The sequence below is a fragment of the Notechis scutatus genome, chromosome 3 (genome assembly GCF_049901735.1).
Source record: "Notechis scutatus isolate UNSWTSFEM ecotype Mainland chromosome 3, rNotScu1.2, whole genome shotgun sequence".
Classification (NCBI taxonomy): domain Eukaryota; kingdom Metazoa; phylum Chordata; class Lepidosauria; order Squamata; family Elapidae; genus Notechis; species Notechis scutatus.
In genome coordinates this window covers 50,337,776-50,409,864 of record NC_142011.1, presented here as the reverse complement: position 1 = coordinate 50,409,864, position 72,089 = coordinate 50,337,776, and the positions used below count along the sequence as shown (strand labels likewise).

At 39.1% G+C, this 72,089-nt stretch overlaps 2 protein-coding genes across 10 annotated transcripts in view; one reads left to right on the top strand and one right to left on the bottom strand.

Moving 5' to 3' along the window:
- Nucleotides 1-10,431, top strand: part of PACSIN1 (protein kinase C and casein kinase substrate in neurons 1) — a 76,896-nt gene extending 66,465 nt beyond the window's left edge. For all 6 annotated transcript variants that reach the window (XM_087959836.1, XM_087959840.1, XM_087959838.1 and 3 more), the window contains 7 exons: nt 1,523-1,758; nt 3,127-3,282; nt 4,058-4,233; nt 7,717-7,837; nt 8,225-8,349; nt 8,511-8,704; nt 9,201-10,431. In XM_087959836.1, the coding sequence (XP_087815962.1) occupies nt 1,523-1,758; nt 3,127-3,282; nt 4,058-4,233; nt 7,717-7,837; nt 8,225-8,349; nt 8,511-8,704; nt 9,201-9,310 (1,118 nt within the window). In that variant the 3' untranslated portion in view covers nt 9,311-10,431. The remainder of the gene's footprint in view (nt 1-1,522; nt 1,759-3,126; nt 3,283-4,057; nt 4,234-7,716; nt 7,838-8,224; nt 8,350-8,510; nt 8,705-9,200) is intronic.
- Nucleotides 10,432-23,067: 12,636 nt separating this feature from the next.
- On the bottom strand, nt 23,068-55,206 carry SPDEF (SAM pointed domain containing ETS transcription factor). Of its 4 annotated transcripts, none has more exons than XM_087959834.1 (7): nt 54,782-55,202; nt 53,435-53,561; nt 36,253-36,741; nt 33,682-33,879; nt 33,186-33,233; nt 31,819-31,959; nt 23,068-30,907 (listed from the first exon to the last, which is right to left on the bottom strand). In XM_087959834.1, the coding sequence occupies exons 2-7, from the start codon at nt 53,466-53,468 to the stop codon at nt 30,729-30,731; spliced, it is 1,089 nt and encodes a 362-aa protein (XP_087815960.1). In that variant the 5' UTR covers nt 53,469-53,561; nt 54,782-55,202; the 3' UTR covers nt 23,068-30,728. The 4 variants fall into 4 exon arrangements, with proteins under 4 accessions (XP_087815960.1, XP_087815958.1, XP_087815959.1 ...); XM_087959832.1 differs by lacking the exon at nt 53,435-53,561 and adding an exon at nt 53,250-53,346; XM_087959833.1 differs by lacking the exon at nt 54,782-55,202 and adding an exon at nt 53,250-53,346 and having other exon boundaries at nt 53,435-53,539.
- Nucleotides 55,207-72,089: the final 16,883 nt, after the last annotated feature.

Below are 72,089 nucleotides of genomic sequence, written 5' to 3'. Positions count from 1 at the left end.
GTGGACAATATGAAGGAGAGAGACCCCAAGGACTTTTTTCTTCAGTTATTTTCATTTACTTTAAAAAGAAAGCATGGCTGTTCTGTTATCCTATATTTGAAGTTTCCAAGTTTCCTTAAAGGCAATTTTGTGGGCTTTTTAGAAAATTAATTTTTAATTTTGACAGGTATTACTTCCAGATAAAAGTGTGTCCAAGATTATTGCAATAAAAACAATTCAAATTTAAGAGTAGTATGTAATATATTAAGCCATTCAATCAAAATGAGCCAGAGCACCATTAAAAGTTTACAAATTTTGTAAATATCACAGTTCAATGAAATGCATGCTTATTAAGAAGCTAATCCAGTTCAGTGTGGAGCTTCCTTGCACTGAATTAATACATAATTATAATCTTACTTGTAAATATAAAGCAGTACATATTCAATACCAGCATGGTATCCTATGTCAACTCATAAAACATTTTGTACATACATTTTATAGTTGTCAACAGAAAGAAGTGGGGGGAGTTTCAAAGAGCAGGCAGCAATGTGGAATCGAAAGTACATTCCATTCATATTTTCTTCAGAGACTGATTAGATGACTGAAGCTTCTGCCGCACAAAAATCTAATTAGAGAGCATGATTGATGACTCTTGGCTATGGACGTGTTTTGTTGGATGATACACCCAGAGGGGTGGGGGGTGGGGAAGCAGGATCAAGGGTGACAGTGAATTACGTATCTCAGAGTCGGCTTCACCTAGGTTAATGCTGGCATGTTAGTTTCTAATAAATCCTTTCAAGTGTTGGGAGTGTGGCTCGAGGCTCATGATTTAATTGGAGTAACTGCCGGAATCCTGACATCCTATTCCGCGTGATGAAGGCATGACGAAAGGGAGCAGAATTATAGGCATTTCTTTTGTTCAGGCAGTTGGGTATTGGTATGAGCAAACTGATGTCTTCCAAGCTTTTGCATCTTGAACACCGATCAGATCTGACAGCATGATTGATAGCAAGGGGCTATGTATTTTGTAATCCAAAATATCTGGAGGGCAGCAGGTTGCCAATATTTAGCTTCATAAACAGGCTCTTGCAATTGCTTTGAGGACTGAGGAACTGAGTCCTGGGAGGAGTGAGCATTTAACCATCTGCCATTACCACTGCTTCAGTTTTCAAAGCAGCCATGATGTTGTTCATTAAAAAATAAATTCCCTGAAGATTTGATCTTCCACTTCATGATTTTTAGAGTGGCTCTCATGATTACTGATTTAAATATCGGTGTGAGTTGATATGAGACTTGTAAAGTGACTGGATCTTTTACAGTCACAAACAATGATCACAAGTCTGCAGCTAGGGTATCTGAGAGGCTCCCTTAGGCTTCATCACTGTGGGCTTCTCTGCTCTCTCAACAATTCATTTGTTAATAAAATAGAACAGTCTCTCAACTTTTGAGTGCATTATAGGAGCATTCAGTCTGTACAGAAAAAAATGGGCCGTTATTTCAGGATGCTGAGCCATTCTCTTTACCTGGTGATGTTTTTGCATAGGTCCCCAGTATGGCAGTTTGGAGAAGGCATGGATGGCTATAATGACAGAGGCAGACAAAGTCAGCGAACTACACCAAGAAGTTAAGAATAGCCTACTGAATGATGATTTTGAAAAGGTGAAGAACTGGCAGAAGGATGCTTTCCACAAACAGATCATTGGAGGCTTCAAGGAGGCCAAGGAAGCAGAAGACGGTTTTCGGAAAGCACAAAAACCCTGGGCCAAGAAGATGAAGGAGGTAGGAAGGAGTGGAGGAGAGAAGATAACAAAGGGCTTCTTAACCCCAGCTTACTTTACAGTTTACTTTACAGAGGTTGACATGGCCTTTCTTTCATTGACAACAACTTTCCTAACCTGATATTTTCCAGTTATGTTGAGATGAAAATTTCCCATTGCCAGACTGACTGGGATTTTGAGAGTTGCAATGCCAGTTTGTTTGCAGAACCCTATACATTTGTGGGGGGCAGCAAATTAGCAAGGGACCAAAACATGTCTGTTGATTCTTAAGATAACCAAGGCAGGATAATATGAAAACATGGAAAGGAAACATCAGTGTTGGGCCATGATCTATAGAACCCCTTTCTTTGTGGTTTAGATCAGGAGTTTTCAAAATTTTCCAGATTGCAGAACCTAACAGTGAAGGAAAAACAGGAATTCCTGGCCAAGAGGCAAAGTTCTAGCTCAGTGTTTCTCATCCTTGGTCATTGAAGTTCATGCAATGTATAGTTTATAGAAAACTGGCTGCATTCAATTGAATGTTATTCCCTACCCTCCAGTCTTTCATAGAACCCCATCAGCCTTTTGTGCAACCATGGGACCTCATGGAAGACATCCATGAAAACTGTGAGTTAAATTACACCCTTAGATACTATATGAAGTAATTCCCATGCTCTGTATGCAGATTAAAAATGACAAAAGCTCTCAAGTTGGGCTCAGTGCTTTAAAAATGTATCCCTGCAGTTTTGTTAGCAGTGGTACAAATGTAGTAGGCCATAATATTCTTCCAAAATGTGGGTGTTCTTTTTTAAAAAAAAAATCTAATGTATAGCCCTGGAATTCCCAATGATTCCCCCATCCAAGTATAAATTAAGGCCAACCTTAATTAGTCTCTTGCTGAGGTGATATCTCTACAGAAGTAATATTTATCACTATCTATGAACTGCATGGCTATAAGGTTCATGTTTTAACTTCTCAACTTCTACAAATTTTTAAACCCAAAACTTTCATGGTTGCTAAGAAAACTGTGAAATATAGTATGTCAATAAATTAAAGCATGCAACGAAGTCGTGTATTTTGTTCAGTTTATGGAGATAGCAAGTTAGGATTCCTCATTTCATAATACAGTTATTCTTAAAATATTTTATTTATTTGATATCCTCCAGATGATTTGGTCTGCAATTCCCATAATCTCCAGTGAAGATCACCTCAGGTCATAGACTTCATTAATGAAATTGGAGAATTTCTATTGGGAAGGAATTGCCTGCTGGATGCTAGAACATTACTTACAATCTCTGTGCAGAGGATTCACCAGCGGCAAGGATTTGATAACTTATGCTGACCCTCTGAAATAATTTGTCTGGGTTCTTTCTCTTGTCTCTCAAACCAGCTGGAAACAGCCAAGAAAGTATATCACTTGGCATGCAAAGAGGAGAAACTTGCTATGACCCGGGAAGCTAATAGCAAAGCTGAGCAATCTATTACGCCAGACCAGCAAAAGAAGCTTCAAGACAAAGTAGAAAAATGCAAGCAAGATGTACAAAAGGTAGGAAGGACCTCCACCAAAATAACTCTGAAAGTTAATGCATATCCTTTTATATGAGCAAGCAGCAATCCAGCCCAGTCCTCTATGTACACAATCACTATCACATGCAGAAATATATAATTGCACACAGGAAAAATAGTCATCTTCGTGTTTAGATATAGATGGAGATATAAGCATACATGTCAAATGTATTCATTTCTGTCTGTAGACAAGATATATTGATCACCTCAGAAAGTACAATTCATACTTTAAATTGTTTATTTGTGTGTATTATGTAAGGCCCAATAATCACTTTCCATATCCGCTGCTATTCTTTCTTTTTTGAATCTGAAACAGAAATCCTATCAGAAGACTATTTAGTGACACTGTCACAAGTTCACACATGGTGACTGTATTTTCTAAATTCAGAATTAACTTGAAACTTTGTTTCTTATTTGCATAACAAGTTCCAGGAACAATATTAAATCATGCTTCCAATAGAGGTGGCTGCAGCTGACATTAACTGCAGCTGAGATTAATGTTTATTCAGTGCTGATACGGAATAAACTCATAATGTGGGCAAGATTGAAATCCTTATGCAAGTTTATTTGTGATTATGTCTTATTTTATTTTATTTATTACTTCTATGGGTAATCTGTAAATAATGTTGTATCAATGTTGTACTTAAAAGAGCAAAATTATACATGCCTACCTACCCAGAAAATCTTACATGGATAGGATTGAGCAGTGGCCTTAGTCAGGGAAACTGAACCATGTTCCTTTGTTCTCTGGACAGGCTCTGGAGAAATATGAGAAAGTTGTGGAGGAGGTGAAAAAGGGCACTCCACAGTACATGGAGAGCATGGAGCAGGTCTTTGAGCAATGCCAGCAGTTTGAAGAGAAGCGGCTTAATTTCCTGAAAGAAGTGCTGTTAGATATCAAGCGACACCTGAACCTGGCAGAGAACAGCAGGTAGAATTATTATTATTATTATTATTATTATTATTATTATTATTATTATTATTATTATTATTATTATTATTATTATTAATTGCACAGTCAGCCAGATGTTCAGACTGGGTTTGGCATTTTTGTCTACTTATCAAGTCCTTACCAAGGACCTGGGATAGGCAAATCTGAATGTTTGATGGCGTTACAGATATGGTTGCAGGAAGGAAGCTGTTCCAAGTAAAGCTGCTTTCTGCAACTGACCGATGGCAAATTTGTCAATGACGATGATGTTCAAGTGGTGCTCCAATTATTTTGGGATTGTACCCAAGGTGCCTATTACTATTGCTACTACCTTTGCTTGCTTTTGCCACAGTTGTTCTCTTTCTATTTGCAGGACTTTGTGTTAATAAAAAAATGAAGATTGTACCAGTTCAGACTGAATGTGGATATGTAAAGCTTCTTATTAAGAAGGAAATACTACTTCTGGTAGAAATCTAACAGAGTCATTTTCTACCTGAAGATGTTTAACATAAATCTCTTTTTTATTTTTTATAGTAGTTTTGTAAAAGATTGTGATTATGATAGTAGGAACTTATACAAACTAAAATAAAAAGATTAAAAGGTGCAAAAAAGAAAATGAAGAAGGAAAGAAAAAAGAAATATATACAGTGGTGACTTTCCATCTTCATCACAAGTATAAACTATTTTAGTGATTTATCACTTCCACTTAAAATACAACAAATGATCTCTTCTTCTCCATATCCCATATTTATAAACAACCATAAGGCACTATAATTTCAGTCCTGATGTCAGCAAAGATTTATTAAAGACCAGAAATAGTAACTTATCTATTTTAACTGTAATCAAATTAATTAACATTATAGTCCATGCTTTTACTTCTAACAATTTTCAGTGCATTCAAATAAATTTGTAAACCTTATCCCTTCTCATAAGATCCTTCCAAATTTTAATAATTCTCGTTTGTAAATCCAAAATAGGAAAATTATCCAGATCACTCTCTTGGTTTATTGTTTGCCTTTGAATTATTAAAGAATCAACTGGTTTCTTTTATATATCTAGTGTAAGATCTTTTCCCATGTTTCTTGTAGCCTGTTATTTGTAAAATCGACAGTCTCAGTCTCGTCAGGTAAAGGTTTCACAACAATTTATCCATAGAGGCAATTATCTCTGTTGACACTATTAATATTAACTTCTGAGTCTCTTTTACAAAAATATATTTCAGTATGTTCAATGTTAGAATATTGTGCTCCATTCTGTAATTATATTTTGTGTTCTTCTCCTTTAACTGTAATTTTTAGTTCTCTCTAGTGTCTTCATTTTTTAAATCTTTCCTTAATATGTCTTTTTTTAAATTCAAAACAATAGCATTTTCCCACGGGAAGTGTTCTTTATCATTAATTCCAAAATGTTATTTAAAATCTATCTGGACCCTTAATTTATTTGTAACTTTCTAAAATAAAAGCCTTAGTAACCCTTTTGCTGTTTTTTCCCTTCCCCAGTTAAGTTAATAACAGAATAACAGAGTTGGAAGGAACCTTAGGGGTATTCTAGTCCAGAAAGCTCTATACCAGTGTTGGTGAAGCTTTTTGGCACCGAGTGCCAAAATGGGAGCGTGCACGTGCCGGTAACCAAAAGAGCAGCTGCCCAGTGCGCATGTGTATGCTGAGTGGCTGCTCTTCCAATTTCAGGCACACGCATGCGCCCCGGCCACCTGGTCTTTCAGTTTCTGGCACACATGCGCGTATGAAGTCCAGGTCTCTGGTGCGCCTGCACACACCAGAAACCAAAAGAGAGCTGCACATGTGCAACAGTCAGCTGCTCTTCTGGTTTCTGGCTCTCCCATGCATGTGAAGACCAGCTGGCCAGTGTGCTGGAACCTGGAAGAGCAAAGGGTGACAGCTCATGTGTCTGGAGAAATGGCTCTGCGTGCCACTTCCAGCACATGTGGCATAGGTTTGCCATCATGGCCTTATACCATTTCAGACAAATGGTTGTCCAATTTCTTCTTTAAAATCTCCAGTGTTAGAGCACCCACAACGTCTAAGGCAACTCGTTCCACTGATTAATTTTTCTGTCAGGAAATTTCTCCTTAATAATTCTTTTTAAACTTGTAGTTAAAATTTTCTTTCACTAAGGATTGAAAGAAACTCACCCAGTGCTGTCAAACTTGTCAGTTCAACAATTTTGAATAGCTGAAAAGTAGTTAACAAGCAATTTTTTAAAGTGCTTAGAAAAGGAAGTGTGCTAAATTTTAAAGATGCCAACTATGGTATGAGCAAAATTTATTTATTAATCAAATTTAGATGGCTGCTCACCTCATTGGAAATGACTAAGAGCTGATGGATATTCCCATTGCTCGAAACCTATCAGACACCACCACTATATTATGGTCTCCTCAGGAGCAACTGTCTGGAGTACTTGTGGGTGATCTCAAGTCCTTTCCTTTTCTGGAGAGGTTTGAAGAGCTGGTCTACTCACCAGCTATTCATTCTTTACTGCAGTAGTTTTGCTGCATTTTGCAACACCCCACTTCCACCCCTTTTTCCTAATCAAATTCCCACCCACCTCCATGCAGGAAGAAACTGAGTCATCTAATACAGGGACTTTTAACAAAGGTCTTTCCCTGAACTGCTTTTGTTTGGATTGTGGCTGATACAACCAAACCAGCTTTGAACAGTTACTCCATCTTCTCTGTAATCTAATATCTTTGTAGCGGGGGAGGGGGGGTGAGAATAACAAATATGGGAGCCACAGAAGTGGAAGTTGATTTTGTTAGCAGCTCTGTAAAACTTCATGAATGAAACAAAATGATTCTCCATTCAAAGTCTGGCCTGGAGGCATCTTTAAAATAAGAAACTGCAATGTTGGGCACATTCAGTGTGTTGTTGAGCTTTATTAGAACAAGTTGAGTGATAATTTCCTTTTTTTAAATGAAGATTCTACATAGATTTTTGGACTCTGTCTTCTATCATCTGGGATGCTTTTGTGATACACTCTGTAATCCTCCAAAATGTAAGGGCTACTGTCATAAATTAGGTACATACAGTCTGTTTGTCTCACAATCTCATTATTCTCTGCTGTGTGGCATAAAGCTTTTAAATATTTCAGAAATATTTTCTAAAGTAGAACCTTTTCCATGCCAAACCACTTGCAGAACCATCAATATTTTCTGCCCTCTCCTTATTAGCATATTTCTCTTGAAAAAAAGTGCTGGGAGAAATCATGGAAGAAGGGTGATATCTTCAGGAACCCATATAAAGTTTGTTTATACAAAGTAAATGGGATTTAAATGTGGTAGAATGAATATCAATAAATAAAAATATAATTCATAATCCTATGAATAGGGCAAGGTGATTATGCTATAATATTGTCATTTAAAGGTTTTCTACTTGCTATGCCATCAAGCTTCTTTGTCTAATGTGTCTAATGGTGGTTTCTTACTTCAATCCTGTGTTTATTACTTTATCTATTTGTAATATGCAGCTATTCTAAAGTCTACCGTGAGCTGGAGCAGACCATTCGTGTGGCCGATGCACAAGAAGACCTTCGGTGGTTCCGCAACACTTGTGGCCCCGGGATGCCTATGAACTGGCCTCAGTTAGAAGTAAGAAGCTGTCGCAGGATGATACCTCCAAGGATGGCTGCACTGCCAAGCTGTAGGTTATAAATCCATGGCTATTAGTCATGATGGATATCTGGAGCTTCAGAATTGAGAGAGCCATGGTCCATGTGCCTAGAAAAACTAGGACACAGAGATGTTATCCTCTCCTGATGATGCTCCCTGCAATGGAATTCTACCTCTCTGAATACTGAAGTAACTTTAGAATAGCTTCTATGTCCTACTTCTGGTTTTACCAGAACCACATGGTAAACCACTGCAAGAAGTGGGATGTGTTTATTATGTTCTTAAAACTGGAGCTGAGTCATAGTGCAGTTGAAGCATTGGAAACTGAGGCTTTGAGATTAGGTTTTTTTTTTTTTTCATCTGCAGGAATGGAATCCAGATGCAACACAAACAATAAACCGAAGAGAGAAACCAAAAAAGAATGAGGGAGGCAACACACCCAATGCCAGTGGAGGTGGGGAAGCAACAGCACAGGGAGGAGATAGTGGCAGGTAAGTATGTGAGATGTTTCCAGTTTGAGCCTGTCAAGATAGAATGCTTAGAATAGACTTGAGTATCAGAGTCTCACTATCTCCAGTTGTCCCACAGAGTTAGATATATCAGATATTTATTAAGTAATATCATTCCTTATGATGCTGTGTTCCATTACCAGTGTCAGCAGTTATGAACGTGGCCAAGCCTACCCTGGAGAGTGGTCAGATGATGAGGGTGGCAACACTTACAACTCCAATGAAGCCAATGGTGGTGCCAATTCCTTTGAAGAAGAAACAGTTGGGAAAGGTGTCCGTGTACGAGCTCTGTATGATTACGATGGGCAAGAGCAGGATGAGCTGAGTTTCAAAGCAGGTATGCATTTGCAACTTTTTTTGAAATAGCTGTGTCATTTGGGGGGGGGGTCATCTGACCTCTGCAAAATGCAGCAGTGTAATCTAGAGCAGGGGTCCCCAAACTTGGCAACTTAAGAATTCAGCTTAAGTTCAGACTTCAACTCCCAGAATTCTTAAGTCCACAAGTCTTAAAGTTGCCAAGTTTGGAGACCTCTGATCTAGAGCACTTCGCAGCCCTAAGAAAACTTTCTATTTTGTTTTTAATAAAAAGGCAGTCTTCTGAAGTCACAGTATGAAGGTACACTATATTCTTTTCCCACTGATCATTTTCTCATACAAAATCACATATCCTCTTACTTTTTCCCACATAAGTTTTACATATATGTAACTCAATATCAAATACACAACAGAACAGTGTAGGGAAACACTGTTGGGAGACAGGATGAAATCAGTTAGAGAGGGGATATCAGATTGATAGTGTGCACCCAATTTGCAATTTATCATTATTTTCCTAGGTGATGAATTAACCAAATTAGGTGAAGAAGACGAACAAGGGTGGTGCAGAGGACGTCTGGACACCGGGCAACTTGGTCTTTATCCAGCTAACTATGTGGAATCTATCTAATTCTGTCATGTTCTTCTTGTGCTGCCAGAATTCAACCCTCTCCAGTCCACCATCTGTCTATACCAGCCAAGTAGCCATCTTACTCTACTGTCATTCACTTAGCACAGTTATATTATATTTTCCAATCAATCTTTTATTTTTTTAATTACATCTCTAAAAAGTATTTTGTGGTAGCTTTACTATTTTAGTTTCTTAAAGAAATGAGATATGAAAAGTCAACACTGTTATTGGAGGGCTTGTCTTGTAAGTGAACACCAATATTTCAAGGCTTTAAAGCCTAATCAACAAAGCTTCCAATTGGTTGGATTTTAATTATAAAATGTACGTAAGAAACATTCCAAATGGCTTATTCTGCCTAGCATACAATTCACTCTCATTGAAAAAAACAAATCAAACAAAAATAAGGAGACAGGAAATATGTTTTTTATTTCTCATTTTCTCTCACCCCTCTGCAGTCTATTTCTTACCTATTTCTATTCTAAGAACAAAAGACAAGATATATTTGTTCTTTCCAAGTAATCCCAATCACCATTTTATGCTGCAATAGTCTACATTAATTATCCAACAATCATCCAGAACAACTGCAGTAACTGAAAGAGATGGCATGTGTGGTATGTTATGAATTAAAAGATTTGTTCCATACCAATTTCCTCAATGCCACTAAAATATGTGGCTTGTTCTTCTTCTGAGTTTAGACAGGGTTGTTGAACCTGAGGAACACCCAGTAAAACTTAGTAGACCTGGCTTCTTTCTCTCATTTTCTTTTGAGGAATTGAATTGCATTCCTCAGGACATGAGTGGATGTATCCCTTTTGTATCCCTGCAAAGATTAATCAGAAAATTCTGATATTTCCAGCCTCAGAACAGGACTTAAAGGAGATGCAAAATTATCTAATTGCCATTTATACACTTAAACAGATGTTGCACCAGGAAAAGAAATGCATGTGATTGGTATTTTAAAAAAAACTGTTGAAGGAAACACCTCTATGTTCTTGAGCAGTGGAAAATGAGTTTAATTAGGCACCTTTTTAATTTAAACACAAAGAGGCTTTATTAGAGAAATATATGGGCATTATCAAGACAACATCCTTTCAAATAAGAATAAAGAGAACAGATGTGCGCGAGGACAAAAGCAGGCAAAAAGCAACCTGAGAATTAGCAGTTTTGCAAACTAAGAGTAGAAAGGGATAAACAGAAAGCACACAGACAATTCCTATCTATCTTATTGCCCCTTGTCATTGTAGGTCATGAGATTTCCAGAGCCAGGGCAATTGAAGTCATTGTTGCAACACCCTTTTCACCAATTCAAACCCTAAGCCATAACTTCCATCTACCTGTATCAATCTTTGGGCAAAGACTTTGTAGGTCATCTGCCACATCTCTTTTAATGGGCAGGATTTCAATTAGTCCCTTTTACTGTGTATCTTGTGCATAATATACTCTATGTTTATGTGCTTCATTCTAATGCAGTCTTCCCCATTAGGAAGAACTGACAGTACCTGTAGTTGTTATTGTCTTTGAGTCATAATCTCAAAGTCCTTTAATAGTTCAGTCTCTTGGCATGATTGTGCTTCTGATACATATCTACATCTGGGGACAACAAGATAACAACTGCCCATCTCATTTGAAGAACAGCCACCCATTTAAGGATTTACAGCCTGTTTTGTGTTCTGCCAAGTCTTCCTTTCCTGGTTCCTCAAAACCAGGTGACTGCTCAACATACATGTCTTCCTAAATTTCTCCATGCAGAAATCCAAACTTTATATCAACGTGGTGCATCGGCATATTCCCAGCTGTAGCTATACTGAGCAGCGTTTATATTGAAGTGTTATGGCAAAAGTCTCATCATAGTCTTCATCTGTTAGTCTTTTGAAATAACCAAGGTCAAGAAACAAGCAGCAGAGATTTGTTTGTTGTAATAAAATAAAATAGCAGTAACTTGCAATCCTGTCAAAAAATTTCTTCACCATATTTTATGCCAGATAAAATCAAGATGTGGCTATTTTGAATTATTTTCTCAGAATTGAGTAAACTTTTCTGCCCCTGCAACGGTTCTCTCCTCCCTTCCCAACAACAGATCTACATTTTTTTTCACACCATATTTTTAATCTATCCCTTTGCCTTCTGGCTTTATAGTGCTGGGCATCCACTTCTATATTGCACTGGATCTTGAAAACCCACTTTCATCCCATTATTTTCTTTCCTTACAGATCATTCCATGAGTTCCCAAGTATTCTTTTGAAATGTTTTCATTTCCTTTTTTTGCAGGGTTTTTTCCTTGTTTAGATTTGTTAGCAAACACTTAATGTCTTTCCAAGAACAAAAGTCTTCTATCTGTTCCTTTTTGGTTATGTAGGAAAATCTTCAGGGTGAAAGGTTTTTTGCTGGATCTCTCTGAACATTGCAGCTGCAATGATTCAGTTTGTGTTTCTGGATCTGAGGTGCCATTGAATAATTAGCACATGATGAAGGCTTCCATTGAAGCAAATGGATTCAGGTTGATTATCCGGCTGTCAGGAGTATCCTTTAAGGTGTATTCTGAACATTAAAATAAGTCATGCTGCATGTTTATGTGGAGTGATCCAGGCAGTGGTGGATTAAGGCTCACTGGTGCCCTAAGTACTGACAAATCTTCATGCCTCCCCTCCTTTGTACATACTGTACAAACGAAGCCAAGCTTAGGCTACATAAAAGTTTTTGTGATTACCCGTTGGGTCTGATGCCCTAAGCATGTGCTTAATCTGCTTAATGGTTAATACACCACTGGATCCAGGATTCTCTATCCCTGCAGTATTGCTGGTATCCAAGCAACATACCTTCACCACAACTATTACAAAATTTGACCCTTCTCCCACTGTCTCCTATCAAGACACACTCTGATAAAGAGAAGTTCCCTGAAGATGTGCTCCAGCACAAAAGGCTTGTGAAGACAACTCTGAAAGCTTGGAAGACAACATCTCTGGTCCCAATGACTGACCCAGATTGGATCCTGCAACATTATCCTGGGACACCTATATATTCGTCTTCATTCGTAACTTCTTCCATCCAGAAATTATTTGCCAGTCCTGGATCTTGCAGTTTGAACTTCATTTGAAGCGGTGGCTTAGAGGTGAATCTCTTGCCTCACAATCAGGAGGCTGTGAGTTCGATCCTAGGTAGAGACTAATATTTGGAATAGACTCTCCTGCTCAAGCAGGGGGTTGGACTAGATGATCTCCAAGAGTCCTTTCGAGATCTGTTATTCTATCTTCTCTTAGAGGTTTTCTCTTAGCCATGCCATTTGTTCTCCATAGAGCTGCTCGGAGCATCCAGAGTGGGAGTGGGAGGTGCTTCAGACTCCGCTCTCACAGGCTGAGCTTGAATTGAGGAACGCTCCTCCTCCTCCACATGACTCCACGTAGTGTTCCCCAGTTTTGCTCAGCCTCGTGAGAGACAGGCTGTTTTTAGAGCAAGCTCCTTGGCCGATTCAGGATATCCTCTTATTTCTGTGATCAGGTTTGATTCTTCTTTCTCTTAGCCTCTGCGCAATTGGTGTTAATCCAGGGGAGCATTTTCCTTCGCCCCTAAGGGGAAAAAAAGCCGGCAGCTTTGCAGTGCTCTCGCGCTAACCCCCCCCATCCTTGATCTAATTTTCTCCCTGCCGCCTTCCACGCCGCCCTCGTTAGCGGCTTGATCCTCTCGCGCTTTAAAGCGCCACTGGTTCCCCCCCCCCCACGAACGCCGATCGCTCAGGAAGAGCCGACTCTCTCCTGCGCTGCCCCTCTCGGCACTCTGAGCTCGCCGGAGGAGCATAATTCCGTCCTGAGAGGCCCCGACACCCTTGCTCAGCTCGCGGCCGCCATTTTGGGTGCTGCCTCATGGTCGGGCGCCATTTTTGTTTCTCCGCTTCTCGCTATTCCTGCTGCGGGCCAATTTAGCTCACCAAAACAGGCCCTATCAGCCGGTTTAGAGCATTGTTCCTCATAAGCGGATTATTGTAATTACCTTGGCTCTTTTCTATTTATATTGTTGGCCCATCCCGCAGCCACACTCAGGGCGAAGTAACAGCAGTGCCCCCCCTCCCAGTTTTCGCTTGGGAGGACAGCTGCTGGAGGCCTTATCTCTCTCTTTTCCTTTTGGCCTCAGGCGTTCATTCGGCTAATTGGCTCATTACCTTTTAAAATGGCAGATGACAATTCTTCTAAAGGCCCTTCTTTGAAGGCCAAATCGAAATCTCACCATTTGCGCAGGCAGGCTAAGGAAACTTCCAAGGCCTCTCAGAGGGATGCCTTAAGGCGCCATAAGGCGTTGGAGAAGGAATTCGACAGGTGAACCAGGGAGTCACGCTCGGTGCCTCCAGCCCTCCCACCTCCCACTCCTTCCACCTCTACTCAACCCCCCCTCCTCCAGACTATTCTTCCCTATCCAGGCGCGGCTCACCCCAGGGTCATCAGGCCCCTGGAACAACGACCAGACGGACACCCAAAGCCACCTTTACTCCTACGGCCGCTGGTCTGCACCAAGAGGAACCTCCCACAGTCGAGGTCCCAGAGCAAATGAGATCATGGATGGAACTGGCTATCCACCAGGGAATTGCAGAAGGTCTCCAACAAATGTCCAGACCCGGCTTCTTCCCAATGGCCCCCGATCATGAGTCTCTATCCGTCAGATCCCTACCAAGATCGGATCCTCCTCACGGTCAGGTACTCTCACAGAGGGACAGCCCTCTTCCAGAAAGGGAGCAGGAGGAGGAGGAAGGGGGCCTTGATCAATTCAGGGAGGAGGAAGAATTCGAATTAGGATCAACACATTACAGTGAACCCCTATCGGAGACAGAGCCAATGGAGGGGGAGATGTCCGAGGATGAGGGCCTCACCCCCAACCAACCCACATTTGTGGGTCTGTTTAAGCCACACCTGTATAAATCACTACTCTTTAAGGCCAAAAACATCTCTGGCCTATACACTCAGTCTTCCTCTGCCCCCCCTTCCTCAGCGGAAGGCCCAGAGGATCCATCGCAAGTTTAAGATGCACACCTTACAGTCTATTCTCCTGGGTACCAGGAAAGGGGACTGGCTCTCCTCTATAGACCTTTCAGAAGCATACTTACACATCCCAATCCGACCCTCCCACTACAAATTCCTCAGGTTTTGTTACAACAATCACCACTTCCAATATGTGGCCCTCCCCTTTGGATTGGCATCGGCCCCTAGGACCTTTACCAAGGTCCTCACGGCACTAGCGGCTCACCTTAGGAACCTTCCCATACGCCTCCACTGTTATCTGGATGATATCCTCATCCTATCCCCCTCCAGACGCCAGGCAGAGAGGGACACCAGGGCTACTCTCTCTGCCCTCCAAGCCCACGGGTTCCTTATAAACTGGCAAAAGAGCCAACTGTCACCATCTACCCGAATTACCCATTTAGGGTCCGTAATCGATTCGGTCAAAGAAAAGGTCTTTCTATCCTCGGAAAGGTTCCTTAGTATCCAGAAATCTGTAAAACAGATCAGGCGATCAAAAAAGGTAACTCTATTAGACTTGTCTAAGTTATTAGGTAAGATGGTCTCATGCTTTTCCATTGTTCCCTGGGCCCGTTTACACACCAGATCCCTACAGTGGTTCCTGCTTCCATTTCAAAGATCCGGCAGAAGCAATTCGAAATCCAGGGTCAAGGTACCTCCAAAGGTCCTCACGTCCCTCCTCTGGTGGACCAACCCTGCCATCAACAAAGGTCATTACTTCAAGGAGCCCCAGAGGCTCACCCTCACCACAGATGCCAGCCTATCCGGATGGGGAGCTCACGTCCACTTGCTCACGGCACAGGGCAGATGGAGACAGAACAACGATGCAGTATAAACTGGCTGGAACTTCACGCCGTCCACCTGGCCCTGCGCAGATTCCTCCCTCAGGTACGCGGACGTCATGTCCTCATTCTCACGGACAACGTCACAGCCAAGGCACACATCAACAGACAAGGGGGCACACAGTCCATACGGTTGATGAGGGAGGCCGAGCGCCTCTGTCGTTGGGCAGAGTCCAATCTCCTCTCACTCAAAGCAGAGCATATTTCAGGAGTTTCCAACATCCAGGCAGACTGGTTGAGCAGGGCCACGGTGGACCAGTCAGAATGGCGCCTCCACCCGTCACTGTTCAGGGAGGCGTCCAGAATCTTCGGCCAACCGGTAGTGGACCTTTTCGCATCCCCGCTCAATGCACAACTTCCAAGATTCTTCTCGAGGTACCCTTCACACGGGTCGGAGAGTCACAACGCGCTACGTTGCCCCTGGCCACCAGGGCTCCTCTACGCATTCCCCCCACTAGCCCTAGTTCCCAGAGTCATCCAAAAACTAATCCACGAGAAGGCGGAACTGCTTCTGGTGGCCCCCTACTGGCCCAGGCACCCGTGGTTTGCGGACCTCCGCAACCTATCAGTAGCGCCCCCCTGGAGGATTCCCCCGGACAGGATCTCCCTCTCCCAGGGGCCCCTTCTGCATCCGGATCCCCAATGGCTCCAGTTAGCCGCCTGGAGGTTGAGCGGAACCGCCTAAGGAAAGAGAAGTTCTCTAATCAGGTTATTGACACCATCTTAGCCGCTAGGCGGCCCTCAACCACCCGAATCTACGATACCACTTGGAATAGTTTCTGCAAGTGGTGCCATAAATCTCAAGTCAACCCACTCTCCCCCTCTATCGCTCAAATTTTAGAATTCCTCCAAGAGGGACTGAATAAAGGGCTTTCCCCTAACACCTTGAGGCGACAGGTCGCAGCCCTAACAACTGTTATCTCTTGCGACATTGGCTCCCTTTCCCACCACCCTCGCATTAGGGCATTCCTCAGAGGAGCCACTAATTTATGCCCTCCAACTGTTCACCGGTACCCTACCTGGGACCTTAATAAGGTCCTTACTTCACTCACTAAACACCCCTTTGAGCCTCTGAGGGAGTCCACCCTCCAGTTTTTAACATTCAAAGTTGTGTTCCTGGTGGCCATTATATCGGCCCGTCGGATATCGGAAATCGCAGCCTTATCAGTTAGGAAGGACCTCTGCGTTTTTCACGCCGATCGGGTGGTTCTCCGGCCCGACCCTACCTTCCTGCCCAAGGTCAACTCAGCTTTCCACAGGGCACAGGAACTCATTCTCCCAAACGTTTGCCCCAAACCCTCGCGGGACAGGGAAACACTCTGGCATACCCTGGACGTGAGACGTGCCCTGCGCATCTACATCAAGCGCACTCAACCCTTTAGGAGGTCTGAATCCCTATTCCTTTCCTTCCAGCCCAAGACACTGGGTCACAAAGTATCCCCTTCAACCATCAGTCGCTGGATCAGAGCAACTATCTCTAGATCTTACCTGTCACAGTACCCAGTGGAATAACAGCACATTCCACTAGGAGCGCGGCTACTTCGGCAGCTTGGGCCACCCAGGCCCCAATCACTGATATATGCCGGGCTGCCACCTGGGCTTCTCCATCTCCCTTCATTAGGCATTACAAGATCGACATATTTGCCTCAGCGGAGGCCTCGTTTGGCAGACGAGTCCTACAGCGGGTCCTCAATGACCCGGAGGGGCTTCCGAACCAGACGGAGTCCCTCCCGTAGGACTGCCAAGCTTTGGTATGTCCCACTCTGGATGCTCCGAGCAGCTCTATGGAGAATGGGCGTTGGTTCTTACCTGACACACCCCTTCTCGGCGAGCTGTGAGGAGCATCCAGCCCCACCCTAATTTCTCCGTCTGGTGGGGAATCTTGTTTCGGCCAATGATCCATTAGTTACCTAGGATGAGAACACGGCTTTTTCTTCTCGCCCTCGCAAAACTGGGGAACGCTACATGGAGTCACGTGGAGGAGGAGGAGCGTTCCTCAATTCAAGCTCAGCCTGTGAGAGCAGAGTCTGAAGCACCTCCCACTCCCACTCTGGATGCTCCTCGCAGCTCGCCGAGAAGGGGCATGTCAGGTAAGAACCAACGCCCATTCTAACACATAAAACATAATAATCTCATGTGACTTCTTGTTCCTTCAAGTATTTTTTAATGTTATGCACAAATGGTATTCACAAAACATTATTTGTGTGTAGAATTTGGAGCTTTCTGTCAAATCTGTTGCTTGCTGAAGACACATATACGTACCTTATTTTTTTTCATAAACTGAGCAAGTAGCTAGTTATAAAGCTAAAGTACCGTGTTGCCGGCGTATAAGGGCGACTTTTTGCCCTGAAAAGATGCCTCCAATTGGGGGTTAGTCTTATCGCCGGGTCGTCTTTATACGCCGGCAAATAGTAATTGGGAAGCACTGCGGCTGCCCGGGACTGAGGCACTTTGCGCACCGTGGAAACGAATCCTGTGAAGCCGAAAGGAGCAGCCAGCCTTCTCCCAGCTCCCAAGGAAACGAGGCTCGCACCGCCCGAGCTCCGCTGAGGTATCCGGCTGGGGCTGTCAGGAGTTGTTACCTTGCTGGCGCGCTCCGCGCGGCTCCAGTCCCGTTGCCTCGGGAAGGGAAAGGCAAAAGCAGCGGCTCTTCCTTTTGCCTTTCCCCTTCCCGAGGGCAACAGCGGACTGAGGCCACTAGCGCAATATCCTGCCAGCGCTCCGGGATACTCAGCGGAGCCTCAGTGCGCAGCCAGCGATTCACTGGGAGCTGAGAAGAAACAACTGGCTGCTCCTTTCATTCACGGGATTCGTTCCACGACAGGCAAAGAAGTGCCTCAAAAAAAAAAAGTGCAAAAGTGGAAGGCGTGCGGAAGAGGGGTGAGTATATAACAAACTATATTTTTGAGTGGAAATGTTGGGGGTCGTCTTATACGCGGGTCGTCTTATCACGCCCGGCATATACGGCATTAACTTGTTTGTAAACATGAATGGGTATTTGTTTCTGCCTGTTGTCATTACTTCATTGACCTACAAATATTGCCTGGTCCAGTTCCAGGAACTGCCTCATCAATTTTACTTTCCTCTCGGGCATTTCAACTGAGCTGCTTGCGATTGCATTCTCAATCCTTTTGCTAAATACTCAAATTTCTGAATAGCATCTGGATTCTTATATCTTTTTCTTCTGTGCCATAGGCTTAAACAGGTTATGTGACTGCATTGTTTGGCTGCTTTTGCCTTAGCCACAGTACGATCTATTTGAAACAATGCATTCTCTGGGAAGAGGGTGCCTTTCATCCTTCTCCATTTTGACACACACACACACACACACACACACAACACACACACACACAAAAGTTGCCTTTAAATTTTACTCCACACTGTTCCTGTGTCATGGACTTTAATGAGATCAGACTGGACTCCAAAACCAGCTGGACAGAAAAGCATGCAAATCTTATAAATAACTAAATCAATCCAGGCCCCACACTTTGAATTGTAACACTAGTTTGTCTTCCTTTACTTGGACCATGGGACAATCTTGCTAATCTCTCCTTGCTGAAAGGAATTTTTGTCCTTTCTGCTAAACAACCAATGTGTGACAAATACAATACATCTTTCATTTTCTTAAATAAGTTTGCATGTTGCACAACAATACACACACAGTCTATCTTCTGAAGGGGAATGAGACTTTTCTGTTATTTTTATCATTATATTATTAATGGTCCATTTCCCCTGTGCTGCAGTGAGTCATGCACTTGAGAATTTTGTTCTCCTTGCTTGTTCTTCCTAGGGCAACAGGCTTGCAAATGACCCAAGCCATTACGTATGAAGCACCTCCTTCTTTGCAGTTGGTTTTGTAAGAAGTCTTGACATTTGACGTTTTTCTGTTCGAGTTACACTCAGAGTCTTGCAGGTGATACATTATAAAGTTAAAGTTTGCCCGGTCTGTCATCTCATCAGCCATGACTCTGACATAGACTATAGTCTCCCACTTCCTGGAAGGAAGATTAAGATCAGAATAATGGACATTTCCGGCTGGCTACATACTTTTTGTCTCTCAACTTGTCTGGTCATTTCTGACATATCACCCACATGCAGATATATAGCTCACCCTTTTCTGAGCTGCTTATTGCAGAGTCTTGTAAAAAGATCTTCATTTGAAATTGTAGGTCTTTTATCATTTATGAATAAAACTGAATATCTGAATCAGTTTTCTAGCTAAATCTACAATAGGATCAACAATAGGATCACTCATTGACAGCTGGATCATTCCAGCTGCTTTCCCATTTTGCAGTCTTCCATGGTCTTTGATCTTACTCTGCATTCATGGGTTAGGGTCCAGGACAAAGGCAGTCACTTGCCACTTGAAAAGTATTTTCATCAGGCTTTTTCATAGCTTGGAACATCCCTATTCCTACTCTGGAAGTCATCTGCTTTTCTTTCTAGTCTTTGTTACACATGCTCACGATGACTCACACTTCTATATCCTTGCTCACTGCTCTGGGCCCATAACCCTGAAGACAGAAGCTATTTGTTTGATCCTGGAGAATGGGGTGAATAAGTAGAGAAGCAGCTTCTTCCTTTAGACAAGAATCAAAAGAATTGTGTAAAATAAAGGAAGAAGGAAGGAAGGAAGGAACCTGAGACAAGCAACCTAACAGATTAAGAACAGAATAAGAGGATAAAGTGGGAACAGGGTGGGGTGGGGGGGAATCCCTAATTATCTACTAGGCAGGTTGTAAGGTAGTGAGAATCAGTGCAACTGAAATTGGCTACGCATATAATACAGTAAATTGGAGGAGAAAGCAGTGCTGAGTGCCCTAAACTGAGATGGGAGAATGCATATCTTACATCATATGGAGCAGGAGAACCACTGTCTTATATAAGGCATGATAGAAGAAGAGTATAGCTGATAATGAGGTATGAAAGCATTGAAGATATTCATAAGCTGGCATGGGCTAGTAATAGCAGTATTAGTGTCAGACAAAGGTGCCTCAAAAGTAATGGGAAGAAGAAGCCAGTTAGATTTCTATGCACATACTCTATAAGCTAAAAATGTACACAACTTTTGAACAAAATTCCAGAACAAGGAATGCTACCCCAAAACTAAGAAATAGTAGAAAAGTGTAGAATTCAGTAAAAATGTTTTTAAAATGAGATTCTATATCCCATTCTCAGCAATATTAGCAAGCTCGCTTGGAAGAATTTTCCAATGGGGTCTTGAATAATGCCCTATTTTTTAAATATAATTTAGAATGTTACCTTCCATCACTCAGTAATTCAGGAAATCTGCTTGAGAATAGCAGATACATGCTAAATTATTTGTAGGTCTGGAATTCATGTTTAAATTTTTGATTGTATCGGATACCAGTGGATAGCTATAGATTATACAATTAAATGCAAAAACTCAGCCCTTAACAAAATCTGTGAGAAAGGTGGAAGTGCTTAAATTTCTCTAACTTCAAAATTAATCCCAGGACAATCTATAAGTATACAGTAATGAGTAAATAAAATTTGCATAAACAAAAAGCAAAATTCATCCTTCTGTTGAGCAACATACAATTGCCAAAACATTGTGTTGAGGAATTCCAACACTTTACTGCAATAAAATTTTTAAATACGCTTGCTATTGCAGAAGGTCCGATGCCTTGCTAAGGGAAGTTATGGCCTAAGGCAATAAGGAATATTGTAGATGACTCTAATTTGAAGTCACTAATTTCATCATATTCTATAACATGATGATAAATTCTTCGTAAGGACATTACGTATTGAATGCTAGTCTAAGTTAACTAGTCCCACAAAATGGGGAACCAACACTTACTGAAGTTGCATCTACCAATAGCAGTATCAATCTAAGAATGGGAAAATTTGTGTTCAAAGAAAATACACACAAAAAGGGTTTTGCTGTGAATTAAATCCTTTTGTTCATATAATGATTATTTTGAGTATAAAATAAACAGAATATCAATTCTATTAAAAATCATTTCATCCAAAAAGAAACAAAAGAGTTGTTGGATGGTGCTATTTGTGGATTAAGAAACAGTTATTTAAAAACTAGGTGGCTCTTTTAATATTGAGTTAAAATTTACATCAGTTTTGATCATTTGATTTCATGGTTAGGTCTAATAAGATTCCAAATCCTGACTTCGATGAAGTAAGTTTTGAAAATATTTATGTGTCCTAGAAAATCATATATGAAAGCATTCCTTAAAAGCTATTTATTCTGAACTACATTTATTCATCAAATCTTGTCAGGTTTTAGTGTTTTTATTTAAACGATTGGCGAAATAGACATTCTTTTTCTCCAGCCCTTATATAAATGGTGCATATCACCTGTGTCCTGCAGTGGATGAGTTTATCCCATTATGGGTTAATGAAATTTATATATTTTTTATTATTACATTAATTGCTTTGTATAATCTTTCCTTTCACTTATCTACATCCTCACTCCATCTTTCTATTTTCCAGGATACATTGGATATGGGCTATAATTCTTTCAGATTAGATTCATCCTTGTTAGAATACACAAGACTATGATTAATGTATGTTACAGTATTTAGTTCTTGTTCCCTCGTTCATGTATCCCATCCCATCCCTAGGCCTTTCCTTGGATACTATTCGTCAGCCTCTACTTTATAAACATCTATTATCCTACTTCCTCTGAAGTTGGTTTATTTTCTGAATTACTGGACCCAGTGACCAGTTGCTCCTGAATAAGTCATGTGGCATACTGGATAATGTAAACAAGATATTAATGACCTCCAACTATTTTGTTTTATTTTGTTAGATTAAGATATTTTTGATGAATGCTGTTCTTTCAGCAGTACACCTGCTTTGCGTACATTGATAGTGTAATTTGAAAAAGAGTTATATAGATATATATATATATATGTACGCATGCATACACACAGTAAAGAAGTATCTGTGTAAAAGTGCATGTGTGTGTGTATATATATATATATATGCATACATATATGTATATATAATTATTGCATATACAAAAATGACTGAACTATGTAAATGTATGAATTTTGATTCTTGTTTGACTTTGTCTTCTTACCATCTCCTGATGTAGCTGTATGTTTACAAGCTGAGTTTTTATCATTTGGTATGATCAGGCCACTGGAATCAACTGGGGGAAAGGGAACATGAGGATAAACCTACTGTCTAGACTGTGTCCAAGTAATGTGGAATTTCCTTCTTAAAATTATTTTTGCTCAATCTTGAAATTCGAAAGTCCAGTCCAGGCTTGAAACTCAGATGTGTCGAACAGTTAGTTTGCATGGTTCACGCTGTGACCAATTTAATTGTTCTTTTCCTCAGGGTATTTTCAGTGGATTCCAGTCTGGTGTTAGGCATCACTTTTCAAATTGTGTTACTGTGTATTGATGCACTGGATTGGGGGGAGCTAGATGCTTGGTAGGATAAAAAGAGAGAAAAGATGCAGGTTGAAGAGAATTAAAATGAGAGGAAGCAGAATTTACCATAAGCCTTGCAACAAGAAGGGAAAAAAATATCCCAGTTGAAAGAAACTCTCTCCACTGCCACTGCCATTGTACCACCAAAGTGTCAAAGATGCCCCAAGAAAATCTACCTTCCTTGTCCAGAAAATAAACTGGAGAATGTTGATATTCTTATGCTGCTCCTGGAATGGTACTTTTCTTAATTTTCAGACTGTCCGTGGTAGGTAGATGGGAAGGTACAGAACTACAAACATGTATGTATGTGCATTGGGTGGGGGTGAGGTGGACATAGAGGCAAGCTTTTGAAGACATTTATGTGATATGCTGCTTGCTCAATGATTGACTGAGAGCTTCTAGTAAACTTGTAACAAGTCAATCCAGGTCCTTTGCAGGGTTGTTGTTGTGTTGGGGTGAAGACCCTAACCCATAGAACACATGTACCTTTCACCCCCACCCCCCATACCATATGCAATTTCCGAATAGAAACACAGTTTCCATCACTTAACATTTGTGGCTAAACAGTGGGTTTCTGGTGATGTGATTCCCCTTTTTTGTCCCAATAAGTAAGATTTGTTCCCATTTTGCCCCTGAATTTCTCAACTCCACCCAAGTCTGCATTTATTTGTCCCATCCATTTCAGTGACCTCAACATGTTACTGGCCATGGTCTTGATGATCTTGCAGGTCGGAGGTTATATGAAAAAAAATCAAAATATATCGCCCAGAAAAGTTTGTTTTACCCCCTCATAAAACAAATATCTTGTATTATGCATAATGGCTACCATAATGGAAATGTTGACAGGAATCTGTGGTATGTATTCACTATGTGACTCCAGGTCTATAAGATAAATGCCAGGCCCAAGAAGAGATTGTGGGTTTTGGTTGATTAAAGCCTACTAGATTTAGAGAGGAGCACTTCAAGTTGGAAGAATGTGTTACTGTCAACAAAGCTACATATTAGAACAGTGTTTCTCAATTTCAGCAACTTTAAGGTATATGCATTTCAACGCCCCGAATTTAGCAGCCAAAATGCTGTGGGGTTGAAATCTACACATCTTAAAAGTTTTTGAGATTGAGAATACTGTATTAGGAGATGGAGAGTAACGTTCTGTGTCATGCCAGTCTGCCTCTTCTTCCATAAAGAGCAAAAACTATACTTAAAAATACAATAATAAAAGGATTATTTTATTCATGCATAGTGTGTCTTGCCTTGTTACTTTTTTGGGAAAGGGTCAACTCTCATTATGTCATTGTCAAGATACAACAGAGAATTGTGTTCCTATACTGTGTAGAAGTGGGAATTTTTACATATATAAATAGATACTCCACATTTAATGTATGGGAAAATGTTTGACCAAATTCCCAATTTCATATAGCTATTAAAAATTACAGGAAACGTCAACTACCTCTTGTTATTGTATTTAGAGAAAGCATACAAAATATATGCTAATTCATTTTTACTTTGCAGGGGGAGGAAAGAGCTTATATTTATGGTTGCTATTGATATTTGAAAACATCTGAAGAAATTTGAGGCAAATCAGTTTATAGCAATAGCACTTAGACTTATATACCACTTCCCAGTGCTTTACAGCCCTCTCTAAGCAGTTTACCAAGTCAGTATATTGTCCCCAAGATTCTGGGTCCTCGTTTTATTGAACTCGGAAGGATAGAAGGCTGAGTCAACATTGAGCCGGACAGAATCAGAACTGATGAATCGGAACTAGCCTGCAATACTGCATTTTAACCACTGTGTCACCATACCTCCTCATGTGATTCACCTAAGTCTAAATCATTATTAGTAAATATTCTACATACATTTATGCATGCGCACACATTTCAAGAGGTGGCATTATTTTCTTACAATGGAGCAATTTCAAGAGTTGTACTCCATTAACAAGACCAGTAATAACTGTTAGTCCACTGGATATTCTAATCAGTAGTGGTATTCTACCGGTTCCACCCAGTTCTACCGAGCTGATAGTGGCAATGATCAGTAGAGACTGAACTGGTTCTCTCCAACACTCTGCTGTTGGGTCCACCTGCCCGCCCAGCTCCTATACTGCTGTTGGGTCCACCTGCCTGGGCAGCAGCTGCTGAAGCAACAGGGAGAATGCAGGATTGCAGGAGGCGAGTTAGAAAGCCTCTGCGCCTGGGCAAAGTGTGCATTTGGCGCATGCATGCATGCAAAGTATGTGTGTACAAGCAAAGCACGCCCACCAAGCCATGCCCACCAAACCGGTGGTAAAAATTTTTGAAACGTACCACTGATTCTAATATTTAGAAGCTTTCTAAAAGTCAAAGTCCTTATTGTTAAAGGAAATCCAGAAAAAGGTACACATATGCTCTGGAAACATATCTGCAATTTAGAAATAAGTATTCTGGTTGCCTCAGTCCCTATGAATTTTAAAAACCTGGAAAATATAGTGAAAGTTGACTAGTAGTTTGGAAAACATCCATAGGTTTTCCTGCTAGATTAATTGAAGTAATAAATAACAGATAATCAGAGTTGGAAGGGACCTTGTAGGTCATCTAGTCCAACCGCCTACCCAAGAAGGAGACCCTACACCATTTCTGACAGATGGCAGTCCAATCTCTTCTTGAAAGTCTCAAGTGATGATGCTCTCAACTTCCGAGGGCAAGCCATTCCATTGGTTGATTGTTCTCACTGTCAGAAAGTTTCTCCTTATTTCCAGGTTAAATCTCTCCTTGTTCAATTTCCATCCATTGTTTCTTGTCTGGCCTACAGGTGCTTTAGAAAATAGCTTGACCCCTTCCTCTCTGTGGCAGTCCCTCAAATATTGGAAGACTGCTATCATGTCTCCCCTGGTCTTTCTCTTTACTAGACTAGCCAAGCCTACTTCATGTAACCGTTCTTCATATGTTTTAGTCTCCAGTCCCATAATCATCCTGGTTGCTCTTCTCTGTACTTTTTCTAGCATCTCAATATCTTTTTTAGAATGTAGTGACCAAAACTGGATGCAGTATTCTAGGTGTGGTCTAGCTAAGGCTTTATAGAGTTAAATAAAGCTAAATATAGCTAAATAAAGAAACTGAATTTCCTTTGGCCATTATGTCTGAACTAATAATCTTCCAGAATGGCAATTATTCCCTACAAGTGTTTTCCTGTGTTGCATTATTGCCAGATAAGTAACTTCCGACTATACAATGCATCCCAATGATGGGTTTTTTTCACCTTTGGAAGTTGAAGAAGCTTCTTGGATGAGAAGCAAAATATCTTCAAGGAAAAACAAAGGAAGTCCAGTTGCCTTTGGAAAAAGCACTTTGGGGACAATAATGACCTGGATGATTGAGAATCTCCATAGACATTATGCAGTGTATCCATGGCCTCTATAGTTCACACATGCATCCATGAAAACCTTACTAATATCAATCATTTATCATCATCAAACTTTGGACCAGTCACTCTCATTCACCTTAAAGTGTTTTTATGAGGGGAAAGTAGTAGGATGTGTATTCATTTTGTGTATTCATTTATAAAAACAATAAAGGCAGAATATAAATGAATAAAATATTAATTACTTCAGCAGAAGAAAAGCCACAAGATTGTTAGTTTTGTTGTTTAAACCACTCTCTAGCAGTTACTTTGTCAGATGATTGTTTTTCTGCCATTATTCACAAACTGCAGCATGATTGATTTTCTTGGTTGTATGGTGCTGTTTTACAAACAGAAGTAGAATCAGTCTTGTAAATCTCCTTATTTTGGAAATAGAATAATTATAAGGGGATTTGTGTATATATATATATATTGCCTCCAAAAAGAAGTCTAATCAATCCTCCAAATATGTATTTCTCATCAAAAAGAAAGAAGTCTAAAATTGAGACCCAATTTTAAGATAGTCTAATAACTTAACAACAGTCCTTCACTCTAAGCCAAGTATGAATATGTCCAAGAGCCAAGGTCAATGGAAGTTGCCCAGCATTTAGTTTTCTTTCCCAATTGTCCTCTCTATTGGAAGGCAGAGATTAAAAAGAAATAGTTGCATGAATGCAACTGACTATTTCAGACATTGGAGACATAAACTATCTTTAGATCTACTTGATCTTGGATCAAGGACAAACCAGGTTTTTGTATAAGCTGATATTCTCATACTGAAAAGAAAGGTTATCAAAGAGCCATAGTGTTGCGATGGTTAGAATGCAGTATTGCATCTAACTCTACCCACAGCCTGGAAATCAATTCTGACTGGTTCAGTGTTGATTCAGACTTGCATCTTTCTGAAGTCAGTAAAATGAAGACCCAGATTGTTGGGGTCAATATACTGACTCCGCAAACCACCTAGAGAGGGCTGCAAAGCACTATGAAGCAGTATGTAAATCTAAATGCTAATTGCTGAATCCCTGAACTGTTTCTGCAACATGCTTACGATTGCCCCTTTTTCCAATCTCTGTTTATACATGGCTGTAAAGTGCTGAATCCTGACCTTGTAGGAAAAATTAAAGAGAATCTTGCAAACTTGATGTACAGTTTCTCACAGTTACAATCTTAGTCAGCATTTCTTATATTAACAAACTAGTCCAATGCTGAAAGAGGCAGATCACAAATTATCTGAAGAAAAATAGGATGAGTGTATGAGTGCAGGCTAAACACAGTTCCTAGATAAGGAAGTAGCAGTGGAAAAGCAAAATTCTACCCACCCTTCCTCCAGGGACTCACTTGCCACTATTCATCCCTACCTGCTTTGGGCTTCAAAATTAGCACTTGGAGAGGATGCATCATTGTGGGGTAATCATAGCCTGCCTCTCTCTACAGTTATACAAATTGCAATTACATAAGCCTAAGTACGTTTAAATTTGGATTCCTTTTTCTGGTTTAATAAAGAACTTGAATATGGAGGGTCTTCCAGTAAATAGCATGGAGAATAAATTAAGACTATCCAGTGGTGACTTCCAAAGTATTTCTACTAATGAAAGAGTTGAGCAACCTGGTTTAGAAACATAATCCAATAATCTCTTATCTCGGAGGGTTTTTTTTAAAAAAAAAAAACCAAATCCACTCAGGTTTATTTTTTAGTAGACCTACATAGTTATCTCAGTACTGAATCCCGGCCTGAAACTAGACTCGAATGGGTCTAGATAAAGGCTCCCCAACCCCCAGGCTGCAGCCCACTACCCTTTGGAACTGGGCCACGGGAGTCGGTGAGCACATATGTGCAGCCCCATTTGTTGCAAGCAGTGGACCTCCCGCTTGTATAAATGGAATGCAGTAATGTAGAAGGACATGTCCTGGTATGCTCATGTAACACCTTAGCTTTGCAATGTACACTGTCTGGTTGCCACAGTTTGCTCCTGAGTACAATTTAAAATGCTGGTCATTACCAGGGGGTGAAATTCAACCACCTCGTCCCAGCTCAGGAGAGATGGTAGGACAATTTGAATCAATAAAAAATTGCCCCTAGTTGCTATTACTATTATACCAAGCCACGCCCAAAGCCACGCCCATAGAGCTGGTAGGGAAGAATTTTGAATTTCACCCCTGGTCATTACCTATAAAGGCATAAGACCTGGTAGCTTGAGGGACTGCCTATCTCCCATAGTATCTGCCCAACGAGTTCAATCTGGCAGAGTTGGCACCCTCCAGGTTCCATCAATTAAACAATGCCATATGTCTGAGGAGATCCAGGTGGCTGTCACTCTGCTGGGGTTGACAAAAGTATTGGAGACTTTCCTCTTCACTCAGACCTTTGGCAAGCACAAGTAAAGTTCCCCTTTGGATTGTGTGTGTGTGTTTCTTTTCAATTCAGTCCATCTTTTTTTCAGCCTTGCTATCTTTAAAGGTAAAGGTTCCCCTCGCGCATACGTGCTAGTCATTTCCAGCTCTAGGGGGCAGTGCTCATTTCCGTTACGAAGCCAAAGAGCCAGCGCTGTCCGAAGACATCTCCACCTGTTGTTGCTTTTTTCCCTTCTTTTCAATGCTTTTATTTCTAATTGTCCAGAGTCACTGGAGGACATATAAAATTAAATAATAGCTGATCTGGCACCTTAAGAAAGGACATATTTTAATTCCAAAGAATATTCACTTCAATTTAATAATCTTAAAAATATTGTTCGTTCTATATACTTACAACATGCTCAACAAATCTAAAAATTTATATGCTGTGCATGAAGTCGATATTGCTCTTGGTGGCAGCACCTAGCCAACGTTGGCTAATTTTGAAAATGTAAGAAAGGTTACAAGGAACTTGGTAAGTAAGATCTGATTAATACTTGCATAAGAGATCGCCGGGAAACACTAGAGCTGTAAACTAAGGTTGTCTTTTTCCATTCCATTGTTGTTGTTGTTGTCACGATCATCTTAGGCAAATCTCTTCTAAATTGTTTCCAGTAAAAATTTACAGACATGTCCATGAGGTTGTCAGGAATTAAATTCAGCACGGAGACTTGATCTTACCTTAAGTCAAATACTGAAATCTTAAGGAACTTCACTGTTTAAGAATTTTATGTATGCCATAATCAATGTGCTAGTATGTATTGGGAGCATAAGATTCTTAGGTGAACTGGCTTTTTTTGGTAAAATAATAATATGTCAACTTTTTTTGAAAGCAGATATGAGTAAAAGTAGAAGCTTCCTTGAAGTTTTGGTGATAACTCTAAATATTGTGTCAGTTTCACATGATTTAGCACCCACACTCTTTTAATTTTGGTAGCCCAGACAACTTCAACTTGCATACATTTCAGACTCTCTCTTAATTTTCAATGGCAGTGTCAGACTTATCATGCAAAATGACAGTCACAATGACTTTACTTTTGATCATCAGCCAAAATCTGTCTTTGCTGATTTCATAAAGGAACATGGTTGGGCCATAATTTGTAATTCTCAGTGTAACTGCTGCACTACCAGAAATTGCAGCAGCATTTCAGGAAGTGCCTCCAATAGAATTTATCTGATTTAGAATGAATATCATACTCCAGCACAGGCACCCAGGTGCAGTCCATACACCAGAAAAACCTGTATCATTGCCAGGACCATGTTCAGGCAGCCTTGGGGTGGGGTGGGGGCTGTGTGCTTTCTCCAGTGTTTCCCAAATGCTCAGCTAGTTGGCCTCCTCTAGCAGGCAGGTGCCAAATTGTTCTTGTTTTGGGTCAGCCTGAGCTCCAGCACGGAGCTGCTTTGCACAATCCTATTGTCTTTCCCCTTAAGAAAGGTTTGTTCACACACTGAGAATGGGTGACTCTGTCCTTCTGTTAACAATACCCAAAACAGTAACTACTTTCATTCACTGCATATATGGAAAACTAATCAAGTTCATTAATATCAAACCTGGACAGACTTTCAAGGCTACCCCTTTGAATTAAATTACAATTTTGCATTCCCCTAACAAACATAAACACAATACATTGGTCCAGCCTGATTCTAAATTATTGAAACACCATTATTCTGAATTCCAAATAGTGTTTCTTAGTTCTTCTCCAACACCAGGCTTGAAATATCAAAAGCCTGGCTGTTGTGCTAAGAACAAGAGGAAAAAAGCAGACTAGAAAATCATTGGAAGGATAGCCCCCAGGCTTGTTGCTGTCAGAGAAACAGACAGTTGAGATTTTTGCTTGTTACACAGAAAGAAAAGGAATGTTAGAGAGCATAGGAATTTTAAGCTAGGTCAGAAGATTGCTACACAATATTATAATTGCCCACTGTTAATTTACAAAGTTGCAAACAATGTTACATTGCTCCTTTGATTTCAAATAGGCTTCCAATTATTAGAAAAGAGGTAACAGTCTTTACAGTATCAATATTCTCTTCCCTTTTCCATCAAATTCCTATCTTCTCTGGATTCCCATACCATGCAGCTGGAAATATTATTTTTTCTTTTCAAGTGAAAAAAAACAACAACAAATACAAAACCACAAAGCCTAGAATGAAATCTGAATGGTCCAGTTCATTTCCTTTTTGCCATTTTACTTAAACAGTAAATGTTTGTTTCCCAGACACAATTAGGGTACCCAGGAATGTCTACAGTTCACCAGCCAAATCCAATGGTCTTTGTCAATAGTTGCTTTTAGCTCCATCAACATTGCAGAGGGTAAAGGATGTTATTTCCAGAAATCCTCCAGCCCAGAAAATATTTTGAATTTGTTCTCTTTGCTCTGCTTTTTCAGACAGGGTGTACAAATTGGTAGACCAGCCTTTGTGAGATATCTGGTTTCCTGATGATCCCTTTCTTATAATACTGCCGAATTGAGCGGCTCAGCTTGTCGTAGTTCATGGCAGGCCGGTTCTTCCGGATTCCCCATAGCCGAGCCACCTGGGCAGAATCTTCAATCTTAAATATACCTAGACAGTAAATATGAGTAACAAGAGAACCATTTATGCTGGCCACACCCTCCCTACCATCTTATCACTATTATGATATTTTGAATCAGACTAATTATTAGCAGAAAAGATGACTTGTTTAATAAAAAGAGGAAGAAATGTTTGCAAGGAACCAAACAAAAAAAGCAAATAAAAGTATATTTGGAGAAGCAAAATCAAAAGCACTGTATTTTTAATGTTATTTATTATTGGATTTATAGTTCTGCTTATTGTTTATTCCAATGCTCAAATCAGCTAACACGTTAGAAAATGCAGTGTATAAAACAGCAAAGTTCATATAATTCAAATCAAAATCTAAATTAAAACTGAGCAGTAAAACACATATGAATCCTGACAAGCATCAGACCCATCCCACTGCTCTTATACATACTGACAGTAGCAATGGTCCTTCACAATTGAGAGTAGCCTGAATAAATTGCCTATTTGGGAGCTCTGATTTAGACTTCTGGCCACTCTGTTTCCCTCTTCCTAGTTTTCCCTTGGTGTTCTATGTCTTTCTCTCCCTCTTTTCCAGTTTTGGTAAGCTGTAGTGCAAACTAACCATAACTCTTAGTACCTCAGAAAGAGAGCTGGAACAAGTGCAGCTTAAGCCCACACAGAGCTTTTTTTTTTTTCAGAATTCCCTGAGTGGGATAGGCTAACAATTTCAAGCTTTGGGGGCCTTTTGGAAGTGGCCAAAAGGGTAAAATGGATTTTCTGACACACTGAAGACACCAATATCGCACATGAAATTCCTCCCACCTTTTTGTCCCTGGGGAATAAGTTTCTTATTTCAAAGGCCTTTAGAAAAGGACTTTTCAAGCTATAGAGTCTTGGACTATCCAAATAAAGAATTTGCCTCCTATTTTCAGCATTAAATCAATATCACTGACCTTTTTCCTTATTGAGCCAACGAATGAAGCGACCATAGTTATGAGGCTTCAGCAGAAGCTCTTTCAAAAACTGCCATAGGTGAATGGGCTGGCCTGAGCAGGATGAATCTACCTCACTGTCTGTCCAGTTCTCTTCATGGCCTATAGTAAGGAAACACCCATCCAAATTAATTTTTTAGAAAGCAATGTACTTTTTATTAGAAAAAGCAAGTTATTTTACGCAGGAACAATGGCAGGGTCATCAGTTATCAGGAACATGTTTAACCTTCAGATTACAATATATTTTCTGTATATAAGCATTTACAGCATCAGTATTAATGCCCTATTTCTTTCTAAGCCAATCAACAACTGTAATATTCTACTTGGTCTAGGATCAAACCACCTAAACGTCTTCCTTCTCACCATACGATCATCACACTGATTGAACCACACTGGAAATATTCTTCTTTGTGTCCCACCCAAAAGTATCAGATTTTTCAATGTCCAAAATTTAAAAGAGAATCTCCTTACTCTTATATCTGGACTACAGTAAGCCCTCATGTGGTAGGTATACCATCATGCCTTTTTTTTTAACCGTTTTCCACCAGTCCCCATAAATTTCACTTTTTCAGCAAGCATTTAACCTTGAAAATTTCTAACTTTATTTTTGTGACATTTGTTTTTTAAGCTATTGTTTTTTAATTATTTTCACCACTGTGTTATCTTGTTCTTTCATTTTTTAAGTGTCAAAGGAATGCTAACTCTGATTTAGGAGAAAATTATGTTTCCCCAAATCTCCACTAATTCAAAACGTGGTACGTGTTCTCTCTCTCTCTCTCTCTCTCTCTCTCTCTCTGTGTGTGTGTGTGTGTGTGTGTGTGTGTCTCATTCTCCCTCCCTCCCTCCCCCTCTCTATCATCTATCTCTCCATCCCTCCTTCTGCTATATTGTAAAATAATATATATAATAATATAAAACCCATATACTAAAGGTACATATTTTAGTCAATAACCGTCTGGTCTTAAAAGGACTGTACATTTTCATCTAACAGTATCCAGGCAATAAGCAGAACTAGAAGGCAGCTGCTTCTACTACGTGAATTGAAATCATATAGAATAGAATTCTTTATTGGCCAAATATGATTGGATGCAGAAGGAATTAGTCTCCAGTGCATAAGTTCTCAGTGATCAATCATGATCATAAACATACTATTATGACGTGCTTGTAATAAAGCAACATTTGGGTTCTTGAATACCTTTTTTCTGTATCCCTATAACTTCTTAGCTTTTTGACATTTCTCTATCACTAAAGTGTTTTTATTATTAGAATAATTGATAATATAAAATAAAATCTATTTTATTTTTTATTGTTAGCAACAGTTAGCTCACCACAGTAATGAAAGTCCCCAGGAGCAGTTTTTTCTTTCATCCAGGCAGCTGGAAAGCAAACATAACATGAAAAGTTAATCTAATGGATTCTGACAGGCTGAATTTCCCCACTTTTCCCCATTCTTGAGGTCCCTTAAACAGTGCTTAAAGAAAGCCAATAGCTCATGTAACTGGAACGGATGCAAAGGCCAAAACCTTGCTCTGTAGCCACTCACCATTCTACCTCAAACTGATTAGCACCAAACTGTTCCAATTCAAAGATCTGCTAAAGCATGAGACTGAATACTGAGACAACATCCCCAAAAAACAGCAAGAAGCCAAAAGCACAAGCAAAATCATTAGCATGGATTATTTAGAGAGCCTTGTTTTTCAGCAGTAGTTTGGAAGTACCAGCAGCATAGGAGAAAAATCCCTCTATTGCTCCTACTACCAAAAAAGCTTTTGAAGAATGAGTTTTCAGTTTCATCATTTTTTTCTCGATTCTCTTACTAAGTACCTGACTTCCAAATGTCCAGATGAGCATGTAAAACATCGCCACATGATGGAGAACGTTGACGGAACCCTTCTTCAGTCATGTCACATAGCTCCTTCCCAGACAAGTCATGGAACGATTTTCCAATCTGGGGCAATCGATATTGGTGTTCTGTCCATAAGATCCACTTTTGGACATTTCCAGGACTCCAGTCTGCAGGGTCTACAAAAATACCCCAAAATATATATATTCTAAAAAGTGTGCATATTGCTTCATTCATAATTTATTTTCAGAGCAAATATTCTAAGAAAATATTCCAGGTTGACTACCATGTAAATGTCTCCACTTTTTGATATTTTCATAGTTCTGATACATCAGCCAACATACAGCTATCATATCAATGTTTTCTGCTAAGATTTTAAAGCGGTATTTATCTCTGAAATATTAGGCAGTAACAAAGCTATCATTGGAACTGCCAAACAACAACAGTCAATGACATCCAAACAATCTCCTAGAGAATGGTGCACATTGGATATGGAGGCAAGTCTGATGTCAGTATCCTACATTGACATGGACAGTCTGTGGCTGATAAGGGCTGGTGATAGCTCCATATTAGTCTTTATTTTTATTTTTTTCAGAAATGTTCTAATAATTGAAGAGGTAAAACAAGCAGGTTGGCTTTTGTGTAGACAGTTTGCTTTTATATTTGCGTTGGCAACATTTAGATGCTGTCTACAGTGTACTGGGAACATTTACCTGGCAAAAAAAAACTACTGCAGCTAGAAGAACTAGAGGAGAAGCTTGATTTGCTATGCTACCCACATTTATTGCAATGAAGTGCATGTTCTGTAATTTTAATTTTGAATTAAAAAGGGCACAGTCCTCCTTTAGTCTGCATATTTTGGTAACCTCAACCTAAATGAAAACCTTCCTGTCACTACTTCAGATGACCAACTCTTAAGAGTTCCTCAAGTTTGGATATGGTACCGTTTAAATTAACCAATCTAAAATCTAGGCAGAAACCTACTTCGGTTTCAAAATGAAATCTTCACTTCAGAGCAGGTCATTAGATCAAAGCATCAACCAACACCCTTGATGATGTGATTTCTTCTTTGTTTATACTAACTTTGCCCCTCCATTGTGACCTTTATGAAGAATGCAACATACTGCATGATCCAAAAGCTGATCAGTATCAGAGTGGTCAGTAATCAGAATAGGCAATCATCAGGTAAAATGTAACCTGTCCCCCTTGCCCTGAAATAAAGTGAGAGGAATCCCAACCTCATCCTGATGTTCCAGTATTGAGGGGTTGGTGTACTATTTTCTTCGGTAATAATGTGTTCTAAAAGAAGACATTTCTCTATTCATGCCTAATCTCTGTCAGTTAGCCTAGCACAGTAGTTGGATGCTCATTAAGTACAGATGGATGCATCTATATGCATACATGTGAATGAAGCATTTGGTACCTGGAAATGATGAATAAAGTGAACAAAGCAGAAACATTGTTTTATAAATTAGTGACAGGGCTCTATTCTCCTCTGGATATTTCTGGCCTTTGAGTTCTATTATTCATAGCCATCATGAATTAGGATCAAGATACTGGGTCCAACACTATCTAGACAGTTCCAAAGCTGGCTTATTGCAGCCTTCCATAATTTGACTCAGTTCATCCAAATGTTAACTGCTTTTCTTTTAGCTCCTGGTAGCATGTCTAATGATGGATTATAATGGGATCACGCCTGGAAAAAACCTCAGCTGGGGAAGCCTGGTTTAAATTTTCTAAGACATCCTAATAAGGAATGAAAAGCGCATGTTGCATTTTAATATTTTTTCCACTTCCTGGTCCTAACACCCAGCCAGGTTTTGCTCTTTCTAATCACAGGTTTGCAATTTCTCCTAGAACAGTATTGAGTATTGCTTGAGAAGTCTTACAGTGATTTCTGTTATATGCAAATCATATGTAAGTGAAAAACCCAGAGACAGTGTCTTTTTGTAACGGAACAGTCAATATGTGTATATCAGGAGAAAGCCATTCTCCCTCCATTTTCCCCCTTGCTACTTTGCTCCAACTCTGTCAAATCTTTTTATTTCCACTGTCATGAAAGAATATTTGAGCTTTGATAACCAGCCTACAATGATTTTATACATAATTGTATAACAAGTAAATAAATACGGTTGAAAGTTTATTTGATCCTCACACGCATCAACTCCACTTATACTGGGGCTTATATTCCTAATGTCAGGATAAAAGACATATTAATAAAGACTTTTCTAAGACTGTAATGAATTTATTACCATATAAGTTAACTTGTTCACTCCATCAGAGGCATTTTGTGATTGATAGTATCTTATACAATTAAAAAATGGTCAGTCTTTAAGGTGCCACAAAATGTTTCATTGTTTTTGTTGGAAAGAAAACAACATGATAGTCTGAAAGGAGTTAGAAACCAATGATAGGCAAAGAATATTGCCAGTTGTTGGCAAATGATCACAGAAGCCTCACTAGTTTTGCAATGCATGATTATGTCACTACATACACATTTTTTTTTATTTCGTGGGCTAAGCTGTGCCAAATATAAGATCTGCGGTACTCACCTGCGGCAATGTTGAGCAGTTTACAAGCTGTTTCAATGTCCTTGAGCACTTCACCCACCACCATTGTCTGCACCTGTTCCAAGGAGTGCTCCTCAAAGTGAAGACTGGCCTGATAATCCATCTCAGAGGTGAGGCTCAATCCTTGACTGTCAATGATAGGACACTGCTCAGGTTCCTTATGCACTTCCGTCCTGCTTCCTTGATCGTTGTGTTGAGTTTCACCCAAACTCTTTGGGACCCAATTGCTGTCATCTGGGTAGAGCATATTGAAGTACTGCAGGCAATAGGTGGGAAGGGTCTGCTCAGGTGTAGCAGGGGGGCTTGGGCTGTCAAGGGACCGCCAGCTTGGGCTGTCAGGATCTTGAGCAAGAGGTAGCTTCTCCAGGCCAGAAAAGAGTATAGGATCCTGAAAGGTGACCCGACTGTGAGGCAGAGCAGCCACACCTTGGCCAGCACTGCCCATCACTCTGTGCAAGTTTTCCTCCAGATCTATCATCAAAGAAGAGAGAAGAAAAGAAGGGGGGGTGGAAACATATGCCTCAGTCAGAAGGGATGGTTTGATAATAATTTCTGCATTTCTGCCCAGTGATCAGGCACAATGGAGGAAAGCTAAGCCTGTTAAAGGAAAAGAAACCACCGAAGAGTCATTCTGTGGCCAAGGAGACCCCTTGATGAAAACAGGTTAAATAGCTCTTCAAGGGCCCAGGCAACTCTTTCCTTCTGGGTCACTGGGCAATAAAAGGGCACGAGAAGGAATCATGATAGGAAAAGCAAATGCAGGAAAGAACGCTACTGGGGATAAATTTCTGGAGAATTTCTCTCTAGTTTCCGAAGGGCAAAGGCTAAGAAAGGAAGACAGGCCCAATATGAGGCACTCATCTAACAATCCTTGTGGGGAATAGAAAAGCAAAGATAAGTAGAAATGAAACGGGGGCTCCATGTAAATATTCAGAGATTGGGGGGGGGTCTTTATGAATATAATGTATGTGAATGAATGGGAAGAGTGATGCAATAAATAAGCACTGTCTGCATATCGTTATTAATTAATCGCCTTCACCTTCGTTATTCACAGGTTTATCCCTTGTAAAGTGATAGCTTCAAAGAAAGATCAGATTGTTTTTAAAGAACAATATTTCACATCTGCAGAAATGCTGATAGCCTATTCCAAAAGTGCATTTAGTATTATTATCTTTTGACCCCAAATATGATTGTATAAAATATCATTAGTCTCTGGATTAGTTTCTTTAAACCATACATAACCCAACCCTTTACAAGGCAGCATAGACAAAGTAAGACTGCACTGTCACTCTTAGGCTCTTCAGAATGACAGATTTGGAAGGGACTTGGTGGGTCTTCTAGTCTAACTGCCTACTCAAGCAGGAATCCTATACCTTTTCAGACAAATAGCTTGTCCAATCTCTTCTTAAAAGCCTCCAGTGATGAAGGCAAGCTGTTCCACTAAAAGCATCACCTTTTCTGTGTCCAAAGCAACAGAGAAAGGTTTCTCCTTTACTCAGATGAAGGGCAATTCCCACTTACATAAATGCAGTATTTGCAGAAGTTAAATTGACCAACATCTAAAACTATGGCTAAAATTTTGAGGGTGGCAAACCTTTAAGGCAAGGCAATTGTTGATCTCTCAGATATTATACAGAATTTGTCATGTCTTCTTTTGGCTAGGTGATTTTTCTCCCAGTTTATTTGTTGGGAAAAACTGGAGATAAAATATCAACAGGAATCATTTACTAAAGATTAAGTGATATCAGTTGTGGATTTGTCCTACCACAAACAACAACCCCCACCCAGCTACTTGTTTTTTGGTGTCATTCTCATAGACATTAGGTTTAAGATGAGCTTAAGCTACAGAATATTTGCATTTACCACACCCACTGAGTCAGAATAATTCCAGTTCAGTATGTGTGTTATGCATCAGAGTCAGGCAGAGTTTCACACAATTAGTTGGATGCACATTGGGTACCAATATCAGCTTTAATATTCAACCCCCTCTTCCCCCCCACCCCTGCCACCCAAACTAACACCTATAACTTGGATTTATCTTTAAATGAGATTAACTAAGATTAGAATACCAACATTCTGATGAAATAGCAGGGTGGGCATCACCACCATAAGTCAACTAGCCTGAAAATATTTTCACAAATATTTTTGAGTAGGCAACAAACTGTCTTTCAGTATGCTAGGTACACAACTGAGTCAATGCAAAGGCAAAGAGATGTAGTGCATCCAATTTGATCTTTGATCTGTTACGCTCTGAAATCATATTCTGGTGGAACATTTCAACTTGTCTTTATTTTAATCTTTCATCCTTTCCATCTGTCTGTGGTCCTAGAAAATGGCCTGGGCTCAGCAGAGTGGTAGATGAACTTGCTGGATTTCCATGACAACCTTTGCAGAACCAAACAGAAAGCCTGGGGGCTTAAAGTGTGTTGGGTGGGAATGACAGGAGAGGGGAGGTGGTTCTTCTGAAATGAGAGTGCAGTTAAAAGGTTGTTGTTGGAGACATCATGCTGGAATGTAGAAGCTCGAGTAGGTGGCTCACAAATACCTTCTTTCCTATTTTTCTAACACTGCACAGAAGCTAAAATCAAACAAATAATTCCCTTCCCACTACTCATCTACTCAATATTTTGGAACACCACACATATTCCAGAAATACCTTGCTGATCTCAAAACTACACCGGGTTAACCCTTGGGTAGGAGACCATGAATAAAGTGCCAAATTATAATCTAGTCTGGGAAGTCAAGGGCAAATGCCTTCCACATGTTTACTTAAAAAAACTTTGTGGATGAATCCTTGTAGTCATCAAGAATTGCACTCAAACTGGAATATATTTAGTATTCTGTAGTCATTCTAGTTCATCAACAAAGGGTGAACATAGCAGGAAGCAAAGCAAAAGTAATCTACACAGTGGTGTGGGCGAGTCAAAAAAGTCAAGATGGTAGTTGTGGCATTATTATTAAAACCTTGCCTTTTTGGTGCATGTGTCAATGCTGAACAGGGTAAGGCTTTGATGCAGTGGCCATAGCCAATCTCTTGACCTTTCTGATCCCTTCCATATATGCCACCGAAAGTACATGTGCATTTTGAATGCCATACTTCTGGTCTCCAGTAGTCCAGGCCCTTGGCGACAATCCAATACAAACAGATCAGTATGCATAAGAAAGCTTGTCTCATTCTCTCTAGACGAATACAAGTACATAACGTTTAGCTGTGAGTAAGCCAGTTAATTCAATAAGAAACAGTTATAAACAGACCTGTATAGGATTATCCTGACATTATACCAGCTAAAGTTAGCACATTTCAAACATCTGAGGGCCAAGACCTGGCAGGCTGGATACATCCATTATCCAGAAAAGAAGCACCTGCTCTTCTCTTCATTCAGCAAATGAATGAGTCACAAGATAGTTGCTTTGTATGGAAATAGATTCTGTTGAAAGTGTAGGAATTTAATAGGGGGGGGGAGAACAAACGAGAAGCTCCCCCTTCCCAAAATCTACTGAAGATTCTCCATGATCAGGCAGAAAAGAATGGGTAATAATAAGGAGTAGTACCTTTTCCTGTTCAGAAATATATTATTTGCTTGTCAAAAAAAAATCAGCTCTGTTAAAATTCTAAAAGTAGATTAAGTGTATTCAAGGGTAGGAATCATCTTTATATAGTGCTTGTGGGAGGGAAAACAACCCAGTTCATTGCCTACCCAAAAATGGTTGTGAAAATATTTCCAGGACAATGGTGATGCCCGATCTGCTATTTCATCAGAATGTTGGTATCCTAATCTTCGTTAAGATTAGTTAGTACTTTGTAAATGCCTAACATAACAATGCAGGATTTTTTTCCCCCTCAAGTAGCCTGCAAAACAATGTTCAAAATAGTTGCAGACATCCTTCTTGCTTCACAAAGTAGATGGAAAGAGTTTACAAAACTTCTCCTACTTCATTTTAGCAATGAAATTATAATATATGATCCCGTGTCAGAGAATGTGCAGGGATTTCTCTCTGCTACCACATCATGATTTACACAGCATCCATCTTTTAGGATCTGTCCACTTTCTAGATGTATGAGAATTATAACTTTTTGAAGCACAGCAGTGATCGTTAGTGACTTTCAAAATAATGCATATTTAGTATAGTTACATAATTTTATTGAAGATGTGTCCTGCAAACTGGTTCAGTTCAAACTGCCCTACCCCCTCCCTAAATCTTTGCTTCCTTTCAGCAGCTAGAATTCATATCTGCTCCCCAGAAGGAATCATATACAGTAAATAAAAAAATAATTAAATATCACTGTTTGCCACAGGCCAGAGATCTATGATGAGTCAATCAAGCAAAACAGTTAAAGGCCATTTTTACAGTCTGAATTGTTTTTAAACGAAACTGGGTATACCTGTTCTTACTCCTCCTGCTCATGATTTTGCCCACATCATTATGGGGTTAAAAAGTGGGGCACTGAAGAACTGAAAATATTTACTTAGGCAATTCTAACGTGATGAAGTTATTAAAAATTACAGAATATAATACACTGCTCAAAAAAATAAAGGGAACACAAAAATAAGATATCCTACATCTGAATGAATGAAATATTCTTATTAAATACTTTGTTCATTACATAGGTGAATGTGCTGACAACAAAATCACACAAAAATTGTCAATGGAAATCAAATTTAGCAACCCATGGAGGTCTGGATTTGGAGTTACACTCAAAATTAAAGTGGAAAAAAACACTACAGGCTGATCCAACTTTGATGTAATGTCCTTAAAACAAGTCAAAATGAGGCTCAGTAATGTGTGTGGCCTCCATGTGTCTGTATGACCTCCCAACAACACCTGGGCATGCTCCTGATGAGGTGGCGGATGGTCTCCTGAGGGATCTCCTCCCACACCTGGACTAAAGCATCCCCCAACTCCTGGACAGTCTGTGGTGCAACGTGGCATTGGTGGATGATGTCCCAGATGTGCTCAGTTGGATTCAGGTCTGGGGAATGGGCTGGCCAGTCCATAGCATCAATGCCTTCGTCTTGCAGGAACTGCTAACACACTCCAGCCACATGAGGTCTAGCATTGTCTTGCATTAGGAGGAACCCAGGGCCAACCGCATCAGCATATGGTCTCATAAGGGGTCCGAGGATCTCATCTCGGTACCTAATGGCAGTCAGGCTACCTCTGGCGAGCACATGGAGGGCTGTGCGGCCCCCTAAAGAAATGCCACCCCACACCATTACTGACCCACTGCCAAACCAGTCATGCTGGAGGATGTTGCAGGCAGCAGAATGTTTCTCCATGGCATCTCCAGACCCTGTCATGTCTGTCACATGTGCTCAGTGTGAACCTGCTTTCATCTGTGAAGAGCACAGGGCACCAGTGGCGAATTTGCCAATGTTGGTGTTCTCTGGCAAATGCCAAATGTCCTGCATGGTGTTGGGCTGTAAACACAACCCCCACCTGTGGACGTTGGGCCCTCATACCACCCTCATGGAGTCTGTTTCTGATCGTTTGAGCAGCCACATGCACATTTGTGGCCCGCTGGAGGTCATTTTGCAGGGCTCTGGCAGTGCTCCTCCTGTCCCTCCTTGCACAAAGGTGGAGATAGCGGTCCTGATGCTGGGTTGTTGCTCCTCCACGTCTCCTGATGTACTGGCCTGTCTCCTGGTAGTGCCTCCATGCTCTGGACACTATGCTGACAGACACAGCAAACCTTCTTGCCACAGCTCGCATTGATGTGCCATCCTGGATGAGCTGCACTACCTGAGCTACTTGTGTGGGTTGTAGACTCCATCTCATGCTACCACTAGAGTGAAAGCACTGCCAGCATTCAAAAGTGACCAAACCATCAGCCAGAAAGCATAGGAACTGAGAAGTGGTTTGTGGTCACCACCTGCAGAACCACTCCTTTACTGGGGATGTCTTGCTAACTGCCTATGCTTTCCACCTGTTGTCTATTCCATTTGCACAACAGCATGTGAAATTGATTGTCAATCAGTGTTGCTACCTAAGTGGACAGTTTGATTTCACAGAAGTGTGATTGACTTGGAGTTACATTGTGTTGTTTAAGTGTTCCCTTTATTTTTTTGAGCAGTGTATAATTCAGTCAACACTTGGAACACAATATAGTCTTATTTTCTACGGTTGTATATTATCTGACTATGATAATTAACCCATGAAATCAATATTCACAGGCTACCTAAAATGTAATTGTTTTTAATGAAATGGATTATCCGATTAAGCTTTAAAATCAGAATTATGTTGATGAGCCTAAAAGGCAATAGTAGACTACAATGAAGAAGCTACTGTTTTAAAAAATATCACAGCTGTAGATCTTCAGACGTCTGGATCTTCTTGAGAACATTGTACTGAATAAGAACAGCCTAACCTCTGCAAAGCACATTCTCCTTTCCTTCCTTGCACACGAAGTGCAAGTTAGTTACAACGTGGACAAAGGTTTTTAATTACCCGGCATTTCAAATACATCACCTGAAAATCAAGAACAGATGCTCAGAGGGGTTACAGTTCAGTGGCAGATGCTGAGTATATTAACCTTTGGAGAATTCTCAGGGAAAATACAGGCTGCTATATCAGGGAGTCCTCGAGTTACGACCACAATGGCGTCCAGGATTTATGTTGCTAAGGGAGAAATTTGTTAAGTAAGTTATGCCCCATTTTATGACTTTGCTTGCCACATTTCTTAAGTGAGCCACTGCAGTTGTTAAATTAGTAATATGGTTGTTAAGTGAATCTGGCTTCCCCCACTGACTTTGCTTGTCAGCAGGTCGCAGAACACTGCAACAGTCATAAATATAAACCAGTTGTCAAGCATCCGAATTTTGATCATGTGACCATGGGAATTCTGCAATAGTCATAAGTCACTTATTTCAGTGCCGTTATAATTTCGAACGATCACTAAATGAGCTGTTGTAAGTCGAGGACTAGCTGTATTGGTTGCAGGATTTTAAACAGAGATCCTTCCAATCACCTGCTACAAAGTTGTTTAGCTCAGGAATACAAAACTTTGGAGTGGAGGAGTGCATCAAGGTCTATGCTCAACCTTCAGGGCCTGCTGGGATTTGTACTTCCACAGCAAGGCAGAGTCAAGATGAAGGTAATCTTGACTTTGATTTAATATATTTTAAATTTGTTGGGCAGCTTGTATACAATACATATTCTCTTTCAAAGATCTAAGTTCCTAAGATTCCCAACTTCATATCTGACCTTTAGTTATGATTTCTAATCCATTAGAAGTAGTACTTTTCTATTACATGCTAAAGAGTTCTCTCCCCAGAATTCTATGGTATGTTGCCGTGGGTTTACCATTATGTTACTGTGTGTTCAGACCATAGATTGTGAATGGAGTGTGAAGCAGAGAAATGACTTCATATCTGCTTGGTCAGTTCGATCTAGCAGAGTTAATGCCCTCCCGATTCTATTGATTAAACCATGCCATCTGTCTGGATTCCAGAAGTGCACCTTCTCTGTAACAGCACCTGCCCTCTGAAATGACGTCTTTCCTGGAATTTAAAAGTTCCCACCTACTGGTATTTTTAAGATCCCTAAAGATCCAGCTGTTTGCCCATGCCTTTGGCGAGGATGATCAACACCTCTTTTTATCTATGTGTTTTTCTACAGGTTTATTTGCTTGCCATCATTGTTCTTCTTATGCTGATTTTTGTATGTCCTTTATTGTTTTTATTCGTAATTGTCTTGATAATTATAAACTATATATAATTTATATGGGTGGCATATAAATTTAATGTGTGAGGAAGGAAGGAAGGAAGGAAGGAAGGAAGGAAGGAAGGAAGGAAGGAAGGAAGGAAGGAAAGAAGGAGGAGGAGAAGGAGGAGGGGGGAGGGGAGGGCGGAGAGGATAGTTATGAATGGTTCTCAATTCAACAAAGAAAACTCAGTTATCAGAAACATCCCATAAATATCTTTTCTCTTTTCTCCACAACTGTTTAATAGTATAGCAAGGGATAGGTAACTTCATAAGTAAGGCAACTGGAGCAGCCTTCACCACATTTGCATTCTAGTTCTCGAAAGTGTGCAGAAGAAAGTGTGCTGTTAGAGAAATAGGTCTGCTCCATCTGATTGAAAGCCTTTGTGCTCCTGATGAATAGAATGCTCTAAACCTCAGGTCTGTATTAGCATGCATTGTTTGAAAGGCTGATTGCAGGTGGCATTTTGAGTTTTCCTGAACAGGATGTGGACAAGCTGAGCATGGGAAGTGACAGAGAGGGGCCAACTGGCAGATACATCCCTGTGAATGTCAAGTCCTCAAAACATTTCACATCATATTCCTTTGTTACCTCTTTTGCTTGTGGTCAAGGCAGGAGCATGATCTAATCCCACTTCCAAGCAAACCCCCACTGTCATAATTTGGCAAATGTCTTTCTTAGGATTCAGGACTTGCAAGCTGTTACCAAATTCCTTTTTGTTCTATAAGCCATATGGGGGCTGGATTTGTGCAAGATTTATTGAAGCCTTAATTTAATCCAGAACAAATAACTAGAGATTTGGAATTGGGCAATATCTGTCTGGGAAACATAGGGACACAACCCCTTCCCACTGGGTATCCCTAGCATTTAAGTTTATACAAAAAAGCAGAATTTTCACAGTTGTCATTGCCCCTGCATATTCTTTGGTCGACAAAAACCTACCTAAGTTTATAACATGTATTACCAGAAAATATGTATAGTCGTAGCAGTACCAAAAATGACATTTTTTGATAAACTGATCATCAAATCTAAATCCATATTGAAACATACAACTACACAGTGTCTCAACTGATATCTGTTTTCCCCCTACACTCCCATAATCAATCAATAGATCAGTGCATCCTTCCTTATGACATTGATACTGCATCAATAACTCAGAATATTAATTTCCACCAACTATGTACTGCAATGGCCTCCATTAATTTCATTTATTTATTTTTCTCCTGTCTTTATTATTTCATCTTGTGCTATTTGTATTGCATTTAATATGTCTAATTTGAGGAAAATTACCTCAGACATTGCTGAAGTATAATTTGCTACATTTTTCAACTTTGGCCATATTGGCTAGGGAAGTACTGGAAGTTGTATTTCAGCCATCTAGACTTAAGGCAAACTATTTATAGCAATGTTGCTGCTATAAAGCCAGAATAAAAAAAAAGATTTGTTTAGTGCTTAGTGTTATATAAAGTCAAATCTCCTTAATCCACTGTATTATATTGTATTGTATTTTACTTGAATTTATTTTATCTTTTTTAAATTTAATTTTTATAATGCCAGATGCCAGCAATTTTCAGAGGCATTTCAGTTAACACATTTGCATCATTCATGAAATATGAGCTAGCAGTGTTCTTGCAGAACAACAAGCAATAAGTTCAATAAAGAGTATATTCTTCTTGCAAACCAAATACTTGAGAAAAATCTATTTGCTGCCCTGTTTAGTGGTCCTCCAAGTTTTTTTGCAGACATTATAGTCAAAGCACACAAGTACAACCCAGGCAGGCAGGCACGTAGGCAGACAGGCCCACTGTAATCCAGTTCCCAAGTCAGCTATTGCTACTTAGATGGCAAACTATCAAGTGTAGAAGAGGGAGGAAAGATGCTTTGGTTGATGAAAGGATCAAACAGACTTCTCTGGCACTACATGTCAGGGAACATATGCACCTGTCATTTGGGGATGGTCGCACAGATGTTCCATTTATATTTCTGCAAATTTTATGATCTTGCTAGGGGGTTCTCAACGAGCAAAGCTCAGAACAGGACTTTGGATTAACCAATCAGCATGCAGGGCAGTTGGGATCTGCATCCATCTGCAACCTATGCATCTCCCATCTGCAGCAATCTGCAATCTATGCTTACCCATCAACCTCTTCGCAGCATAGCTATCCAGCGATGCCTATCTGTGGTTGCAGGCAACTCTAACTTGAGTTTAAGGGGATAAGATTAAAGCTTTGAGGGAGAGAGTCTTGTCATTAGAAATCTCATGTTTTATCAGTGAGCAGAAAGGAGGCTACATCTGATTCTGAAAAACCACGTGCTTAAGGCCTGGGAAAAAAATCCAAGCCAGGAGGAACGATATCTCTAGGTTATGGGAGTGAAAAGCCTAAATAAGTTCAGAATAAAATATACTGTACTCTAAGGGTGGAGATCTTTGTTTGGTTTTCTCTGGGTTTGGCATATATTCTTTGCTGCCAGTGTTTATGTGATAGGTGGAGATCTGGTTACCTGCTCCAAACAAGGTGGTTTACTGAAACACTAAAATGAGAGTCTAAAGCAATAAATTCCCTTTCAAGGCCAACTCAACAGCTGTTTTAATATATAAACACCCAGAAAACACATTGGCAGCAGAACTCAGAGCCTGTATGCATAGATCATGAATCACCCAAATCAACGAGACACATAATTAACACATTCTTCCTTTCCGTGATTTCCCTTCTCTGTTTCCATTTAAATTTTATCGTTTTAAAACATTATTTTCTCTCAAAACCTCATTAAAAGTTAATAACACAATCACACTAATCATATTCTCCCTGAATCCCCAAACAATTCAAAATAATACAACATACAACGTTGATTGAAATAAAATAAAACCCAAGCAAACATTAATTACAATTTATTGATCACCAGGAAATGGGAACAATCTGTCTTTGACGGCCATCCAGAAAAAAACTGGTTTTCACAAATTATTAAAGGCTTAGACCAAGGGGACACTCTAGGTTTCAGGGTGAGGCTGTATGATGAAAAAACAGAGCTCTCTGTCTCAGCCCATTTTCCTCATAACATTGAGACAAAAATTTACCTCATGAGAAATATAGCTTGCTTAATTCTAGTTTAAGCAACCACAGTGTATTGAGCCACACTGTCACAAATTTTAATTTGCAAGATACAATGAACCAAATTCATTATGATTTAAAGTGATAAATCATAAGCAAGCCATGTTTTGACTCAACATGACATGTAAACGGAACATATTCTTTTTTTCCTGTCTGACCCTTTTATTAGGGCTGTGTGGATTGGTTCCAGTCTGATTTGAAACCCTGGGTTGGGTTAGTTCAATGTGATTTTTAAAAGGGCAGCTGCATATATACAAAGCCCTTCTGAACTAGTGAACCAATTTGGAAGTATTTAATTCAGTCTAATAATTCAAATTTAGCTTTCTGGTTCAATTCAATGTTTGATTCAATTTCTAGATGTGATCAAGTTGCTATTGAATCTTCATATTAAAGCTTACACAACTCTACTTTTTTATCCATATCACCTCTCTTTTTTGATCTGCTTGGGATCATAGCAGCACATATATAATTACTACTACTTTAGTTATCTCAGGGACATCAGATGTGTGGACTTTGAATTTTATCAATCCATGTTACAGTTGAGATCTCATTGCTAACCTTTCAGATGTAATCCGGTTCCTTGGGGTTTAACCAAACACTGATTAATCATGAAATCATTTCTCCTCATACTTCCTCCTTGTCAGTCCCACCACTTTGGAGAGAGCTGGAGACTAAAGTCATCTTATATGTAAATTAACTATTTTGAGATTTGATCCAGTCTTGCATAACAAGGAAATGCAAGGGCAAAGACATTGGGAGACCATCATGACGCACCAAAATGATGGATAGAATTTGGAAACAGACACAAAGATCAGCATCCTGAACATCTCAGGTTTTACTTTGTAACAGAGGAAGTGCTGGTGGAAAATTCAACATCAGAATGGAGAACTTATTACTCTTTGAAAAGTAAATTTTGTTTAGATATTGTAATTGACCAAGTAGTTCGAATCTACCTAGAATCTTACACAGATGGTTTTCATATAGTATAATAACACTTTCTATGTTGTAACAGTTATTAATATTAGATCTGATGCACTGATTATTATTTACTTATTTAATGCATGTGTCTCTCACCTTGTGTTATAAGAAACACACACACACACACACACACACACACACACACACAAAAGGAGTATCTCTTTTCCAAAGACTGGCATGCATGCATGTTTCTCCTAGTACAGTATTATTCCTATGATAGTGTAATAGAGGAAGGAGAAAATGAACTCTGAAAAATACCCAGACAGCTTCATGAATGAATGGAGTGGGACCATAGCATTAAACTCTTGGTCTTCATAATTTCTATGCTTTTCAGTCACCAATTAAGGCAAGCTGGGGACAAGGGACAGCCACAAAACATGCTTTTTATGATGCAGTCCCTTGTTGTGAGCTTCCTTCCCTGTGGACTTCTGACAGGGATCCGATTCCAATGTCTTTCCAGACAAAATACTTTATTCTCTCTGGTGTTGTAAATCTGTTATAAGCAAGCCTACATTATGCTGTGTTTTAATGTGGCTGATAGGAATGGCTTGCTTGATTCTAATTTCCAATGTTTATTTCGACATTACAATCTTTCTAAGATTCTTTATGCAAAACTATATTCATTTAGATTCAGAAATACAGATAGAGTAATATATATGAATTCATATTTTCTATGCTGTGATATGCTGCAAAGTGTTGCTTTTCACATTCTGGCCTTCTAATGAAGAAAAAAAATCTAAAAATCCAAGTCCACCATAAATAAACTACAAAAATACTATTACATTGCAGTAAAGAGAGACAGAAAAACACTTCTAAAGGGCTCTGTGGCCCTAAACAAATTTCTCTGAATGTACTTTTTTTTAGGCTGAGTCTTATGAGTAACTACCAGTAAACATTTTTTTTCAGACTGTGTCCCTGGCTTAACATGCATGTAAAAAAACCTCACTTTAGGTACAGGTATGATGTATCTTTTGGAGGAACATATTTCAGACATATCTTTAGATGAGGTACAGAGGAACAGTTATCTTTGAGCCAAACATATAATTTATCTATGACTCTTATTTAAAATAACAGTAAAGAGGGATATACTTCGAGTATCGTATTTAAACTGGATGAAATGCAAACTGTCTGTTGACTCAACAATTTGTAATTTTATTTATATAGTTCCACACATATTGTACTTACATAAAGGTCAAACAGAAAAAAAAATCAGAAGAGAGGAAGGAAGGAAGGATTCTACACAGAATTATTTTAAAAAATTCTATGCAGTCAATCATATGCAAAATCTGAGGTCAAGGAACCTTCAATCTTGAAATGTTACCTCCAAATAAAATTATAAATTATCTCTTATCAACTCATCCTTTCCCTTTCTGCTATGAAGAATCTTTTTGCTTAATATTTTCCTCAGTTGAGATCTGTAAAGTTTTTAAAAAGAAAGATTAAAAACTAAGACAGGCTACTGTGAAGTAAAAAAGAAAAAAGAAATCAAAGAGAAAACTAAGAATGCAAGAAAAGGGGGGGGGGGTAAAAGAAAAATAGAAAAGGAAAAAAAAGATATAGAAAAATGGCTTCTGATATTCTTCACAGCAATTATAAGTAGAGTTATATTTTAACCTCTCTCTAAAGTTATAAGTTTAGGTGACTCTCTAAAAAATATTGGACTCTAGTAAATCCCAGCCAATATCATTAAAAGTCTGGATTGGTGGAATTATAGTCTAATGATTAAGAGAGCTCCCAAACTCTGGTCTAACCTCTGATATTTACAGTGATTATCTACACAACCTGAGTGACAATGGGACTAGAAGAAAGTAGCAATATGATTAAAGTATTGTTAAAATTTGCTGATAACATTGTCTCATTGATCTTTGGTTAGCCACAAAATTTATGGTATAGTAGTGTTCCCAACCTCAGCAACTTTAAGATGAGTGGACTACAGCTCTGAGAATTCCCCAGCCAGTGATGCTGGCTTGGGAATTCTGGAAGTCTACTCATCTTAAAGATCCCGAGGTTGAAAAACACTACTGTACTTTGTTACAAATAAACAAATTAAACAAAAATGAGGCAAGGAAGCAGTACAAAATAACAAAACCCACTACTAAGCAGATGAAGTTCTACTTCAAGCTATCATATCAATGTGCTGGACATGCTATATTTGCCTCCTCATCCCCAGAATAATGTAAGCTAAAAATGAAACGCCTTTGATTCCATCATCTGAAGACAATATCTCATGAATACCACTCAAGAGTTTCACTACACATTTAACAGTTAATTAGCTTTGATTCTACTGTATGATTCTTACTGTTGGGTGTCATCCCTTTGTTTGCACAATCCACTTAACCATGACTAACTTTTAAGTTTTAACTTTATTTTCTGGCTTCACGTAACACCCTAAAAAGAATATTTTTTCAAATGCAGAGCATGCTTTTAAAGTGTCACCTTGGCAATATGATTTGCTTCTTCTACTTCAGTGCTCTGGCTTAAAATCCCATTCAGTTGATCCACAGTGAACAGAAAATGTGTCAAATATCTGGCATGGACAGGTTCCAAGAGGAGCTTTCTTTCTGTGTATTATTCAGCTCCAATAGATCCTTTTATGTATAGTCAATATAAACAAATATCTTAAAGGTTTTTAGAATCCACAAAAAAAGCACCAAATCCTGGTTGTTTGACCCCGAACAGTATTTTATGCTGTGGAGCATCAGATTTGAAGTTCAGTCACCATATAGAATTGTCATCTTCTGTCCTTCTGGGAGTTGAAGTCCACAAGTCTTAAAGTTGCCAAGTTTGGAGACCTCTGCTTTAAATGAAAATGGGGCACAAAAACCAATACAGCATAACCACAGATAATTCTAAATCGAAATGGCTATTTGGCACAGCAGGAGGCAAACTGAGAAGAAAGTTTTTTAAAAGATACCAAATTGAAGAACTGTATGCCTAAGCAGTTGTGTTCAATTCTTTTTAAAACATACAGACAATTCTTCAGCCATGATAAGTGCAACTAGGACAAGACTGAATAAAATAAGTACCTCAAATAAAAATATAAATCTCAAATATTGGGTGGAAATATAGTGGAACAAAAAAAAACCAAACAGTTTGGGATATCTGATTGTTTTTTGGTCCCTTTCTTGTGTTGAGAATATCTGGCATGGCAATATAGATATATCTATCTATTAGAAAGGCTTTAAAATATGGGAAAGGGCTTTTCCTACATCTTTCACCACTAGCTTCCCTTTCCTCTTTGTTCATCCTATTCTTCTTCTCAGACTTTATAAAAATTCTTCAGAGTTACTCAGAGCTTTGCAGTTTATCTAGATCTGAAATGGAAAAATATTTTTCAGTCCAGTCTATTGTCCATATAGCAAAAAAATTCATTTTGAATTTTTATCCATCCAATCCAAATCTAGGAGTTATAGTCTTTCTGTAGTACACATCTAAAGATCCTAATACATCATATTGAACTTTAAAATAGTGTCTGTGCACCTTGTTTTATCTGGCAAAGTGAAAATATTCTTAGTTCCAAAGAAGTGTGCAATACCATCCTATAAACATAGGATGCAATCTTTGGAACTCAAAATATTCCCACATTACTTCAATTGACAGACATTCCAAATATCAGATTTTTGTTTGAGGTTTGAGATATATGGAAAGAGTTTTGCATATACTGCATACTTGTATTACTCTATAGTAGAGGTTCAACACCTACTATAGCCAATGTACCTATTTCCATCAAAGATTAAACTTTATATTGTGATTTGACTTCATTGTCATTGTGAATTCACATATCTTGAAGAGCCCAAGTACCATACAAACCTCTCCAAGATCAGAATGTCCCTTTTGTTGACATAATGTGAGATGCAAACTCTCCTTCACAAGGTGTCAAAGGCAAAAAGAAATGTTAAGTCTTTGAGAACTGTCCCTGGTTCTGATCCACGCCTATTTAAAGCAAACTTGGTCAACTACATTTATAATTGGAGGTCTAGAAATATAATTACTCACAGCTGTGTTAATTTACATTATGCTTAAGAAAATACTGATAAGAAAAGTAAGGTGTGAACTTTTGAAATGGAAATAAGCTAAAATATTTTTAAATAGTCACATCTGATTGCTTCTCTTCAGAAGTGAGATGCATTAACCCATCAGACTTGGAAGTCATAATTCAAGACGTTAATAGATCTAACATTGTTGGTACTATAGCCTCTTCATGATTATTTCATTTGTAAATTGTTTGCAATTCCCCACAAAATATTTAAGATACAACTCTAAGGACCTGTAGCATCTCCTCAAAGGAAGTTCAACTATCTCAGAGAAGTAGCAGTATTGTCCCCACTTGCAGAAAGAAAATTGAGGAAAGGATTTTTGTACAAGGGTAGAATTGATTCCAAATTCTTAAGATACTAACAAACCCCAAGTATTAAATAATTTTGCTTTTTTAAAAAACCCAGCTAAAATATCTGCAACCCAGTGGGTGAAAAATCATTTCATCATGTTGCTAAAATTTCTTATTCTGCATGAACAAGTCACATTGTAACTACAGAACCTTTCTGTAGCAATATTAATAATATTAACCACTCGCTCTTATATTGATTCTATACAATACTGTTCACAATGCAGCTTATTATTATTAAATACATGCCAAGAATTACATGAAAAAACAAAATGAATCCTTAAAACAATATATTATTATATATAAATAAAAGAAAGTTTCATCCCACAGTATTTACAATAACTATGAATAGAATGACACACTGAATCATTCACTGATACACTTTTATATTCCCCTTGTCCCAACTGTACTATTATTTATTGGTGTTGCTTATTGTTGTTATTACTAAGATACAAGGATGAATAGCTTTGGGCAGAATAATTGACTGATATTCTCACAGCTACCTAGAATGAGTCCGTATGTCCATTTTACTGGTGGAGTATTGAGACTTGCTCAATATTATCCAATATGCTCACTCTGAAAACTGATTCAAGCTTTGATCTCCAAAATTTTCACATAATCAAAGAACAAAATATTTTGCTAGTGTCGTATTTTTAATGGCAATGACTACATTTATTTCCAATATAAAGTCTAAGAAGTAACCAAAATTTTGTTGAGAAAAAAGCAAACACACTTCTCTTAATTATGTCCTTAAAGGTATATGCCAGGGAACCATTCCTGGGACCATTGCTTTGCATATTCTCACCTTTATGTCTCCCGAGGATTTCATTCTCAATTCTCAGTTGATCACCCAATTTCCCACCAAAGAAGTTCTCTATGTTCATTTTCCAGAAATTATCACCCTGTGTTTGGAGAAATGTTCATTTTGCCTTAGATCTTCAGTCCTATCTCTAGATCAGAGAAGGTGGCAACCAACATCCAGAAATTCACCTGAATTGTTGCTGAGATGCATGGGTGATGGCATCCCCTATTTTGGGTTGGCTTTGATGTTCATACATAAGTCTCCATGTCCCAAGGTCAGATTGCCCTCTCTCCACCTGCATTCTATTGATTACCTCTGAGACAAAAACAGTATGGGGAGTGGTTGAAGTGTCAACTGAACATAAACTTGTGCATGCCCCAGTTGGGCAGCAGAGCTTGATGTTCTCCTCAAAATGCTGAGAAGCCCCTATTTAAAAACCCTTTTCCCTCTCCTGGGAAGACTCTTGCCCCACAAGGATCCTGGACCCATGAGAAATAGTTGAGAAGGATTTGGCAGGTGAGCTGTCATTTGTGTTTCACTAACCAAGCATAACCACAGAAAGAAAAAAAAATCGAACATGATGCCAATTTGCTTGTGGTTTGAGGATGGGAAATGAGAAGTTACTCACATGAGGAATAGGGAGGAAAACTACATTGCAAAATGTAACATTAGTGAATACCTTCCATCTCATAGCAATCACTATTTATGTGCTTAGTTATTACAAGTAGATATCCATTAAGGGGGGAAGCAGTTTTTCAATATGGCAATAGAGCATATCTATTCCTCTCAAGCCATAGGGCACTACAGCTGACTCCCATCATAGTAGGCAGATGACATCCTGAGATCAATATAGTTAGTACAATCTAGAGGGAGATATTGTACCCCAGCCCTTGAATTAGAATTTCAGCTTTCATTCTCTAGAAATCTAACATGGACAGTTGCAAAAGAAATAACAAAACTATTTCTAGCTAAGGAGAAACAATGGACAAAAGAGGTGTCTGTTTCTATATAATTTCTGTAACATACTGTATAAGGCAGCTACCTCAAACTGTACATTACTGGATCTGCATATTAATGCAAGAAACATGATCCCACAATGTCAGTACTGAATTAGCATTAGCTGAATAGGCACTACTTAATTACAGATTTGTGCCTAGTTAAACCACGTCAGCAAAGCAGTAGGAAAGGGATTATTCATTCAACTTGAAAAGGTTGTTGAATATTCCAGGGATACTTCAGTGAATTGTTCTCTAATTGCAAAGAATGGGGGGGGGGACCCCACTCAGCTAGTTGGTGCTCAGTGCTAGTGAAGATTTTGAACTCATAAGGACTGGCCAACAAGTCTTAAAATATTTACCATTCTCCTTGAAGATTTTGCAGGGAGAAGACCAGGGCTAGGATTTTATACAAAATGTAAAATCACAGAACTGGTAGTTACACTGGTCAGATCCCACCCCTGGAGAAGACCCTGGAATTTTTGGGATACTGAAGAGGTCTGCTTCTTAAATCTATCAGTTAGAAACATCCACACTTACCCTTTAGATGTCCAGAAAAGTATCAATTACCAGCAGTAGCATCAATCCGATAGTGAGACAAATGCTCCAGCCAATCTTCACTGAGCATGAAGTGGACAAAAGACAGAGAATGGAATAGCCAAGGGAGTTGATTAAGATGCTTAAAAGAGCTAAAGCTATGCTTTATCCCTGCATCTGAACCCAAGTATTGCATGCAAGAAGTGAAATGCTCAAAGACGTATCAAACCTGCAAGGGAAAGATACCCTCATAAGTACCTGCCACACACTAAGGAATGCAGGCAGGCAGGCAGGCAGAGAAATGGCAATGGAGAATGAATATAAGAAGAAATACATTCAACTAATCAGCATCTTTAAAAAGTTATGCACCAAGGCTAGAGCTGTAGTTGAATACAAGGAATGCAGTGTTCAGGAAAAGTCTTCTTTCCCCATTATATCTAATTCCTTCCTTATTTATTTACCTAAACAAACAAGCTTGTGCGCACCTAGTAAGAAGTGTTTAAATATCCCAGCCTACAGTTAACCCTTTAATATGTGATAATCTTACATATGAGCCAAATAATTTTTCATGCCCCGGCCACTGACCCCCTTCACTCCAGTTCTCCCCACAACTCTCTTTATCTCTTGCATGCTTAAAAGTACAGCTAGAGTAGTACCACTTTGTGTTCAAGGCTACCACAAAGGGAGCAAAAACTTAATAATGATTTTTTGGACCAGCATAGGAATCCCTTCCCTTTAAATTAAACTGACAATGTGTACAAGAGTTTTCAGTTGTGGAACTCCAACTCTGATCAGCCCAAACTAGAGCTGCAAGGCTGAGGTTCCTTCCTACAAGACTGGAGGGTCTCATGCATTGCTTTTCCTTGCTCCATATATGCCACAAGACAATGACAAACCAACCGGATGCAGAAAGACTGAATGAAGAATACTACTGAAATTCTGTAGCTATTCATTAATAAACACCTTTTTTCTTACCGCACAGGGTGGCTCCACTGATTTATCAATTTGCTGTTTATAGTGTCCTCAGTGGTAAACATAATAGCAATAGCACTTAGACTTACTGTTTATACCACTTCACAGTGCTTTACAATCTTCTTTAAGCAGTTTACAGAGTCAGCATATTACCGTCAACAATCTGGGTTTTACTAACCTTGGAAGAATGGAAGGCTGAGTCAACCTTGAGCTAGTGAGACTCGAACTGCCAAACTGCAGGCAGTAGTCAGCAGAAGTAGCCTGCAGTACTGCATTCTAACCACTGCCTGTTCTAACGATATTATTGCATATGAATACATACATAAATACACATGTGATGGTTTTCAAAAGAGCAATGGCAGCCATAAGGTTGAGCATGAAAGGAATAGAAAAAAGAGAACATGAGCTAGTCATGAAATATGGATGCATTATGTAACACCCATTGAGTAATAAAGAATACAATGGCCATTAGGTACTGAACTCTATGTAAGGAACATATTTCTCAATTGGAGCGGGAAGGAGTTCTTTCCCTTTTATTGCATACAAGTCTCATTATACAGCCTCAAAATTTTCAATAAACTATTTGTATGACAAATTTGTACAGAGACATGTGTATTAGTAATCAGAACTGTCCTATAATAAACCATGAAACATATCAGGCAAATGTAATTGAATTTATATTCTATTAAACTCAATCACAAGTCAGCTTAGTTATGACACAGCTTATATCTATACAAAGTTCATTCACCATATAACTCTCTCTCTCTCTCTCCTCTCTCTCTATGTATATATGTGTGTGTGTGGTTTTATATAATATGGTTTATACACACACATGTATGTATATATGTATACATACACATATATACATAAAAGGACACTGAATAATTATGAGGCCCAAAACACCATCATTTGACTCTTTAAATCTGTATTATTGGTAGACCAATTAACATTTTGCAGGACTGTCAAAAAAATTGGAAGAACTATCAAACAAGTGGGAAGAAGGTTTCTAGTTATGAAAGAAAAAACAAAGGATTTATCCAAATGTAAACATTGAATGGTTTGCTTATACAAGTGACATGCAAGTTGCAGAACTTTCTATTTCCTAAATAGAATACTGTATTCAGTATTTCCAGTTAAGTAAGCTCAGTGTCATTTTATTTCTTTTAGTGTAGAGAAGGATAACTTCTGACAGGCCAAAGACCACAATTCAGCCTCTGTACCAGAGGGAGAACTTCTGGAAAACTGCAGGGGCTCTCTTATAACAAAGTAATAGTGCTGGAAAAGATTGAATTAATTATAAAGGTCACTGAATTTGGGGAGAGCACATATTTGGCACTGGCAGGTTAAGGGTGACAATGAGTATAGGAGGCTCCTATAAGAGAAACTGGTGCCATTTTCAACTTTGACTCTTATGAGTCTTGGAAAGCTACCTGAAACTGTGCTGCTGAAAGTCCACTATCTTGACACAAAATTTACACAGCCAACCTTCTATCTATACCATATTCATGCAATCACATCTTATTCACCAAATCAAAAACTATACAATATCTCTCCATGCATTTTCTTGGTGCTTTGCTGAACAGCAGAAATCATGCTCTTCCTGGTTAAAAGAAGGCCTGAGTTTTCCAGTTTCTGCCCATGGTCAGTTTTTGTACTCTTTCAATCAGACTTCTTTCCGGGCACCCCTGAAAAACTAATCCATAACTACATAATACTGCACTTTTTGCATTTATACTTACTCTTCCAAATATCAAGCAGAGATGCATCTTTTACAACTATAAGATAGACTCATCTGATTTCCACGGAAAATGCCAATGTGCCACTAAGTAAAGGCTGCTTGTTTATCATAGAGTAAATGGCCATTGTTTGTCTTGGAACATTAAAGCAGGACTCAGGAGACCAACATTCAGAACAGGAACACTCCTTTCCCATCAATAGGTCAGCTCATAATTGATTTAGGGGAAAAGGTCCTCATTTTCTGCACTAGTAATCTTTGCAATGAAAACCCACCACATCGATAAGCACACAATCAAAAGACTGTTTTGCTACTAAACATAAAGGATGCCTACCCATTAGAGTTTCACCACCACTGGCATAAGCACTGTATGTACATTCCCATGTTATCAATAACTTAAAGGAGCCTTTTAAAATTCATCAATGTTATCTTATCCAGTAGAACCATTTTCCTATTTTGCGGGTGGCTTTTTTCTTTTCTCATTTTGAGAAATGCTGTTTTAATCTTAGCCAGGCTTTTAAGACATATGGCAGGACGTAAGAGATCAGCAGGCTTCACTACGCTAAAAACGGGAAACTTTTCATTAACTCAGGGTGTGAAAGAAGCAGATTCTTATTCCAGTTATATTTACCAGAAAATAACTTTTCTTCGTGCTTTGCAATTGGTCCCCCCGCTTATCCTGTATACATATAGTATACAGTATACAATAGATACTGCCTATCTATTGATCATGCAAATAGCTTCACAAATAGTAAAATATGATTTCTATTTACATGAATCTTCCCTGCATGCTTACAAATCTAAGGTTATTAAATTGAATTAGCCCACTTCCATCTGCCCATTCGTTCCTGGATTGTCTTTTCCACCAAAAACAAAAAAGATTAATTTGTGAACTTGTTAGTTTACTGTACAACAAAAATTATATAAAACCAACCCAATATAATATTTTTAGTCTCTGTAGCCAGATAAAAATCTAAATGTTATATTTTATTATTATTTTTCTCTTTCAGTTAATACTAGTGTGTCAGTTCTCTCATTCCTTTAATCAACGCGCTGTCTCATTGAAGTTAATTGCATCTTATTTAGATTATTGACCTTCTTTGTTTCAGCATTTGTCCACACAAATGTAAACTTATCTCTGCCCTCAGTTCTTTTCCTTTATTTTTATTTTCTTTCTTTGTCGTCAAATATGGTCTCTATTCACACTGTACCCAAAAGAGAATACAAGACACAAAGGTTTTATTCTTGATTTTGCATGGTTAAATCATGCTTATGGATTTAAATATAGATTTAGTTCAACATGAGTTTCATCACGTGTCTGGTCACCCACTGGAATTAGAGGAGACCAGGTGTGGGGTAGATTGCTTCCAAACAACTCCTCAGCTGATGATGATCACAGAGTGCTCTTTAGTTTAAGGAACTCCAATAAATGAGACTGAAAAGTCCAATTTGTGTTTATCCACCCAGACCAGTGGTGGGATTCAAAAATTTTTACTATTGGTTCTGTGGGCATGGCTTGGTGGGCGTGGCAGGGGAAGGATAAAATAAATAAAAAATCTCTAGTCAGAGGTGGTATTTGCCAGTTCTCCAGACTACTCAAACTTTCCGCTACCAGTTCTCCAGAACTGGTCAGAACCTGCTGAATACCACCTCTGACCCAGACCCTCATAGCCTCTAGACTAGACACTGGGCTAGCACTTCCACAGTATTTCTAATCTGGTGGTGCTGCAGAGTTGGGTATGATCAGTAAAGCTGATGATACCTTCAAACCCAAATCAATGAATGACCTTTCCCAACAGCTTTACATAGAGGTTAAACAGTAGCAGGAGGAAGGCCAAACCATATAGCACCCCATGTTGGAATAACCAGAGATTCATCCACTCCTTCCTCCCTGCTTCTGACTAAACCAGTCCAACAAAATATGAGCAGGACCATGGTAAAACAATGCCTCCAATACCAAACTCCCCCAGCAAGATATCCTCTAAGAGGGCCAAGAGAGGCACACTCTCACCATTTAGATCAAAATGAAAGTCTTCCACCAGAGCAATGAATGCTATGACCCTACCATGCCTGAATCTCAATTTTAGCTAGAAGGGACCTAGGTAAAATGTTTAGTCTCTGTCCAGCTTAGGCTGGTATGTCAATTGAGGACCTACATGATTGCAAAGTCCTGGCAAATGTAGCTCATGCCCTGATCTTACTATACTTATTAAATTAGCACAAATGACCTGGAAACCAGCATACACAGTACAAAATATAGCAGCCAGGGTACTAGTATGTGTGAAATGTTATTGTAGAATAATACCTACTTATAACTTGATTCATTGCTTACTGAAATGTTTCCAAATCCAAGTTCTGGTTTTGAGCTATAAAACCTTATGCAGCTTGAATCATCTGTCCCAAGTGGAATCTGCCTGGCCCATGAATGTGTACATCAGGGGTCCCCAAACTTGGCAATTAGCTGGTTGGAGAATTCTGGGAGTTGAAGTCCACAAGTCTTAAAGTTGCCAAGTTTGGAGACCTCTGGTGTACATGGAAGAGAATTCTTGCATTGATTCCTGCATCAGAACAGAGGACTTGGGTCCAGATACAGTCCTTCCCTGGTGGCCCAATGATTTTGAAAATGCTGCCACTAGATTTATGGCTTGCATCTCTCCTCTTGATGTTTTGCTAAGCAATAAATCCAGCATTTGATGGATCATTTTATGGGTTTTTAAAAACTTATTATAGACAAGCTGCCATGTTATTACTTATGTTTATTGCTGAAATTTTGCTTAAAGTGATTTTGTATTTCCCATCTGATTAGTGTGACCACCCCAAAGTATATCAGTTAGACAGTAAATCAATATTTTAAATATTGGAGACATATAAACACTTTATATGTCATACTATATGTGTTTATATGTCATACTATATGTGGGTTTTTGTTGGGGGGGGGAGCTCTTCAATTGCAAGCTGTCTTTGATAAATTTCTCTTTATTCTGTGCCATTTTTCAAATATTAATATCACCAAACTTTATTATCCTTCATTCCTACTCCTTTTTTCCTATGGTACCATACGTGTAGAATTGCCTGAAATCTCAACTATACAAGTGTCCTCTTTCATTTTTAAAAATATTTTTAAAATCTGTTGTAGTTTTCTGTCTTACATCACATTTTTTTAAATGTTCATTTTTTCATTATTTTTTAATCCTTTCCTTTTTCCTTTTCTTTGTCTGCTGAGATTTTTAGAAAATCTCAGTTAATTGTGATACATGCACATATTCACTAAAGTAATGGCCCTTAAACTGATTAACCCAGTAACCTCTTTTATTTGGTCCAAATAATATTATGGATGCCCACCCACCCACCCCAAAAAATTACATATATAGAATCAAAGTCTGTTGTTTTACATAACCATCTCAGCAGTGGTAGTTCCCAACTGGATTCTAAATTCACAAATAAGAAATTAGAGATTGTTCCTTTACCCTTTAATAAACATAGATAACTTAATAAATACATTTGAATGCACATCTGAATGATAGGAACTTGTAACATATCATTCAGACTTGACACTCTCAAATTGGGTGCAAGGCAGGGGTGGGATTCTACTGGTTCTGTCCACCTCTGTAGAACTGGTAATTCTGAAGAGCAGCAGACAGAGAACATACACAGAACCGGTTCTATGTCTGCTGCTGTTTTGGCTCACCTGCCCGCCCTGGCTCTTACCTGACCTTTATTTCCTGCTTTTTCAACCGCAGCTGTTTTGTGCGACATAGCTGCGGTTGAAAAAGCAGGAAAAAAGAGCTTGTTCAACCGCTGCGCACCCACGCACAGCGCTGCTCAGCTGTCCAGGAAGCTATACACATGATATACGATATACACATGCGCGCAGCAAAACTGGTAAAATCACCGAACTGGTCAGATCCCACCCCTGGTGCAAGGTGTTTCAAAGACTGTGTAGACAAGTTGAGTTTTTTGTTAATGGCACAGTCTTATAATTTTTAAAGCAGAGGCTAAATTGCCATTTATAAGGAAACTTATATTTCTGGGTATCTGGCATCACTAGGGGACAAACCCCTCCAGTTCTATGATGATGCTCAGCTAGAAAGTCCTGTGATCTAACTCATTGTGGCAACTTCATGTGTTTATCCCCCACCCTAGATTACACAAAAGCCAAAATAAAGAGGCATACTGTTTTTTTCTTTTCATTCTCCATGCTTCCATCTCAAGCTCAAGACCATATATTTATGTCCTCTACAATGGAAAGATGTTTATATCTCATAACTCTCAGTTCTTAAAGCTCAACCTCTCTATAAGCAATAAACACTCCAAATCTGATGTCTGTTCAAAATCCTTCCACCTCTAGCCAACATGGCTAATGACCAGCAGTAACAATGTTGACTAGGAACATGGGAGTTGGTATCCAATCCAGCTAGCGAACACTGGGTAGAAGACCACAAAGCCAAAGAAAATGGAAGGATAATTATATATGCAAGCTTCATGCCATAAAATATAAAATTGCAAAACTCTGGCCATGTTTATCTCAAAGAACTGGCCCAAACCATATATAGGAGGTTTAGATAAACAGTCCCTAGTATTCTTATTTGGAGCCAATAAGTAAAAGGTTACAAGCAGCAGCACGTTGCATAAATCAAAAGTTCCTCCAGGTATATCCCGTCTAAGCAAAGATAACTTTATCACAGTTTATTAACGGAAATAGAGGTGTGCTTTTAAATGTGGAAATTTAAGATACGGTATGATGGAAGAATTCTGCTACACAAAATAAACACAGGCTTCTAGGATGCCTTTATTAATGACTGCATTAAGCAGAGTAACCCAATTATGTTATACCAAATCACCACCCTCCAAGATCCCTTATCTTTGTCCAGTCCTCACCTGACGCCCTTAGAGCAAGGGTGGGTGAAGTCCTACTGGTTAAGAGCCATACCTGTTTCTTATCTTTGAGTTTCAGAGTCAGAGTCTATGACTCAAAATGAGTGGGTTTGTGGATACCTAGAATTTTAAAACAAAAACTTAAAATCCACATACATACACAATCCTTAATGAAGCATTATGTGTTGAAACAATATTAAAATAATTGTTTTGAATGTAAATGATAGTTTGGCACTGGAAACTATACCAGCACTTTGAGGAAGAACCAATAAACCATAAGCAATCATCCCAGAATTTCTGCGATTCACAGGATGTCCTGCCTTAAAGAAGCAGCTGTCATTCTTTTTACAGCTTGGCTGAGAGATCAAAAGCAGAAGCACAGAACAAAAAAGTATTCATTAGATCAGGGGTCGCCAACCTTTTGGATTCAATTTTTTTTACTACCGGTTCTGTGGGCGCGGCTTATTTGGTGGTCATGGCTTGTGGTCATATGACTGGGTGGGTGTGTCTTAGTTGTTATGTGACTGGGTGGGCATGCTTGGTGGTCATGTGACTGAGTGGGCATGGCTTAGTGGTCATATGACTGTGTTGGCGTGACCAACTCAATGTCACTCACATCAAGGGGTGCCTCACCTGGCCCCTCCCCTCCCAGCCATTCCTTGTCACCCAGCCTCAACTTATCTATAGTTTTGTAAAAATCTTGTTCACCTTTTTTGACTTTATTATCTACATACTATAGATGTACTTTCATGGACCACTGAAAGGAGGAAATGGCTCACATGCTTTACTCAAGAGTGTGATAGGCAAGAGGCTTTTAAGGGGCTGCCACAAAGAAAGGGGGACAATGTATTTTCCAAAGAAGCAGAATGCAAACAAGAAGTAGTGGATGGAAACTGAACAGAGAGAAGCAACCTAAGACTAAGGAGAAACTTCCTGACAGTGAGAACAATTAACCAGTGGAACTGCCTGTCTCCAGAAGTTCTGGGTGCTCCAACACTGGAGGTTTTTAAGAAAAGACTGGACAACCATTTCTCTGAAATTGTACAGAGTTCCCCCCCAAGGTCCTTTCTAAGTGTTATTCTGACACCTTTCCCAGGATTTCTACTCAGAGTTTGGCATCCTCAGATTTCTTGCCTGAGCTGGGCGTTGAACTAGAAGACCTCCAAGGTCCCTTTCAACTCTTGTTAAACACGTGCATTTTATGCTCTGGACTATTGACATTGAATGCATGTAAACCCTGAAAAATATGTGGTAGCCCTGGGCAAAAGAAAGGCAGAAAAATCACTCTAGGTGTAGGGACAGTGTAAAATATTAACACATGATAAATAATGGAACAATTAAAAATAATAGCACAGTTTTATCTCTCTCTCTCTCTCTTCCTATTTTTTTCTTTCTTTCTCTACCTTCCTCTTTCTTTCTTTCTTTCTTTCTTTCTTTCTTTCTTTCTTTCTTTCTTTCTTTCTTTCTTTCTTTCTTTCTTTCTTTCTTTCTTTCTTTCTTTCTTTCTTTCTTTCTTTTCTCTCTCTCTCTCTCTCTCTCTCTCTCTCTCTCTCTCTCTCTCTCTCTCTCACACACACACACACACACACACACACAGCACTTAACAGACAAGCATTTTGGAAGCAGCTCCTTTAAACTTCTCCAGGGCTTGAGTGGATTCCCCACACCCTCTGTCAGACCGCACACCTTCTCACTCCAGCACTTTAACTCACAAGGGGAAAGTGATACTTGGAGTGTCCATGGGGAATCCTTGGAGAAGTTTTTAAAAGACCTGCTTCCAAAATGCATTTCTTTTACGTTGCAAAAGTGCTCCAAGGCTCGATTCACCCCCACCCCCTCTGTCAGACCGCACTCTTTCTCACTCCAGGCACTTTAACTCACACGGGGAAAGTGATACTTGCAGCATCCATGCCTTTCTTCCTTTTCCCCGAGGAGAAAGAGGACGTGGGGAATGGAAGAGCGATCGCAAGTGAGCGACTGGGTGACCGGGTTGGGGGTGTGGCCAGCCAGGGATTTGCACTGGTTCGGCAACCCGTGCCAAATAACCTCTACCGGTTCGCCCGAATAGGTGCGAACCGGTTGAATAGCACCTTTAATACATATACATACATAAATATACATACATATATATATATACATATATACATATACACACACATACATACATGATACACACACACACACACACACACACACTTATTTAATTATAACAAAAATGTAAATGCTTAATGATAACAAAATAAAACATTCTGGGCTGGAAGCCTCCCCCCACCTGGCACCTTCGAAAGAGACAGAAGAGCAGGCGGGGTGTGAGTGTGTGTGTCTGAGCTGAGGGGCCTGGGGCAACTGCCTCTGGGGGAAGCAGAGGCAGAAAGGGGGCTTTGCTCTCCTGGGGGGCAGCACCCCTTGGCTGCCACTCCAGGGGTTTCTCAGCAGGCATCTGCCTGCAGAAGGACTGCCGCTCTTGGTGATTATTTGGGGGCGGGGGAGGGGAGAGAGAGAGAAAGCATCTCTCGCATTACCCGGGGAGGAAAGGAGGTGAAACAAAACTCACTCTTTCACTGAGACCTACAAAACACCAATCTACCGTGTTCCAGGAGTTCTTAGAAATCATCAAACACTCCCACTTGCAGTTCCCGTGCTTCCCGACTCAGGTCCCTGAGATGCATGCTCCCAAACATGGCGGCGGCGGCAACAACAGTCCCCTCCCCCCAGCGCCCACTGTCAGCTCTCCCCATTAGTTTTCTAGCTTTGAATTGCTCCCGGCTCTCTCTCTTTCCTCCCTCCCCCCACCCACGTGCAGGCGGTAAAGGAAAGGGAGATGGAGACATGCACAGCTCTCCCCTTTTCCAGCCCTTGCTGCCTCTACCAACATTGAAGCCTTGGAAATGCATGCAAAGCCGCCACTGCAGTAGCACCCTGAGTTGTTTGCTTCTCCACTCCTCCTCCTCCTCCTCCTCCAGCACCACCTCCTTCTCTGGGTAGGGCGATTCTTAACTAACCAAGAATGCTAAGGCAACTCAGGACACTACTGCTGCGGCGGCTTTACCTGCATCTCCGAGGCTTCGATGTTGGGAGAGGCAGAGAGGGGTGGGAGAGTGGAGAGCTGCGCATGGCTCCATCTCCCTTTCCTTTCCTGCCTGCATGTGGGCGCGGGGGGAGGAAGAAAGAGAGGCGGGAGCAATTCAAAGCTAGAGAAATAATGGGAAGAGCTAACAGCAGGCGCTGGGGGAGGGGACTGCTGTTGCCACCGGCGCCAGGTGTAGGAGCTGGTTGGTGTGTACATCTCAGGGACCTGACTCTGGGGTCCCTGGGAGCCGGGAGGCACAAGCATGGTCCAGATTAATTGCTTCTGGGGCCATTTCTTCTGCGACCCACCAAAATTTTTCCACGGCCCACCGGTTGGCGACCACTGCATTAGATCTTATTTATTTATTAAACTTATATACTGTCCATCTCACCAAAGGTGACTCTAGGCAACTAGATCTTCCAGATCAAAATTAGGGGAAGCTTTTGCTGTGGTGGTGGTTTGTATCCAAGAAAATCTGCTTATGTGACATTGTTTTCCTGTCATCTAAATTATGCATCTAAAAATTAATGAGGGGTCATGTCAGCAGAGCACAAAAAAGGAACTAATTTGTCTCAAGCAATTTTTGTGATTCAACAAACCTCATTATCAACCACAAGAATAATAACCGTGTAACCTGTATTAAAAACCATTGAGGATCATTAAGTGTTATGTAAACTGTGCACATATCACCTTTGAATCTTTTCAGAAAGAGGTGGAATTTCCTGGTATTAGATTGCATCTCTGTGACTCACCACATATGGGCATTGCTTGGCCTTTATTTATATATAGCATTTCTTACAGGAAATATCTGAAATGTATTTAATTTAAAACTGTTCATCCACATTCTGCTTACGTACATGGGGTGGCTGTAATTTCACAATATTTACCTTTATGCACCAAAATTCAAGCATGTAATTTATAGACATTTTGCTAGGTCAGAATCTCTATAAATCTTGTGCTCAACTTTGAACTTCAATTTTTTTCCACTTTCCTTTTTCTCCAAAGAATGTGGATCTATTTATCTAAGCTCTATTTATGACTGGTGAAGGCAGATTGGCATTTTGCATCAAACATCAAAAGAACACTCTCCTCTAATGTAGAAAGCCACAAGTACTATTTTGAAAATAATTTCAGCAGTAATGATAAGCCCCCATTCCTCAGCTACACCTGTAAGCAACAATTTTGTTTAGGCAACATGCGGGACAGGCTTTACAATGCACACCAGTTTGCTTCCAGTGACTTTCTACCAGTTCCATTTCCAGCATGTTCCATCTGAGTATCTTAGCCTTCACTATTACTCTGGGGAATCGGTATTTTTGAGGCAGGTCTCACGATATCAGGAACACATTGGGATATAGAGCATGTATTTGCTATGCATGAAAAAAGTTCCATAATTTCATAAATTCCTTCACAGGTGGAGGTTTGGATTACACGTATTATACAAAGCCCTTTCCATTTCTATGAGAATTACCGTACTTCCATGTAAATAATCAACAGTAGTTCAATTAGTCATTTCATGATAAGAACTACTTCTTTACTAAGACTGCCTAATAAATTGTGAAATGAAGATATAGACATAATGCTGTGTAAATAAGTGTGTATTCCAGACAAGAGTTAGAAGAGTGGTGGCCTTTAATTATTGTGTAAACTTAGACAGCTTGGCTCCCAAAACATGGGTGCAATTGGCAATTTTTCTATTAATAGGCCTTAAGAAAATTCTGCTTGAGATGGTGACCTTTCTAACTGCACACAAAATGCACTGGTCTGAAGGAGAAAACCATTATGAAGACAGACAAAGCTTTTTAAGCGGAGATTTATAAATGTAGTGCTTTATGACTATCAGAAATTAGTGTTTTATATGCTTAACTTCCATACCATCACAATTTGTACATGCCACATATTCTAATTTTTTTATTTCCTGTAGAGGTTTTTGATAAATTTTTAAACAGTAACTGTTAATCAAAGTTTGCAGAACTATTGCAGCAATCTAGACAGAAAGTCTGATTGTGTTTCCAAACTGGCATGGCTAGCAAAAAAAATCACCTGTTGAGCATACTCTGAGCAGATATTCACTTGACTCAGAACTATTCAAGCTTATAAGGATAACCATAATTTCAACACATTAAAGTAAGCAAAAGTTGATCTAGCTGCCATTTGATTGGATTGGGCCAAGGTAGCATTCCAAGCCCTGTAATGTGTAATTACAATTAAACTTCATTTGCATTATCCCCAGGGGTGGGATTCAAATTTTTAAACAACCGGTTATGTGGGCGTGGCTAAGTTGGTGGGCGTGGCTTGGTGGTCATGTTATTGACTGGGTGTGGCCAACTCAATATCACTCACATCGAGGCACGCATTTCCTTGCCTGGCCTCTCATGACTGTGGGGATGCTGCAACAGTCGTAAATGTAAAAAATTGTCATAAGTCACTTTTTTCAGTGCCATTGTAACTTTGAATGGTCACTCCACACAAGTAAAGTACCAGCAAAGGAAGGGAAAAAAACTCCAGAGAAGTTCCAGAGACAGGAAGTCTAGTCCTGCCAAGAATGTAATAAGGGTTAACAGAGAGGCAGTTTCTGTAAGCAACACCAGAATGTTTCCTACCTGCCTTCCTTACAGGATCAGGCCAGTAATTTCTTCTAACAACCGGTTCTCCAAACTGCTTAGAATGTTAACAACCAGTTCTAGAGAATAGGTGCGAACTGGTAGAATCCCACCCCTGATTATCCCCCATTGGTTATTACTGGAAGATACAGACAAAAAAGAAACAGTTTTTTATATGATCTTCATTGAAAGGAAATATTGCAACTTCAGACAGGACTTCAGTATGGGCCTTCAAGCTGCTTTAAAAAGTAAGAGAAGGGAGGCGTATGTTTTCTGTATACAGTAGCTGAGAAATGTATTTTTGAATATAGACAGAACTTTGATTTTCCAAATATTGTTCCATAAAGCAAGGACCATGGTGAAATGATTTTTGAAATGTAGATTTAACTAATTAACTTTATTGTCTTCTTGGGTATAAATTAATTTGATTTCTAATACAGAATCAGATTTTGGATAGTGCTATTCATTATGTAAAGCCTACACAACTATCCCATTGGTTCCTCAAAGACTCCTGTTGATTACTGTATGCTTTCATTTTAATACCCATTTATGTCCATTTGTTTCATTATGTACTATATAGGCTACCTAAAGCAGTGTTTCTCAATGTCAGCAACTTAGGGTGTATGGACTTTAACTCCCAGAATTCCCCAGCCAGCATGAGTTCTGGGAGTTGAAATGCATGCATCTTAAAGTTGTTGAGATGAAGAAACACTGATCTAGACCAGAGGTCGCCAACCTTTTGGACCTCAGGGACCACCAAATTCATAATTTTAGATCCCAGGGACCACTAACCAGTTCTGTGGGTGTGGCCTAATTTGTGGGTGTGGCTTGGTGGTCATGTGACTGGCTGGGCATGGTTTGTATGTAAATATTATAAATATTTATATAAATATTGATTTTTTCCCAACATTTCTAGGAACTGATTAAAAATTATTTCCATCATGCATGTTTTTATGATTAAAAGTAGTCCTTGATTTACAACTACAATTGGCACCAGAATGTCTGTTGTTAAGCAAGGCAGTTAAGTGAGTCACACCCAACTTGACAACCATTTTTGCCATGATTGTTAGGAGAATCACTGCAGTTGTTATGTGTATCCGCATTGACTTTGCTTATTGGAAGCTGGCTGGCAAAGGTGCAAATAGTGAACATGTGACCACAGGACACTGCAACCATCATAAATGATGCTAGTTGTCAAGCACCCAAATTTTAATCAGGTGACTGTGAGGATGCTGCAATGGTCGTAAGCATGAAGCCAGGTTGTAAATCACTTTTATCAATGCCATTGTGACTTTGAATAGCCACTAAATGAATCTAAATCAAGAACTACCCTGAAATACATTTGAGACTAGAAGTTGCGTACATGCAGTATCCAGTTTCCCCCAGTACAGTTACTAATACAAAATATAAATTTTAAAATCAGGTAATTGAATAGAAATATTTTCTTTCTCAAAACATGCTAAACCAAGGTGAAAAATAGATTTTCATACAGGTTATTATTTTTTTCATCCATGACATTATCAAAGGCTTCATACTTGATTAAGCATACAATTCAGTATATGTATTTATTTATTTAGTAACTTTATTTGCCACCCCTCTTGCCACAAGGCAACTCTGGAAAGCTTATAAAATTAAAAGCAATAAACTAAATACATACATACATACATACATACATACATACATACATACATACATACACACACACACACACACACACACACACACAAATTATAAGTTAAGTCAAAAGATGAAGTGGGAGGGAAGTGCAGAAGGTGATGTGGGATTTGCTATTAGTCCATCAACCACCTCCAGCGTGGCACTCCCCATTGCTAAGCCAGGTTTTCAGGCCCTTATGGAAGGTCAGGAGGATAGGTGCAGATCTCACCCTAGGGGATGAGATGTTTCAAAGGACAGGAGTTATGGCAGAGAAAGCTCTTCTCCTGAAACCTGCCAGCAAAATTCCCTGACTGATGGGATCTGCAACATGCCTCCTCTGCCAGCACGGATGTGTAGGGCTGTCACATTGGATTATGTGGAAATATATTGCACTGCATTCATGGGATCTTATTTTCAAGTAAAAAAAATATAGAATGGTAATCTCTGCAATGCAGAAAAGGTAGCAAGTTTAGTAGGAACAATTTGACAATATTAAAGTAGAGCAAAGCCTGTCACAATATCTTATTTAACACATTTCGTTATATAAGCTTGAAATTCCACCAATTCCACCTGGTTCTATAACGGATAAAGATAAATAATGCTCCACATGGAATTTTGCCAGGTTGAAGAAAAGACAAATCCTAATAAATGTTATCCTCATCTTGGCTTCCAGGATTAAATAGTAAAAGCAAGATTAGTGACGCCTCAAATTTACTATCACTTAGTCTTCCGTTTCCCATATGCTCTCATAAAAGAGGTTTATAGCAGTTTGTACATGTGCCAGAAGTTGTGATGGGTGGCAGCTAAGTACAATATACTATCCTTCTATATTGTTATAAGGTTTCCTTTATAAATGATGTATGCAAATAACCACAGCAAATAACTTTCCAACAAGTGTCATTTTGATGTCTCTAGCTCCAATGTGTACTCTTACTAAAGTCAAATATTACTCCCAACTTTTCTTACCGAATTAAGGCTAAAGCACCATATGAATAGTGATATTAAAGCCCTTACATATGCCTCAGAAAGGTTAAGTGATTCTGTCAGTAAAACTAGATAGAATCAGACCCAAGTTAGTTTTTTCAAAAGACAAGTGGACTACTTTTTCCTTGAGGAAGAAAAAAGCAGTCTAGTTGCCTTTTTTTAAAAAATATATATTTGGGTTTTCACAAAGAAAACCATAATACAAATAAAACATATTTTTTCGAAAATAGCATGGTCCCGGGTTATCACTTCTTCATACAGACACAAACTCAATTTCTTGCTCATTCTTGTGTTCTATTCCATATCTTATTACTGTTTTACATTTTCTACAATTTTCCCCTTCTTTTAATTTTCTCAACTTTATTTTAATTATCTCATCTCAATTTAAATCATTATATTTATACTTTTGTTTGTCCTGTTTCAATTTCATATTATCTTTTTCTCATTAAACAAATTTTCCTCTGTAGTTACTAATTGGAGTATGACACCTTTATATCTTTTAATTTTATCCATTCAACTCTTATTTAAGCTTCAATTTATACCTTTAAGATTATAACATTCAATATAATACATAACTGCCAATTGAATTCTGCTTGGTACATTCTTAGAATATATACTATATTCTTTAAAAAAAGATTATATATATATATGTAAACAAAGCCCACATTCCATTCCAATTCAATTCTATCATTAATATTCCTTAAAATCTTAACATCTTTAACATTTCTTTTCAATTGAATATCATACTTCCTTGGGAACACTTATAAACTTTCCATGATTAATTCTTTTTTTTCCATGTTTCTCTTCACTTGTATTTTATAAATCATTAATAATAATTAAAATGTTCTCATCCTTTCCTAATTTAATTCTCTCATTCACTTTATTTCATTTTACAATAAGTATTTTATCCATCATTTTAATCATATTTTCTAAAATTATTTCTATTTGTAATATAACAATATATTTCATATTATCTTTTCTCCTTAAACAAATTTTCTCCTGTAATTATGACACCTTTATATCTTTTAATTTTATCCAACTCTTATTTAAGCTTAAATTTATACCTTTAAGATTATAATATTCAATATAATATATAACTTCCAATCAAATTCTGCTTGGTACATTCTTAAAATACACACTATATTCTTAAAAAAAGATTATATATATATGTAAATAAAACACTCATTCCATTCCAATTCAATTCTATCATTAATATTCATTAAAATCTTAACATCTTTAACATTTCTTTTCATACTTCTTTGTGAACACTTGTAAACTTTCCATAATTAATTCTTTTCCCCCCCATATTAATAATAATTAAGGTGTTCCCATCCTTTCCTACTTTGTCTCATTCACTTTAATTCATTTATTTATTAACAAACATTCCACACATTCCATACAGTGGATATTTTATCC

Excerpts from the sequence above, each read along its gene's own strand:
- SPDEF (XM_087959832.1), bottom strand. The coding sequence starts at position 53,328 with ATGAACATAGAGAACTTCTTTGGTGGGAAATTGGGTGATCAACTGAGA. Across the intron at positions 33,234-33,681 it reads TCTGGACATTTGGAAGTCAG|CTGCCTGGATGAAAGAAAAA; the intron begins GTACTTAGTAAG and ends TTTGCTTTCCAG. Across the intron at positions 31,960-33,185 it reads TGGGGACTTTCATTACTGTG|GCCATGAAGAGAACTGGACA; the intron begins GTGAGCTAACTG and ends TCCTTACTATAG.